Source organism: Oncorhynchus masou, unplaced genomic scaffold, assembly GCF_036934945.1.
Source record: "Oncorhynchus masou masou isolate Uvic2021 unplaced genomic scaffold, UVic_Omas_1.1 unplaced_scaffold_1908, whole genome shotgun sequence".
NCBI classification, from domain to species: domain Eukaryota; kingdom Metazoa; phylum Chordata; class Actinopteri; order Salmoniformes; family Salmonidae; genus Oncorhynchus; species Oncorhynchus masou.
Window position 1 is genome coordinate 1 of NW_027008406.1, and position 50,841 is coordinate 50,841.

Genomic DNA, 50,841 nt, shown 5'->3' on the forward strand with positions numbered 1-50,841 from the left:
CCTAAGCACTCCCAAGGTGCATTTCCCTTCCTCCCTGGGAACAAAAAATAGAATAATACTAACGTACCGTGAACAATTGCATACCCAGAAGCTCTCCCTCTGAGCCAAGGAACACTGACTTTTATACAGCTGGAGAAGGAGTCTGTGATTGCAGACAGCTGTATCCCCTGACGAGAGGCGGGGTCAGCGGTCAGCTCCAATTAGCAATGGGGGCCGACCAATCAGCTGCTTAGGGGAATCCAGGAAGCCATTTCTTGTAATACATACACATACATACAAACCCACAACAACACAGGAACTGGGTAAGGTAACACTCCCCATCCAACCTGACAGAGCTTGAGAGGATCGGCAGAGAAGAATCTGAGAAACACCCCAAAATATAGGTGTGTCAAGCTTGAGGCGTCATACCCAAGAAGGCTCAAGGCTGTAATTGCTGCCAAAGGTGCTGAATACTTATGTAAATGTGATATTTCAGTTTACATTTTTTATAAATTAGCCAACATTTTTAAAAACCTGTTTTTGCTTTGTCATTGTGGGATATAGAGTGTAGATTGATGAGGGAAAAAACAAGAATCAATTTTAGAATAAGGCTGTAACATAACAAATTGTGAAAAAGTCAAGTGGTCCGAATACTTTCCCGAATGTTTATGTGACCAACCGCCTCGATTGTCTTATGTAGCAATATTTGAAGTGGTATTTTTTTACATTGGATAGTATTACAAGATGGTATATCATACACTGCAGTTGAAGAACAGTGGGAAAGTTATTCTGCATTGAAAGTTGATAAACTTGTGACCCCAATCTTTATAAAATGGCCCTTAAATGTTTTGGTACACCTACTAGAGAGCTCGTCTTTGTCTACACCCATTCAGGATTGTTCACATCCTCTAGAAGAAGTTCGGTGAGGATCTCTGAATGATCCAATGTTGACCTAAATGACTAATGATGATAAATACAATCCACCTGTGTGTAATCAAGTCTCCGTATAAATGCACCTGCACTGTGATAGTCTCAGAGGTCCGTTAAAAGCGCAGAGAGCATCATGAAGAACAAGGAACACACCAGGCAGGTCCGAGATACTGTTGTGAAGAAGTTTAAAGCCGGATTTGGATACAACAAGATTTCCCAAGCTTTAAACATCCCAAGGAGCACTGTGCAAGCGATAATATTGAAATGGAAGGAGTATCAGACCACTGCAAATCTACCAAGACCTGGCCGTCCCTCTAAACTTTCAGCTCATACAAGGAGAAGACTGATCAGAGATGCAGCCAAGAGGCCCATGATCACTCTGGATGAACTGCAGAGATCTACAGCTGAGGTGGGAGACTCTGTCCATAGGACAACAATCAGTCGAATATTGCACAAATCTGGCCTTCATGGAAGAGTGGCAAGAAGAAAGCCATTTCTTAAAGATATCCATAAAAAGTGTTGTTTAAAGTTTGCCACAAGCCACCTGGGAGACACACCAAACATGTGGAAGAAGGTGCTCTGGTCAGATGAAACCAAAATTGAACTTTTTGGCAACAATGCAAAACGTTAAGTTTGGCGTAAAAGCCACACAGCTCATCACCCTGAACACATCATCCCCACTGTCAAACATGGTGGTGGCAGCATCATGGTTTGGCCCTGCTTTTCTTCAGCAGGGACAGGGAAGATGGTTAAAATTGATGGGAAGATGGATGGAGCCAAATACAGGACCATTCTGGAAGAATGATGGAGTCTGCAAAAGACCTGAGACTGGGACGGAGATTTGTCTTCCAACAAGACAATGATCCAAAACATAAAGCAAAATCTACATTGGAATGGTTCAAAATTAAACATATCCAGGTGTTAGAATGGCCAAATCAAAGTCCAGACCTGAATCCAATCGAGAATCTGTGAAAGAACTGAAAACTGCTGTTCACAAATGCTCTCCATCCAACCTCACTGAGCTCGAGCTGTTTTGCAAGGAGGAATGGGAAAGAATTTCAGTCTCTCGATGTGCAAAACTGATAGAGACATACCCCAAGCGACTTACAGCTGTAATCGCAGCAAAAGGTGGTGCTACAAAGTATTAACTTAAGGGGGCTGAATAATTTTGCCCGCCCAATTTTTCAGTTTTTGATTTGTTAAAAAAGTTTGAAATATCCAATTAATGTTCCACTTCATGATTGTGTCCCACTTGTTGTTGATTCTTCACAAAAAAATACAGTTTTATATCTTTATGTTTGAAGCCTGAAATGTGGCAAAAGGTCGCAAAGTTCAAGGGGGCCGAATACTTTCGCAAGGCACTGTAATTTTGGTTCCCGCCCCTGGTTAAAACATATTTTATAAGATGTAAAGATGTAACCTATAACAATAAGACTGAGAGCTAAAAGGTCCAAATCTACGTGAATGTATGACATTTGAACCCTTTTCCAGGTGGGAAGGGCAGACATATTGGTGGTGGGTGCAGGCAAGGCGGAGATGGTGAAAGGCGAGTGGTTGAAGGAGGGTGCTGTGGTTATCGACTGTGGCATCAACCACATCCCAGGTATGTTTAACAACCGTTTTCTCAGTCACAACCCAACAGTCTTGAATAGCATCCAGTGTCCATACCGGTCATTGGTGATGAAGAACCGTTTTCTCAGTCACAACCCAACAGTCTTGAATAGCATCCAGTGTCCATACCGGTCATTGGTGACGAAGAACCGTTTTCTCAGTCACAAGCCAACAGTCTTGAATAGCATCCAGTGTCCATACCGGTCATTGGTGATGAAGAACCGTTTTCTCAGTCACAACCCAACAGTCTTGAATAGCATCCAGTGTCCATACCGGTCATTGGTGACGAAGAACCGTTTTCTCAGTCACAAGCCAACAGTCTTGAATAGCATCCAGTGTCCATACCGGTCATTGGTGATGAAGAATCGTTTTCTCAGTCACAACCCAACAGTCTTGAATAGCATCCAGTGTCCATACCGGTCATTGGTGATGAAGAACCGTTTTCTCAGTCACAACCCAACAGTCTTGAATAGCATCCAGTGTCCATACCGGTCATTGGTGATGAAGAACCGTTTTCTCAGTCACAACCCAACAGTCTTGAATAGCATCCAGTGTCCATACCGGTCATTGGTGATGAAGGACCGTTTTCTCAGTCACAACCCAACAGTCTTGAATAGCATCCAGTGTCCATACCGGTCATTGGTGATGAAGGACCGTTTTCTCAGTCACAACCCAACAGTCTTGAATAGCATCCAGTGTCCATACCGGTCATTGGTGATGAAGAACCGTTTTCTCAGTCACAACCCAACAGTCTTGAATAGTGTCCATACCGGTCATTGGTGATGAAGAACCGTTTTCTCAGTCACAACCCAACAGTCTTGAATAGCATCCAGTGTCCATACCGGTCATTGGTGATGAAGGACCGTTTTCTCAGTCACAACCCAACAGTCTTGAATAGCATCCAGTGTCCATACCGGTCATTGGTGATGAAGAACCGTTTTCTCAGTCACAACCCAACAGTCTTGAATAGCATCCAGTGTCCATACCGGTCATTGGTGATGAAGGACCGTTTTCTCAGTCACAACCCAACAGTCTTGAATAGCATCCAGTGTTCATACCGGTCATTGGTGATGAAGAATCGTTTTCTCAGTCACAACCCAACAGTCTTGAATAGCATCCAGTGTCCATACCGGTCATTGGTGATGAAGAACCGTTTTCTCAGTCACAACCCAACAGTCTTGAATAGCATCCAGTGTCCATACCGGTCATTGGTGATGAAGAACCGTTTTCTCAGTCACAACCCAACAGTCTTGAATAGCATCCAGTGTCCATACCGGTCATTGGTGATGAAGAATCGTTTTCTCAGTCACAACCCAACAGTCTTGAATATTGTCCATACCGGTCTGAACAGGAGAGGAGGAGAGGCATTTAATACTTTCAGAAGGAAGCAGATGTCTCCTTTTAAATTCCTCCTTGTCTGGTGCTAGTCTGTTTCTGCTTTAGTCAACTTTTCATTAATGCAACAATGTGATGATGTTGAATGTAGAAAGTCCAGTAGCCAGGCTACTGCTTGGGTTCTCAGTGATCCTCAACTTCAGGCTTTGAACTTTGACCCTGACCATTGGACCCCCACAGATGACAGCAAAGCCAACGGGATGCGAGTGGTGGGGGATGTGCATTACCCCTCTGCCAAGGAGAAGGCTGGGTTTATTACCCCTGTGCCCGGGGAGTGGGACCAATGACCGTTGCTATGCTCATGGAGGTAGGCTGTCATAAATTCAATTATATTACTTTTGGGTGTTTTTGGGGCTAAAAAGTGCATTCAATTTACTTTCCACATGAACGTCAAACAGACTTATTTGGGCTTTTTGCATTTGTGTAGATAAAAGTTTTGTTTCAAAATAATTTATCTGAAACAAATTATGGCTATATTATAATGCACATACACTCATTTTGAGCTAAGAGGACAATGAACCTTTCTGATTAAATTGTTTTAGTTTCCTCTCTAAGATAAAGATACTAAATCAATACAAAATAATAGATAGGACTTTTTCATGTTCGTAAATGTTCTTGCCAGTCTATTTTATAGGCCTTACCACATAAATATCTTTTGGCTTTGACCCTGCCATGGCTGCTTGTAGATATTCTTTTTTGTCATGTTGGCAACAACACAGAAGTAAATCTATTATTGGTTAATGTAATTAAAATGTAGGCCCTAGTTATGCACTTACTGGCGACATCCCAAATGGCACCCTATTCCCTATATGGGACACTACTTTTGAAAAGATCCCTATGGGACCTGGTCAAAAGTAGTGCTCAAAATAGTGAATAAGGTGCCATTTAGAACACATCGCTGTCTTTCTCCATTGCTTTTGAGGGAGTATTTTTTTCCTTGTTTTCTCATTTAGTTGTAATGGTTGTGTCAGGATCGCAACGCTATAATGTTCAATGTTTACCTATGGTTACAAAAAAATGCAATTTTTTCTCTGTCTAGTTTTAAATGAGGATGTTTATCTTTTGGGATTTTTTTTCTTAATCTTAAGGATCGGCGTCCTGTCAACGGGGCAGTTGTAAATCATGCAGCGTGTTATGTCAAGATCACAGATTTTAGATAAACAACAAATTTCGGTAAATGTAAGTCTCTTATATCGGCTGAAAGCTTAAATTCTTGTTAATATAACTGCACTGTCCACTTTACAGTAGCTATTACTGCGAAAAAATGCCATGCTGTTGTTTGAGGAGAGCGCCTAACAACAAAACAGCTTTTTCATTGTGATAGGTGTGATAGCTGAAATGTGTAATAACATTCTGAAATCTTTCTCTGATGTATCATCCAAAGTGTCCCAGAGATAACATGAAGTGTTCTTTTGTTAGATCAAATCCTTTTTCATATCCTAAAAGGTCCATATAGCATGCACGATCAATTTTGTATTTCCACTTGTTCATTTTGCAAAGAAAGGAATCTGTGAAAATCTCACCCTAAACGTTGTTTCAGTAAGTCAAATCACTTTCGAATCTATTCCTCAGAGATCCTAGAAGCTAACAAGACTTCACTATTTCATTAGGGCTGTCGTATATCCTATAGGACACCATATTTGGTCAGAGAGCGACGTCTTCATGGTACAACAATGACGCGGGCGGTCACCACTTGAATGACCGTATCTTTGTCAAATAAGCACCAATCGGGATCAAACAAAGCTAGCTAGATAGCCAATGAGCTGGGCTTTACGGGAGTATAATGTATATGGGAAACCATGTATATATCAGAAAATGAAGTTTCCAACCTTGTACGACAGCATGCCTTTTCATTTGGGACAAAAAATTAAAAAGATATTCAGAGTTATGTAGTTATTATTAAAACTGGTTGTTTTGCAAATGTGGAACTTATTATATGGCTACTAATACTTGGAAAGCAAAATCAAAGTCCAAGTATACAGATTTGACGATATTCTTGCATAAAAATGGAATATGAATGTGAATGTCTCCTTTGCGATTTGCCCAAATGTACCTGGTGACTTCACACTAAAAGTCTCGAGGTTCAGTCATACTTGAAGTTATCCATCTGAAACGTTGCACATACACTGCTGCCATCTTGTGGACACTATTACAACCAGAGTGATGGCTATAACAGCGTGATGGCTATCTATTGCAAATGGTACCAAGAATATGCATATCCTTGCTTCAGGTCCTGAGCTACAGGCAGTTCGATTTGGGTATGTCATTTAGGCGAAAATTGAAAAAATGGGGGCTATCCCAGTTAAATAAAAACAACAACTGTTAACTATTTAATCTTGTGTTTTCTTCCTTTGTCATTTCTAGAACACTGTCCAGAGTGCAAAGAGCTTTCTCAAGACGTACCAGCCAGGAAAGTGGAACATTTCCTACGCCAAGCTAAAGCCACAGAAACCTCAACCCAGGTATAGACTTGATATCCTTGCTACATCTTCACACAATTTAGAGGACTTGCCTTTTACGCTTATCTCAAATGGATTTATGTTTCATATAGGTGACCCCGCGATAATCAGTAAATTAAATGAGAAATCAATCGATCAGTCAGCCATTTAGTCAGTCAGTCAGCCAGCCAATACAGCCAATACAGTTATATTTTAATATTGCTCCGACATTATCAATTTGACAATAAGTAAGGGTCATGTCCTAACAGTAGTGGCCATAAGGACACAACCACATTAGTAAAGAGAATGGGGAGAATTGGCATCACTGTAGGCCTACATCAGTATGATGTGATTTATGAGATCAAAGAAGCTCTCTACATGCTGTAGCTAGTGTGACCTTTTTCAGTGACGCCGCGATCGCACACTCCTTCACGCCAAAGACAATTGGCCGTCTGGCCCGGGAGGTTGGCCTCTTCTCAGAGGAGGTGGAGCCCTATGGGACGAACCGAGCCAAAGTTCGTCTGGAAGCCTTGAACCGCCTCAAGACACAGCCTAATGGGAAATACTTGGTGGTCACAGGGTAAGGGTAGTAAAACATGAACGACTGGGCCCAATGGGACAGTATGCAAGGTCACATCACATACCGATATGCAGTATGTGTACCAATTAACATTGGCACGGAAAGTTCATTATGAGCCTGTATGGGATATGCCCTGGTGTCTGTGCCCGGAAATGGCAAATGTTTTATGGCAAATGGCACAGCATCGTATCTGTGCCAAGTCTTTTGCCTTCCTCCTTGCAGCATCACACCCACACCACTGGGTGAGGGAACGACAACCACCACCCTGGGTTTGGCACAGGCCCTAGGGGCACACCTTCATGTCAACAGTTTTGCCTGTGTGCGCCAACCCAATCGGGGCTCAAACTTTGGGGTCAAAGGTGAGTTTTTGTTTTACAAAACATACTGCTTGGTGTTTCTGTCTTTGACGTTTTTGCCACTGGATTACCCAGTTGTTAATTTGTTTAACAAAATATTTCAATCCAACTAATTTATCTGACAAATCACAAGTCTTTAACTGACAAATCAAAATAATCACAAGAAAGAATACTCAGTTGTTGTTGTGTAGTCTCATACACATGCACAAATAAAAAGCACATTATTTATGCAAAACTTAACGTGACCACGTGTTTCTCAAGTTAAGTTTCAGCCCTCAAAGTGTACTCTGTATACCCCTTTTCATAAAGTTTTATTTATGGATTTGTAAATTGTTTGTAAAGATAGTTATACACACATGGTTAAACAATTATAAAACGGTACTTTGATCATAACTTCTATGTAGGTGGTGCTGTTGGAGGTGGTTATTGCCAAGTCATTCCTATGGAAGAGGTAAGCACTTTCTACTCCTCCTTCAGATACATCAATGTTCACATTTGAGTGCAGTCTTTAATCTGTTCTACCTCACTGATTCCAGGTCAGTCTCCACCTCACCAGTGACACACAAGCTGTCATGGCAGCCAGTAGCCTGGTGGTGGACACTGTCAATTCACGTGTGTTATGCGAGTCAACACAGTCAGATAAGGTCATAAAAACCATCAAATTAGTCCCAATATTATTTGGACACTCTATTTCAAAACCTATTTCAATTGTTCTTTACTTTGTTTACTAGGAAAGTACGTGGCATGTGTGCTTTCTGTTATTTCCAAGCCAAAACTTGCAAAACTGCATTATTTAAAATTGTATGTAAAAGCCTCTTTACATTACTCACACTAAAAACAAAAGGGATTCATTATAGAATGTTTTACTTTATTATAAAATTGTCTTCAGAAAGTATTCACACCTCTTAACCTTTTACACCTTTTGATATGTTACAACGTGGGATTAAAATGTATTTAATTATAACTTTATTGTCAATGATCCACACACAATATGTCTTGTGAAAGTGGAAAAAAATATATACAAATTAAAACAATTTCATGAAACATACATCTTGATTAGATAAGTATTCAACCCCCTGAGTCAATACATGTAAGAATCTCCTTTTGCAGCTATAACAGCTGTGAGTGTTTTGGGGTAAGTCTCTAAGACCTTCGCATACCTGGATTGTACAATATCTGCCCATTATTCTTCTCAAAATTCTTCAAGCTCTGTCAAATTGGTTGTGGATCATTGCCAGATAGCCATTTGTAAGCCAATTTACAGTACCAGTCAGAAGTTTTCGAAAACCTACTCATTCCAGGGTTTTTCTTTATTTTTTTACTCTTTTTGACATTGTAGAATAATAGTGAAGACATCAAAACTATGAAATAACACATATGGAATCATGTGGTAACCAAAAAAGTATTAAACAAATCAAAATATATTTTATATTTGAGATTCTTCAAAGTAGCCACCCTTTTTCTGTCACATTCGTAATAAGGACGGGACCCAGGCGCAGCTTGTGTTGAGTTCCACATCTTTATTTGAGTGAAACTTTCAAACAAAACAATAAACAAGCAACGAAACGTAACCTCAGTGGTGCTACAAGCACAAACACAAATAATATCCCACAAACACAGGTGGGAAAAATTGCTACCTAAATATGATCACCAATTAGAGGCAACTGGGAACCATACAAAACCCCAACATAGAGATATTGAACTAGAACATCTACTACACCACATCTACTGACCTACTACACCATAGAGAACCAAGGGCTCTCTATGGTCAGGGTATGACATTTCCTTGATGACAGCTTTGCACGGTCTTGGCATTCTTTCAATTTCTTTGCAAACATGTTTTTGCAGCATTACTTTAGTGCCTTATTGCAAACAGGATGCATGTTTTGAAAAACTGTTATTCTGTACAGGCTTCCTTACTTTCACTCTGTCCTTTAGGTTAGTATTGTGGAGTAACTATAATGTTGTTGAACAATCCTCAGATTACTCCTCTCACAGCCATTAAACTCTGTAACTGTTTTAAAGTCACCATTGGCCTCATGGTGAAATCCCTGAGAGGTTTCCTTCGTCTTTGGCAACTGAGTTAGGAATTGTATTGATACACCATCCAAAGTGTAATTGATAATGTCACCATACTCAAGATATTCAGTCTGCTCTTTTTTATTTTCACCCATCTACCAATAGGTGCCCTTTTTTGCAAGGCTTTGGAAAACCTTCCTGGTCTTTGTGGTGCAGAGATGAGTCGTATTTCAAATATCATGTTACCACTAATATTGCACACAGTGAGTCCATACATCTTATTATGTGACTTGTTAAGCACATTTGTACTCCTGTACTTCTTTAGGACATAACAAAGGGGTTAAATACTTATTGACTCAAGACATTTTAGTTTTAATGAATTATTAATTTGTACAAATTCAAAAAACTAAAATCCACTTTGACATTATATCAACGATGTTGCTCTTGCTGCGTGTGATTCCTTGATTCACCTCTACACAGACGACACCATTCTGTATACATCTGGCCCTTCTTTGGACACTGTGTTAACAAACCTCCAAACAAGCTTCAATGCCATGCCAACACTCCTTCCGTGGCCTCCAACTGCTTTTAAATGCTAGTAAAATTAAATGCATGCTCTTCAACCAATTGCTGCCTGCCCGACTAGCATCACTACTCTGGACGGTTCTGACGGTTCTGACAACTACAAATTCCTAGGCACAGCAGCGCCTCTTCAACCTCAGGAGGCTGAAGAAATTCGTCTTGTCACCAAAAACACACAAACCTTTACAGTTGCACAATCGAGAGCATCTTGTCGGGCTGTATCACCGCCTGGTACGGCAACTGCTCCGCCGATAACCGTAAGGCTCTCCAGAGGGTAAGTGAAGTCTGCACAACGCATCACCGGGGGCAAATTACCTGCCCTCCAGTACACAGTACACCTGCCTGTTCACCCCGCTATCATCCAGAAGGCGAGGTCAATACAGGTGCATCAAAGCTGGGACCAAGAGGCTGAAAAACAGCTTCTATCTCAAGGCCATCAGACTGTTAAACAGCCATCACTAACATTGAGTGGCTGCTGCCAACATACTGACTCAAATCTCTAGCCACTTTAATAATAAAAAATTGGATGTAGTAAATGTATCACTAGCCACTTTAAAGAATGCCACTTTATATAATGTTTACATACCCTACATTACTCATCTTATGTATATACTGTACTCTACACCATCTACTGCATCCTGCTTACGCCATTCGGCCATCGCTCATCCATATATTTTTATGTACATATTCTTATTCATTCCTTCACACTTCTGCGTGAAAGGTAGTTGTTGTGAAATTGTTAGGTAAGATTACTTGTTCGATATTACTGCATGGTTGGAACTAGAAGCACAAGCATTTCGCTACACTCACATTAACATCTGCTAACCAATTGTATTTTATTTTATTTGTCTGGCTAGACTGTAAACTCTCCTTCCAGACTCATATTAACAAGCATCTCCAATCCAAAATTAAATCTAGAATCGGCTTCCTATTTTGCAACAAAGCCTCCTTCACTCACGCTGCCAAACAAATTGTGGAAAAAGTCACGGGGTGTGAATACTTACTGAAGGCACTGTAGATTCGAGATGCGTAGCAGATTTGTAAAACCAAAATATATTGGAGGAAAGGCTGTTAATCAAGTTGTGTGTAATTCATGACAGGGTGCGATTTAATTTTACCATGCCCGTACAGGCTCTCTTTGATTGGCTGGTGCCACTGAGGGACGGTCACAGGAAGTTCTCCCTGTCCCAACTCAATAGGTTGAAGGGAAGTGGAATATCTTCTTCTCTTTATTGATGTGGTTATTACAAAGTATTGTTTTAAAGCAGGCATCTCAAAGCAAATTTGTGTAAGGGGCCATTTCTGTAAAGAAAAATACTTACAGAAAATGTCAAGGGTGTAGACCATTGTCGAAAAAAAACGAAGGAATAGTGAATGTAGAAATTAATGTAAAGAGTTTAAATCAAATGTAGGGTTTAAAACGAATAGCAGCCGACAAATGGGCCGTGGGGGGACATGTTTAAAGGGCTCATTCTTTTTGTTGGGGGGGTCTTGTCATTCTTGCAGATGATTGTTTGCCTTGTGATGTGTTTGTAGAGACTGGGTATAGAGAAACCAGAAACCCTGAAACCAGAGGAGATATACCGATTTATCCGTTTGGACATTGATCCAGAGACCAAGACGGTATGTCACATATCATGAGGTGGAGCCTGGTCCCAGATCTGTTTATATTGTCTTGACAACTCCTATTGTTTGAGAATTTGCGTGACAATGATGATAGGAGTTGACAAGAACACACAAACAGATCTGGGACCAGGCTACATGAGGAGTACTAATGATTCCCTCATAAACATCCATTCACAAGTATTCTTCCTTCAGCGACTGTATACCGTGACATTTTGAATGTAACAACAAAGAGATACTGAATGTCTCTTAAAACAACTGTGAATAAGCATGCTTGACTAAAGATCAATGGATTCAGAGAATAGCTAGAAAAACGTGTTTAACCAGATACAATGTTATTTCACAGTAAACAAATTGACAACAGACTTTCAGCACGCATACAGGGAAGGACATTAAACAAGCACGGCACTCAACAAGCACGGCACACAAATGACTGACGATTGGCTGAGAGAAATTAATGATGAAATTATTGTGGAGGCTGTTGTTAGACTTCATTGCAGCTTTTTACATTATCAAGCATAGTCTGCTGCAGGAAAAACATATGTGTGATGGCTTTACACCCTCTGCTATAATGTGGATAAAGAGTTACTTATCTAACAGAACACAGAGGGTGTATTTTAATGGAAGCCTCTCAAACATAATCCAGATAGAATCAGGAATTCCCCAGGGTAACTGTTTAGGCCCTTTGCTTTTTCAATCTTTGCTAACAACATGCCACTGGCTTGGAGTAAGGCGAGAATGTCTATGTATGTGGATGACTCAACACTTTACACATCAGCTAATACAGCGACTGAAATAACTGCAACACTTAACAAAGTGCAGCAAAGCTGCAGTTAGTTTCGGAATGGTTAGCAAGCAGTAAGTTAGTCCTTAGTATTTCTAAAACTAAAAGCAACGTATTTGGGACAAATCATTCACTAAATCCTAAACCTCAACTACATCTCATAATGATTGTGGAAATTGAGCAATATGAGGTGACTAAACTGCTTGGAGTAAACCTGGATTGTAAACTGTCATGGTCAAAACATATTGATACAACAGTAGCTAAGATGGGGAGAAGTCTGTCCATAGTAAAGCGCTGCTCTGCCTTCTTAACAACACTATCAACAAGGCAGGTCCTACAGGCCCTAGTTTCTACCTCCTTAACAACATTATCAACAAGGCAGGTCCTACAAGCCCTGGATTTGTCGCACCTAGACTACTGTTCAGTAGTGTGGTCAGATGGAAAGTGGAAGAGATATTGACTTCCTCATTACTTGATTTTGTATGAGGTGATGACAAGCTGAAGGTACCGAGCTTTCTGTTTAAAATACTAGCACACAGCTCGGAGACACCATTCATACCCCACAAGAAATGCAACCGGAGGTCTCTTCACAGTCCCCAAGTTCAGATCAGACTATGGGAGGAGCACAGTACTACACAGAGCCATGACAACATGGAACTCTATTCCACATCAGGTAACTGATGCAAGCAGTAGAATCAGAATTAAATAGCAGATAAAAATACACTATATGGAACCGTGGGGACTGTGAAGAAACGCAAACATTGGCACAGACACATGATAACATACTCACTATACACACACATGATAACATGCTCACTATACACACACGTATACATGGATTTTGCGTTATAGATATGTGGTAGTGGAGTATGGGCCTGACGGCACACACTTAGTGTGTTGTGAATTCTGTAGTGAATGTATTGTTTTTAGAATTGTATATATTCCTTCATTTGGCTGGACCCGGGAAGAGTAGCTGCTGCCTTGGCAGGTAATGGGGATCCATAATAAATACAAATATGTATATTTGTAAGGTTCTATCTAATAAACTCGTTCCAAACTCCTTCCAAACAGCTGAGTGGATATGTGGCCAGTGAGATGATGGCGGTGTTGGCCCTCAGTACCAGTCTGGGAGACATGACGCGCCGCTTGGCCAGGATGGTGGTGGCCTACAGCCGCAAGAGGAGGCCTGTCACAACAGAGGACCTGGTCAGTGTGTGTGTGTGTGTGTGTGTGTGTATTTGAAAAGAAGAGAAAGAGTTTACGATATGCGTTAGCAAGTGTGCAAATATTGATTTGCGGACAAACGTGTGTCCACTTATGGCGCTTGTTCTATATAATTTCCAATCATGGTGTGCAACAGGAGCGAGTGCTATTCTTATTGTTTCTGAGTGAATAACATGTTATTAGAGTCTCTTGCTGTGTTCATCCAACAGGGTATTAGTGGAGTGCTGGCCACAATGATGAGAGATGCTGTGAAGCCCAGTCTAATGCAGACCATGGAGGTAAGAGACCCAGAGACCCAGACCGATCTATGAGATTAATATTTCGTATTAGACCCTTAAGCCTTTTGTGTGTGTGTGTGTGCACCCCAATGGTGGAACAAGCTTTCCCTTAATGCAGGACAGTGGAGTCCCTCTGAAAACATCTGAATCCTCTTTAAAGAGTATCCTAGTACAGTGCTTTACACTCGTACCCATATACAGGTTCAAAATGACAGATTTGGGCAATGATAAATGGTACCGAGCTTTCCCATACTCCACTACCTACAAGGTAGGGGTGATATATAGAAGATGACCCTAATTGATAAAAGACCAAGTCCATATTATGGCAAGAACAGCTCAAGTAAGCAAAGAGAAACAACAGTCCATCATTACTTTGAGACATGAAGGTCAGTCAATGCAGAAAATTTCAAGAACTTTGAAAGTTTCTTCAAGTGCAGTTGCAAAAAGCATCAAGCTCTATGATGAAACTGGCTCTCATGAGGACCGCCACAGGAAAGGAAGACCCAGAGTTAACTCTGCTGCAGAGGATGAGTTCATTAGAGTTAAAGTAACAGGCACTTCTCAACATCAGCTGTTCAGAGGAGACTGCGTGAATCAGGCCTTCTCATGGTTGAATTACTGAAAAGAAACCACTACTAAAGAACACCAATAAGAAGAGACTTGCTTGGGCCAAGAAACATGAACAATGTACATTAGATCGGTGGAAATCTGTCCTTTGGTCTGATGAGTCCAAATTAGAGATTTTTGGTTTCAACCGCCGTGTCTTTGTGAGACGCAGAGTAGGTGAATGGATGATCTCCGCATGTATATTTCCCACTGTGAAGCATGGAGGATGAGGTGTTATGGTGTGTGGATGCTGGTGACACTGTCAGTGATTTATTTAGAATTCAAGGCACACTTAACCAGCATGGTTACCACAGCATTCTACAGCAATACGCCATCCCATCTGATTTGGGCTTAGTGGGACTATAATTTTTTTCAACAGGACAATGACTCAACATACCTCCAGGCTGTGTAAGGGCTATTTGATCAAGAAGGAGAGTGATGGATCGCTGCATCAGATGACCTGGCCTCCACAATACCACAATACCCAACCTCAACCCAATTGAGATAGTTTGGGATGAACAGCCAACAAGTGCTCAGCATATGTGGGAACTCCTTCAAGATTGTTGGAAAAGCATTCCAGGTGAAGCTGGTTGAGAGAATACCAAGCGTGTGCAAAGCTGTCATCAAGGCAAAATGTGTCTACTTTGAAAAATCCCAAATATAAATATATTTTGATTTGTTTAACACTTTTTAATTCCATCTGTGTTATTCCACAGTTGTGATTTCTTCACTATTATTCTACAATGTAGAAAATAGTACAAATAAAGAAACCCTTGAATGAGTAGGTGTGTCACAACGTTTGACTGGTACTGTATACATCCAACAGGCAACTGTATGTTTATCTTGACAAAGGAAGGGGGAGGATAGAGGGAGCGACAGAGGAAAGGATAGAGGGAGAGAATACAGCCGTGAGGCCCAGATAACAATTGCTTCATAAATTGTTAATATTGTTGTTGCTAAATGATTGAGGGTTAGGTTCTGTGTCTTAGGTTTTTTACTGTTGACTCTCTTCCCCTTCTCCACCCCCCACCTCTCTCTCTCTCTCTTTCTCTTTCTAGGGGACACCTGTGTTTGTTCACACCTGTCCATTGTCAGATATTGCCCAGGGCAACTCGTCCATCCTGGCTGACCAGATCGCCTTAAAGCTGGTGGGCCCAGAGGGGTTTGTGGGTAAGTAATATGCTGTTAAAAGCCCAGTGCAGCCAAAATGATTGTTTTTCCTGTGTTTGTATCATATTGTAAAGCAGATGATGAAACTAACACCGTAAAGGTGTAAATAAAAGTTTTACTTCCTGATGGTTGAAAATACAAGTTTTGGCTTGCTTGGTGACATCAAAAGTTCCAAGCCTCTCTTCCGATAACAGCTAGTTTCAGCATACATATCCCTCGCATTAGGCCCCTCCAATGAGACCCCTCACTCCCATACAGTCCTAACAAAATTTTTGTTTGAGAATTTTTTTTTTCGCTATTAGGCTATTTTTGTTTATTTTTGACAGTTTTAATGAATAGCTATTACAGTAAGATACTGTTACCCAGATATGATAGTGTGATAAAAACGGCTGCATTGGGCCTTTAACACATATGACAACTAACTGTATCATGCACTTTAGTATGCACTTTGTGTGATTTTCTGTCGAAGGTCAATTGAATGGACAATAAAGCACATTTTATTTCATTCAATGGTGGACATTCCGTGAAATAAGTGACGACAGGAGAAACATTTAACACAATTAATAGCAGAAAGCTTTTGAAAAACAACTTGTGTGAAATGGGATGACTCATTTACGGGAGGCAGCTCTGCAGAATGGTCACAAGCTGGCATTGACACAAAGTCATACAATCGGATTATAGAGGGAACGTTTAGAAAAGTCAGTAAGAAAAAGTACAGTTAAAGGATATTAGACCAGGGTTTTGATTCTGTTAAATAAAATGATACATTTTTGTAATGTTACATAAATGGGACATATACTTATGAATATATAATGATTCTATTGTTTGTGTCTCACCTCTCTTCACCCTACATCACCAATGTAACATCACACACGCACGCACGCACAAACAAAACTTCCCCCAGTCACCGAGGCAGAAGGAGGTGCTGAATTAGGCATGGAGAAGTTCTTCGACATCAAGTGTCGCTCTTCGGGCCTGCATCCTGACGTGGTGGTGATGGTGGCTTCAGTTCCTGCCCTGAAGATGCATGGGGGTGGACCTGCGGTGAGCTACCACTAGGGGAGTGCTAGTAAGGGAGGAGAATAGAAAATACCAGGCAGTCAATTGGATAAGTGCTCTATCTCAATTGCTTAACAATCTGTCTTCTTTCACTTCATCTGCATTGATTTGAAAAGACTTGACAGGTGAAAACAAAATGCTAGAAGCTCATCATTAGTCTCACCTACTGTAGTCAGTCCATTTAGATCAGCGCAATGAAGGAAATATTTCTTATACAATTAAGTAAGAGCCAGGGTCTGAACGCACTCCGTGGACAACATAAAAATGAGACTTGATTTTTAAACACTGGCCCCTCTCATTCACTCCCTTTGAAGATCTAAGAACATCTGGCAAGTGGCTCCTGGATATGGTTGCCTCCAAAATAGCACCCTATTCCCTATGTAGTGCAATACTTCTGACCAAGGCCCATAGGGCTCTGTTAAAAGTAGTAAACTATATAAACAAACATACTATAGGATTAGACATAAATTGCCACTATCCACTGATTGGATATGTTTTCAATCCCTTATGGTTAGATGAAGATCGGGGAAAAGATAATCAGATCCTAGATCTGTGTTTAAGGGCAACCTACCTCGCACAGATATCGACTGTTGATAAATGCCATGGGTTTGAACTTTCATGACAGTGTGCACTAAACCTGAAGCTGCCATGGCAATTGAAAATAAAAATAATATAATTGAATTGAACTGAGAAACTGCAATGAACTTAAAACAGAGTTTGCACTTTGGAAAAGTAATCTGTACCACACATACCCTCTTCATGCTATCGAGAACCTGAAAGGTTTATTCGACTGTCCTCATCCCTTTGAAGAACCCTTTTTGGTTCCAAGTAGAACCATTTTAGGTTCCGGGTTTAACCCTTTCCACGGAGGGTTCTACATGGAACCAAAAAAGGTTAAACTACAGGGACAGCCGAAGAGTACAATGTAAACTTCAAGCCCATACAGTCTTCTTGAAGCCTCTTCTGTCACAGGTCACAGATTCTTCTATTTTGGGCAATGACACTGAGATGTCTAATTATTTAACGTGCTAATGGGCACCACTGGCTGGCATCGATGTCTCTAGCATCAACACCACACCACACACACACACACACCGTGTAACGTCTCTCGAGATCTCTAACTCTTCAAGGACTGAGCGCTCGTTAATTTAACACCGTTAATTTAACACCTGGTCACACATGTATTCTTACATGTGATATTTATTCATTGAACAGACGCTCAGAGTCCATTGAGTGCCGACACTGGGGAGGTAAAGCCGTACAGGAGTTGTTGTAGTCAATGTAATTTGACATGCTAATTGTCCAAAACACAGGGGTAGTGCCCTGAATAAAGAAAGTCAATGTTTATTCTCATAATCTAAACTGAACAATTAAGAAATTGTTTTATGTTGTGCCTGCTTCTGTGGTGCCTGCTTCTTGAGGGGTGTGAGAGAGATTGAAAGAAAAAGAGAGAGAGCGCAAAGAGAGCGATACAGTGAGAGAGAGAAAATAAACAGTGGACCGTTGATGGCACATCTCTATGGGTGCCAGAATGAAGCAGAAAGAAGGAGAGTGAGAAAGAGAGCGACCGAGACCATTTCCCAACCCAACAACCCAATACATCAAAGTGAGGAGAAAGGCAAAAAAGAGAGTGGGAGAGACAGTGTAGTGGCCGTGCACACTAAATGTAATGTCCCTGTTGGTTTTCCTCTTCTTTTCCACAGGTCTCGGCAGGTTCAGCCATGCCGAAGGAGTACTCAGCGGAGGTAAGTTCCCCATGGCTTCGCAGCCAGCCATACGCTCACTCACAAGCTGCTGAAATGTATATCAGGCTGTCAAGATGTGTATGAAGGCGAAGTCAGGTGCAGCAGAGGATGATTAAATAAAGGTGACTTTATTATAGTTCCAAACCGGGAGCACAACAAAACAAACGCGCTCAAAAAACGGGACGATAAAGTAAAGCGCTAAAGAACATCGCTTGACATGAAAACAATTACACACAAAACATGATGGGAAACAGAGGGTTAAATACAAGTAGATTGATTGGGGAAATGAAAACCAGGTGTGTATGAAAACAAGACAAAACAAATGGATATACTTTATGAAAAATGGAGCGGCGATGGCTAGAACACCGATCGAATAAGGAGAGGAGACTTCGGTGGAAGTCGTGACACAGGCTGTCCCCCTTCGAAATGATACAGGATTTATTTTCACTCTGTGGAGAATTTTAAAACAACCTTCATTGACACATTTCAACTTATTTATATAGTGAAGGTTTAGAGATTTTCTGTCAGAGCTAAACCTCAATGAGAATTGTAGAGGAGAGAGGTTGTTGTGGTTGGATTGGAGATAAAGATAGAAATGAGATGTCCAATTACTTTTTTTGTTGTTATTGCTGTTGACGTTGTTTCCAGTGGTTGAGATGTGCTTCAAGCCATCAAGAGGAAAAATAGCAGTGTACGGTGTCCATATTAGGACAGTCCCACATCAATGGAAGTTGTGTCAGAATCACTTTTAGTTGGTCTGTCTCTCCAATTTTTGTTTGCAGAACCTGACGTTACTGGAAAATGGCTGCAACCACTTGAAGAAGCAGCTGGAGAATGCCGGGCTTTTGGCTTACCCGTCGTTGTAGCCATCAACACCTTCAGGTAGGCCATTGTCTCCAGTGTTCCTATTCCAGACTGATGTTTGGGTGTCTGTCAGCGGATTTTAAAACAGCACTGAACACACACAGTGTGTGTCACTGTCTTGAATGGTCTCAGGGTATTGGTCTGGTGTGGATGTTTTCAGTCCAATTAAAAAGTTGACTTTACCTTATTCAAGAGCTGGTGTCTCTTTAGACCTTTTCAATAGAAGTGTATTTCCTCGTCTGATCGAGAAGACCTGAGGTCATTTCCATTGGGGTCATTTCCAAGAATGGGATCTGATTCTTTCCATTTCAATTCAGTCAGTTCAGAGTTCAATGGTCCTCAGCGGAAATGAAATGGAATTTACCACAACTCAAGAGAAGCTGCACACTTTCATTCCTGCTGTCACAGGCAAAACATTTCTTACTGCCCAGCCTTGCATCGGACACATTGGTTATTTGTCCTTTGATTACAACAGCACTGACACTGATGCAGAGTTGGGCCTAGTCTGTGAGCAGGCTAAACTGGCGGGGGCCTTGGAAGCGGTGCCATGCTCACACTGGGCTGAAGGGGGTGCCGGAGCGGTGGCGTTGGGTCAGGCGGTACAGAGGGCAGCTGAGACACCACACCAGATGAACTTCCTGTATGACCTGGAGGTAAAAAAGCTCCCACTATCAGCTATGGCATAGGGGTAAGTTGCCCCTAGATGTTGATCTTGGTTCAGTTTTAGCATTTTCCAGTTCCTGCATCTGTACCATTGGGAACATTCACCCTGGAGCTCAAACTATACTCTATCCTCAACTACCCCATTACAAATGTGACGCTGTTGGAAAACTTCAGAAATGCATCAGTCCTTCCTAGAAGTAATGATGGATCTGAGTTGGTTTGATTGGTGAAAGTAATAAGGTGATAAGCAGTGGCGGTTGGTGCCAGTTAAGATGAAGGAGGATCAATTTTTTTATGAGCATTTCTATTACAGCATATTGGATGACTGTCATTCATCTTCCATTCACCCAGCTCAATGTAACATCAATAGGTTTAGGCTGCTTCACGTTATATTTGAATATTCCTTATACTCATCATGAGGTTTCTACAACCTTGCCTATTAGGCACACTCTTGCCTGCATCTAGCTGATCTAGGGTGTAATCATTATTCCAACACTTGAAAAATAGTTTCTATTGGACAAATTCAGCTATGTATATCCCCGTTTAATTCCATTTGCTTCCATTTAAGAAAATAATCAGCAGAATGAATACACCCCTAATCACAGGAAAACACAGTTCACTTTCATAGCAGCCACAAACAAACAGCATGATCACTTTGCTCATACTATTCCTCTTCTCACCTTTGCCCTTCACTTGTGGGCTTCAGTGCAAAACACATCAGCTGTCTTGTGACCAGATGAATAAACCTTTCCAAGCCAAACTTTCATATCATAACGGCTAATCGCTACACACACAGTCTACATTGTTGTCACCATATTAGCTAACGGCCTAGTCAACATAGCTACAAGAACTAACGCAATTGTAAACCCAGTCCAAGTAGTTTAGCAGTTAGAGCGGCGGGCTCTGGTGGCAATAAATTAATCAAACCATAAGCTTACCTTGACTTGGAAGAGTTCCAGTGCTGGATATCCATAGCCAGCTAGCTAACAGAGCATCCCTCTCTGTTTGAGCTGGGTGTTTTAGTAGGCTAAACTGGCTAGCTGCATTCGCTTGCTAAGAAAGTGAAAGTGAAAATAATACAACGTCAAATATATCTACAGTGGTTGCTCAACTAAATGTTTGGAGATTATGCTGCGGGACTTGGAGATAATTTTTGGTTTAGTACGGTGCGTCACTGCTCCAGACCAACACAACGGGGAGTTACAGTAGAGCACTTATTATGCTTACTGGAAAATATGCTTTCAAAATTAATGGAAGAGGCAAGTGGAAGGGGGCAAAGACAGCATTCAGAGGTCAAAACAGCGCTGCTTTGAGACAAGCATTGGGGACTGGTCTTATTGAATCAATGAGATTTTTATCTCCATTTGGTTATTGGTTTGACTACAATTAGGGTGTGGAAATTTGGGGATTATTTTGCTCTTACTGTAGTACTGTAGCCTTCTTCCGACCGGTCACGTTGTACAGCGACATTATGGGCTGTTAGCAGGACAATAGATACTTTGTGCAGGGCAATTGATCAGCATTAAAAACTTTGTGGCTGGGGCCTCCCGAGTGGCATTGCTACAGATCACGGTTCAATACCCGTGCCGACCGGGTGACCCATGAGGGTCTCTCTAAAAACAAAAATAAATAATTCTAAATAACAAACTGACTTTATTTACAAATTAGTAAAAATGTCTCACCCCATGTTCAAGAATGGACTTTTTTCGCTCACTTTCGGTTATTTGTAAATGAAATCATTTCCAAAATACTGTTATTTTTTAAACAAGCCAGTTGGTTGCAATTTCAGTTTAAACCACCAGAAAAGACAAATATTGTGGTTAAACTCAAATATACTAATTCATCCAAAAAACGTTATACATTGTTGTTAATCAAAACATTCATGTTTTTAATGTAAAATGTTTTTGTTGTACTGTTTGTGTTTATAGTTTTGTTTAATGTTGTATTAGTGTATATTAGTGTATATAATTTGTCTGAAACGTTGTTCCCTCTGCTGCTATTGCACCAGGTCTCTCTTGGAAAAGAGATGTTAACTCAATGAGGAAAACCCTGTAAAAATAAAGGTAAAATAAAACTTTTTTTTAAAATAAGAAAATGGAACCTTTAACAAGTGGAAGGGGGAATAAGCATTATTATTAATAAGCCTGTTTTTCATAAGCGTAACTGGTTGTGAATTCTGCAAACAACGTCTCTAGGATGGGCTATTAGCAGGACAATATATATTGGTCATATTGGTTATGGCTCCTGAGTGGCACAGTGGTCTAAGGCACTATGGGACTCCCAATAATGGTCAGATTTGATACAGCCTGGATCCGAACCAGGGACTGTAGTGATGCCTCTTGCACTGAGCTGCAGTGCCTTAGACCACTGCGCCACTCAGGAGCTAGTCTCCCGACTGTCACGTTGCACAGTGCCATATTTCCCGGAGGTTTTAATTTTTATTTTTTCTTGGAATAGAAACATCATAAAATGTATCTAATTTTATTATGCAAAATTTCAATTTCAAAATTTCAATCTCATATAACATGTTCTACAACCCCAAAAGCTAATTGGAGTCAGCTAACCTGGAGTACAATCAATGATTGGAGATGCTGGTTATTTTTATATATATTTCACCTTTATTTAACCAGGTAGGCTTGTTGAGAACAAGTTCTCATTTGCAACTGCAACCTGGCCAAGGTAAAGCATAACATTAGAAGGGGTTAGAGCTGCCCTGCCCTATAACAAACACTCACAAAATGTGAGTTTGCTATTCACAAGAAGCATTGCCTGGTGTGAACCATGGCTCAAACAAATGAGATCTCAGAAGACATAAGATAAATAATTGTTGACCTGCATGAAGCTGGAAAGGGTTACAAAAGTATCTCTAAAAGCCTTGATGTTCATCAGTACAGGGTAAGACAAATTGTTCAGCGCTGTTGCTACTCTCCCTAGGAGTGGCCGTCCTGCAAATATGACTGCAAGAGCCCAGTGCAGAATGCTCAATGAGGTTAAGAAGAATCCTAGAGTGTCAGCTAAATACTTACAAAAATATCTGGAACATGCTAACATCTCTGTTGATGAGTCTACGATAAGTTCACAAAAGGGCACCCGGAGGTTCCACAGCACACCAACATCAAAACCTCATCCCAACTGTAAATCCAAGAGTTCGCATTCTTGGATTTTCACCCTGCACTGTGAATGTTTACACGGTGTGTTCAATAAGACATGAAAACGTTTGTTTTTCTGTTATTAGTTTAAGCAGATTGTGTTTGTCTGTGGTTGTGACTTATAACCTGCCCAGGGACTGCGGTTGAAAATTAGCCGGCTGGCTAAAACCGGCACTTTTACTGAAACGTTGATTAATGTGTACTGTCCCTGTAAAAAATAAAATGAACGCAAACTTAGATGAAGATCATATAACATTTTATGACCAATTTATGTACAAATTTAGGTAATTCCAAAGGGTTCACATACTTTTTCTTGCCATTGTATTCCAACATGTTTTAAAACAGTTTTGTTGCCCTGCATGCCCTGATGAACACGATGACCTTGTTGAAAATAACATAGCATTGGCATTAACCACAACTGTCTTTCTGGATAAAAACCTATTCGAACTGACTAAATTTAAACTGTAAAATGAATGCGCCACAAGCTTTCTACTTCAGGTGTTAATTGTTCAGTACTGCTGGTTACCCCATTGCAAATAAAGTCAGTGTCTTGTTGGTGTCGTCATGCTACAAGCTATGTGTTGACAACACTCACTGAAAAAATCTGTATATTTTTCAGATGCCCATTGACGACAAAATCAGAGTAATTGCAAAGTCAATGTATGGAGCGGATGATGTGGAGCTCCTTCCTCAGGCCCAACAGAAGGTGGCGCTGTTCTCAAAACAAGTAAGTCCACACCATGCAACAGGACAACCTTTATGTTAGACAGCTCAACAGAGTTGGAAGAATTTGCCTCTAACCGCTGGTCCAGGGTCAGATATTTTAAGGCAACCCCAATTGGTTAACCTCTTGAAACTCCCCATCCCTCAGGCTCATTAGCATAACGCAACGTTAACGATTTCTGAAAATCGCAAATAAAATGAAAATAATGCGTCTGCTCTCAAGCTTAGCCTTTTCTTAACAACACTGTCATCTCAGATTTTCAAAATATGCTTTTGAACCATAGAAATTGACTAATTTGTGTAAGAGTATGCAAAGCTAGCTTAGCATTTTGAGTAGCATTTAGCACGCAGCATTTTCACAAAAACCAGATAACCAAATAAATAAAATCATTTACCTTTGAAGAGCTTCGGATGTTTTCAATGAGGAGACTCTCAGTTACATACCAAAAGTGCAGTTTTTCCTGAAAGCGTCTGTGTGTAGGAGAAATCGTTCCGTTTTGTACATCGCATCTGGCTACCAAAACGAACCGAAAATTCAGTCACCTACAACGTCAAACTTTTCCGAATTAACTCCATAATATCGACCGAAACATGGCAAACGTTGTTTGGAATCAATCCTCAAGGTGTTTTTTCACATATCTCTTCATTGATATATCGTTCGTGGAAGCTTGCATTCTTCTCTAAATTCCATGGAAAAATACTTGCAGCTGACTTTTGCGCACCAATTTGGCGCAGGACACCGGGCGGACACCTGGTAAATGTGGTCTCTAATGGTCAATCTTCCAATGATATGCCTACAAATACGTCACAACGCTGCAGACACCTTGGGGAAACGACAGAAAGGGCAGACTTACTCCTCTCGTATTCACAGCCATATAAGGAGACAATGGAAAACAGAGCCTCAAAAATCCTGCTCATTTCCTGGATGCCGTCTCATCTTGGTTTTGCCTGAAGCTCACGTTCTAGGGCACGCACAGAAAATATCTTGGTAGTTCTGGACACGTCAGAGTGTTTTCTTTCGAAAGCTATCAATTATATGCATAGTCGAGCATCTTTTTGTGACAAAATATCTTGTTTAAAACGGGAACATTTTTCATCCAAAAATGAAATAGCGCCCCCAGAGCATCAAGAGGTTAAGGGTCTTGGTCTGAGGAAATCTTATCCTAGATCCGTGGAAAGGGGAAACTTCGTCAATATCTTGAACCAGACAAACACTCATTCCAAAAAATCTGAAAATTAAACTCAAAATCCAGAATTCTTTTCACCAACTATTTTCATCATAACCTTTACTTCCATTTGTGCTTTATTCCTTCCTAAAAATAACAACAGTACCAGTCAAAAGTTTGGACACACCTATTCATTCAAGGGTTTTCTTTATTTTTACTATTTTTTAAATTGTAGAATAATAGTGAAGACATCAAACTATGAAATAACACATGGAATCATGTAGGAACCAAAACAGTGTTAAACAAATCTAGATATATTTTTGATTTTACATACCTCAAATAGCCACCCTTTGCCTTGAAGACAGCTTTGCACACTCTTGGCATTCTCTCAACCAGCTTCATGAGGAATAATTTTCCAACATGAAGGAGTTCCCACATATGCTGAGCACTCATTGCCTACTCCCTCTCCTGTCCTACTCATCCCAAACAATCTTAATTGGGTTGAGGTTGGGTGTTCATAGAGGCCAGGTCATCGGACGCAGCACCATGACTTTCCTTGTTCAAATGGCCCTTACAAAGCCTGGAGGTGTGTTTTGGGGAATTGCTGCAGAAAGCTGTGGTAGCCATGCTGATTAAATGTGCCTTGAATTCTAATTAAATCACTGACATTGTCACCAGCAAAGTACCCCTATGCCATCACACCTCCTCCTCCATGCTTCACGGTGGGAACCACACATGCGGAGATCATCCGTTCACTTACTCTGTGTCTCACAAGGACACGGCAGTTGGAACCAAAAATCTAAAATCTGGTCTCAAAGGACAGATTTCCAAGTGGTCTAATGTTGCTAGTGTTTCTTGGCCCAAGCAAGTCTCTTCTTCTTATTGGTGTCCTTTAGTAGTTGTTTCTTTGCGGAAATTCGACCATGGGAAGGCCTGATTCACGCAGTCTTTGCTGAACAGTTTATGTTGAGCTGTCTGTTACTTGAACTCTGTGAATAATTTACACTGGGAAGAAAAAGTATGTGAACCCTTTAGACTTACCTGGATTTCTTCATAAATTGGTCATACAATTTGATCTGATCTTCATTTAAGTCAAAATAATAGACGCTCACAGTCTGCTTGAACTAATAACTAACGACAAACAACAATTATAATTGTTCATGTCTTTATTGAACACACCGTGTAAACATTCACAGTGCAGGTTGAAAAAAGTATGTGAACCCTTGGATTTAATAATAGGTTGACCCTTCTTTGGCAACAATAACCTCAACCAAACATTTTCTGTAGTTGCGGATCAGACCTGCACAACAGTCAGGAGGAATTTTGGATCATTCCTCTTTACAAAACTGTTTCAGTTCAGCAATATTCTTGGGATGTCTGGTGTGAACCGCTCTCTTGAGGTCATGCCACAGCATCTCAATCGGGTTGAGGTCAGGACTGACTGGGCCACTCCAGAAGGCATATTTTCTTCTGTTGAAGCAATTTTGTTGTTGATTTACTTCTGTGTTTTGGGTCATTGTCCTATTGCATCACCCAACTTCTGTTGAGCTTCAATTGGCGGACAGATAGCCTCACATTCTCCTGCAAAATGTCTTGATAAATTTGGGAATTAATTTTTCCGTTGATAGCAAGCTGTCACGGCCCTGAGGAAGCAAAGCAGCCCCAAACCATGATGCTCCCTCCAACATACTTTACAATTGTGATGAGGTTTTGATGTTGGTGTGCTTTGCCTTTTTCTCTCCCACATAGTGCTGTGTGTTCCTTGAAACAACTCAACTTTAGTTTAATCTGTCCACAGAATATTTTGCCAGAAGCGCTGTGGAACATCCAGGCGCTCTTTGCGAACTTCAGACGAGCAGCAATGTTTTTTGGACAGCAGTGGCTTCTTTCGTGGTGTCCACCCATGAACACCATTCTTGTTTAGTGTTTTATGTATTGTAAACTTGTCAACAGAGATGCTGTCTTACCACAGACTTTCTTTTCGAGAAACTTTTGTAGCCCTTTCCAGCTTTATGCAAGGCAACAATTCTTAATCTTAGGTCCTCTGAGATCTCTTTTTTGTCCGAGGCATGGTTCACATCAGGTAATGCTTCTTGTGAATAGCAAGCTCAAATGTTGTGTTTTTTGGGGGCAGGGCAGCTCTAACCAATATCTCCAATCTCGTCTCATTGATTCGACTCCTGGTTAGTTGACTCCTGACTCCAATTAGCTTTTGGAGAAGTCATTAGCCTAGGGGTGCACATGCTTTTTCCAACCTACAGTGTGAATGTTTAAATTATGTGTTCAATATAGACAGGAAAAATACAATCAATTGTGTTTTATTTTAAGCACACTGAATTTGTCTATTGTTGTGACTTAGAAATCCAGGTGATTCCAAAGGGTTTACATACTTTTTCTTGCCACTGTATTTGGGCTGCATTCTGAGGTGTAGTTAACTCTAATGAACTTATGCTCTGCAGCAGAGGTAACTTTGGGTCTTCCTTTCCTGTGGCGGTCCTCATGGGAGTCAGTTTCATTACAGCTTTTGATGTTTTTGTGACTGCACTTGAAGACACTTGATCTTGGTCTTTTACAAAATAGAGCTACCTTCTGTATACCACCCCTAACCCAACTGATCTGCTCAAATGCATTTAAGAAGGAAAGGAATTCCACAAATTAACTTTTAACGTACACCTGTTAATTAAAATGCTTTCCCGGTGATAACCTCATGAAGCTGGTTGAGAGAATGCCAAGAGTGTGCAAAGCTGACATCATGGCAAAGGGTGGCTACTTTGAAGACTCTAAAATATATTTTGATTTGTTTAACACTTTTTGGGTTACTACATGATTCCATATGTGTTATTTCGTAGTTTTGATGTCTTCACTATTATTCTACAATGAAGAAAGAGTCAAAATAAAGAAATATTTGTTGGTGTGTCCAAACTTTTGACTGGTACTGTAAAATAAACCAAAAATATCCTGCCCTACAAAAAGGCTGTGATTCTGTATGAATGTCATCTACAACAAATGGTGAATTCCTAGCCAACACTTCACTGGACTGGCCATTGTACGCCAATGAAAGCTTCCCAATGTGATGCATTTACCAGGGTGAATGAAACTTAACCACATCGTCTCTCCATCTCTCCCCAGGGCCTGGGCAACCTGCCCATATGCATGGCAAAGACCCACCTGTCCCTCTCCCACGACCCAGAGAGGAAAGGGGTGCCCTCCGGCTTTACCTTGCCCATCAGGGACATCCATGCCAATTTGGGTGCTGGTTTTCTCTACCCCTTGGTTGGCACGGTGAGTACTGGGACTGTCACTCATTCATATGAGTTACTCAGTGTTACTCATATGAATGCGGAACTGGAACATGACATGGAATACATGGGCATGTGACACATGGGTATAGTGAGGAATGCAAGTTAGCTGAAATGCTGAAACAAGTGACGACTTGAGCGTTTTAGAATCACTGCAAGAGAGATTCAGACACTGCAGACACTTTTGAAACTCCTCGTAATATCGCGAGCATTCAGCTAAAATAAGATTCACACAGAGATTTTCACTAAGGCCACACACGTGTCTCTTATTCCATCTCTGACTAACAGATAGATGACACCTGCCACATAACATATCTCTTATTTTGACCAAAAGCCTCTTCTCCAAGATCAGTTGCATGCTCAGGCGATTGTTTTGAGGATTATTTTGTCTCCACTTCACAAAATGTGCACATTTTGCTACAAGCACAATTTGAAAGGCAAGAAAGAATCTAATAACATTTTCACACTACCATGCTGACATTGTGCTTTTTAGCAACTATGTTGGAGGCGTAACCAGGCCAGCTCAGTAATGCATGGTTTGGCTCGCCTTGGTTTAGTGCAAAAAGCCCTCAAGAGACAAATACAAAACAGAATCCCAATGAAGCACAAGTCACTTTTCTTTGGATGAAGTCACATGTCAATAAAATCAGAAGACGTATTCAAATATTTCACAAGGACTCAGAAAACCCCTCCTTCAACATAAACGCACGTACAGTTGAAGTCGAAAGTTTACAAACACCTTAGCCAAATACATTTAAACTCAGTTTTTCGCAATTCCGAAATTTCAATTTAAAAAAATTGTGTGAAAATTCTGTCTTAGGTCAGTTAGGAGTACCAATTTATTCTAAGAATGTGAAATGTAAGAATAATAGTAGAGAGAATTATTTCAGTTTTTATTTCTTTCATCACAGTGGGTCAGAAGATTATATACACTCAATTCGTATTTGGTAGCATTGCCTTTAAAATTATTTAACTTGGGTCAAACGTTTTGTGTAGCCTTCCACAAGCTCTCCACAATAAGTTGGGTGAATTTTGGTCCATTTCTCTTGACAAAGCTGGTGTAACTGAGTCAGGTTTATAGGCCTCCTTGCTCGTACACACTTTTTCAGTTCTGCCCACAAATCTTCTATAGGATTGAGGTCAGGGCTTTGATGGCCACTCCAATACCTTGACTTTGTTGTCCTTATGCCGTTTTGCCACAACTTTGGAAGTCTGCTTGAGGTCATTGTTCATTTGGAATACCCATTTGAGACGTCCTGACTGATGTCTTGAGATGTTGCTTCAATATATCCACATAATTTCCACCCTCATGATGCCATCTATTTTGTGAAGTGCACCAGTCCCTCCTGCAGCAAAGCACCCCCACAACATGATGCTGCCACCCCGTGCTTCACGGTTGGGATGGTGTTCTTCGGCTTGCAATCCTCCGCCTTTTTCCTCCAAACATAATGATGGTCATTATGGACAAACAGTTCTATTTTTGTTTCATCAGACCAGAGTATGTTTCTCCAAAAAGTACGATCTTTGTCCCCATGTGCAGTTGCAAACCGTAGTCTGCCTGTTTTATGATGGTTTTGGAACAGTGTCTTCTTCCTTGCGGATCGGCCGTTCAGGTTATGTCGATGTAGGACTCGTTTTACTGTGGATATAGGTACTTTTGTACCTATTTCCTCCAGAATTTTCACAAGGTTCTTTGCTGTTGTTCTGGGATTGATTTGCACTTTTCGCACCAAAGTACGTTCATCTATCCTTCCTGAGCGGTCTGATGGCTGTGTGGTCCCATAGTGTTTATACTTGAGTACGCTTGTTTGTACAGATGAACGACATGGTACCTTCAGTGAATTCTAAGTGAAATTGTAAACAATTGTTGGAAAAATTACTTTTGTCATTCAGAAAGTAGATCTCCTAACCGACTTGCCAAAACTATAGTTTGTTAACAAGAAATTTGTGGAGTGGTTGAAAAACAAGTTTTAATGACTCCAACCTAAGTGTATGTAAACTTCCAACTTCAACTGTACGTGCACGCACACACACACACACACACACACACAATTCATCTGAGGAGACAAATTCAATGAGATTGAGTTTCATCTATGCGGGTGAGCTGTCTGAACAGCGTTGTGGTGCTGACGAAGCCAAGACACTGTTGCCCAAAATTGCTCAGAGGATATTTTCTAACGATATTTGCTAGGTTGTACCGGGGTTCTGAATATGCACGAATCCAAGCAGCCTTGTCAGTCTACTCTAGCCTACTTGGAGTACACAGTGAAACCGTGCGTAATTTATTATGGCAAGAATACCAAGGCGAATGGATGCACATGTTGCATTAGCATTGATACAAAATTGAACGAAAACAACTCAGATGGTGGGGAAGAAATGAATCATGACATCTCTGATTGTTCTTCTGAGCCTCAGCCTGAACATATATCTCTGAGGCCTAATAGCAAAAAAGCCAGGATGGTGCACACTAAACAGGTGCTGTCACATATATAGGCCGGGATTCAGGAAGCAAGTACAGTAGGTGAGTTTTATAATGATAAACGCAGATGAACAAAACATGTAAATCAAAACAAACCAATACTACCTGATGACTGAGGCTACTGAGGGCTAAAAAAGGAGAAGGTAATCAAGGTGATGATGAAGTCCAGGTGTGCGTAATGGTGGAAAGTAGGTGTGCGTAATGATGGGATGCAGGTGTGTGTGGTAATGGTTGCCAGGGCCGCTGGTTAGTAGCCTGGCAACATCTTGCGCTGGAGAGGGGGAGAGGCAGTAAGCGTGACAGGTGTGTACACCACCACCAAATGAAACAGTGAGAGAGGAGAGAGGAAGGGAAGGCACTGTTTGGGTAAAACAAGCCGGTGACAATGCTATGGGCTCACTCACCATCATTCATTATTTATGTGATATGGACAACCTCCAACCGATGCCACTGCGGGCTGACAATTAACTATATATAATCATTATAATGCCATTGTTTTTGTGCTGATTTTCACTATTTATCAAGCACACTTGGCACTTATAATGATGTTTAGGCTCCTGATGTTTTCATCATTTGACCATGCATCTTACTGACTGCGGTGGTTGGGGTATTTTGTAAAAAAAAATCATAATAAAATCTGTTACGCTGTTACAACACATGCTTTCTGTTTCATAGTTGTATCAAAGGCACCCCATGAATAACATGCATTTAACACTTAGATTTAGGTGCCTTCAGAAAGTATTCATGCCCCTTGACTTTTTCCACATTCTGTTGTTACAGCCTGAATTTAAAATAGAATAAAATTAGATTTGTCAAAGTAGAATTATGTTTTTTGAAATTTCTACAAATTACTACAAAATGAAAAGCTGAAATGTCTTGAGTCAATAAGTATTCTACCCCTTTGCTATGGCAAGTCTAAATAAGTTCAGGAGTAAAAATGTGCTTAACAAGTCACATAATAAGTTGCATGGACTCTGTGTGCAATATGACTACCTCATCTATGTAGCCCACATGTACAAGGTTTACATGTTTTTTAAATAATTTTGGGGGGCTGGTCAGTACTGGTCACTACCCTTAAAAGGTACTGACCAGTACCATGTGTGTACCTAACAGTGTGTTCCATTAGCACATCTGAAGTATCCTATGGGTATAACTGTAGAACCTGCCATTGGTTCTACCTGGAACCAGAGGGTTGTTTATGGTGGTTCTAAATGGAACTCAAAATGGCAGAATTTTCCCTGCAGGGAAAAAATGAAGTACCATTTTTTTGGTAATAACTAGCACCTTTTTTGTTATTAAGTATAGTAACAAAAAAAGGTAGCATATTGCAACCTGCTGCTCTCCAGATTCTGTATTATTGTTCTTACACATTTCTTATCTTCCTCTCTCCGCCCTATACTAGACGAGTGTACCACCCCAATCTCCAGCCTTCTCCTGTTTCCATGACAACGACTTCAGCACTGAGAGCAAATAGTCCCTGCCTCCTCTCGGGTGAGTTCACAGGGCAACGGGCTGAATGACTAAATCACCACCTTTACTTTGTTTGACATAATCGATTTATAATTAAATGGAATCAAAAACATGAATTCACTTACAATCATGAAAGAGGTTGTGTTGTGCCACTGCTCTTGTGAGTAATTTGATCTCGTTTCTCATTTGAATAGTAATGTTTCTCGTCTGGAATCCAATTCAGTTTGAAAGCCAATGGTAAAAAATGCCTGCATCCCAAATGGCACCCTATTCCTTATTTAGTACACTACGTTTGACCAGGGCCCTAAGTAGTGCACTAAATAGGGAATATGGTGACATTTGGGCCATAGACAAGGTCTGTGTAAGGCTTTGAAAATGTGTTTTTTATTAAGCATTTTATTGCTGACTGTGTTGGTTCCCTGCTACACCTGTTTGTCAGTGTGTAACTCATTCTCTCTCTCTCCCACTCTTCCACTCTTTCTCTCACCCACACTATTTTTCTCTCTACCCTTTGTCTCTCTTCTACACTCTTAGGAAAAAGGGTTCCAAGAGGATTATCTTGCTATCCCCATAGGATAACCATGTTTTGCTCTATGTACAACCTTCGGGATCCATGAACCGAAAGGGTTTAACCTGCAACTAAAAATAATGATTCAAAGGGTTATCATATGGTGACAGCCAAATAACCCTTTTAGGTTCTAGAAAGCACCTTTTTTTCTAAGAGTGTACCCCCATTCCTTTTTTCCACTTCACTTCTCTCCCTCCCTTGCATTTCTCTCCCATCCCTTCCTCTCTTGCCTGTCTCTTTAAACTCTCCTTTCTCTCTCGCTCTCCTCCATCTCCTCTTTTCCATCCATCATTCTCCCACCCTCCTTAATCCTTTTCTTTTTTTGTGCTTTTCTAAAAGAAATTATTAATCTGAAGAGGAGTGAAGACCTCTGTCCCCTCCAACCCCTCCAACTACCCCTCCAACTACTGTCAGCAACAGTCAACCACAGTGCAACAGGAAACCCAGTGATCAAACCATTGAGAACTACAATAGAACCAATGTTCTTCAACCCTTGTCCCGGGGAACCCACAGGGTGTGCAGGCATCAGGAGAGTTTGCTAGTGCTGGGCTGGAACAAAAGCCTACTCACGCTGTGGTTGAAGAACACTGCCTCTACTCACAGTACCATTATCAACCACACACTCAGTAAATCAGCTAACTACCATTCTTTGTAGATATACTGTAACAACCCCTTTCATTAAATGTGGACCAAACAAGGAGAACAAATTAAGAAAAAAGACATGAGAAGGAAAAAGGCCATATGCTCCATCTCACACCTATTCTCCTGCTGTCCACTCCCTAATGGACCATGTTCATTGGACTTTTCTCTTTCCCTTAATTCAATTCAACTTAAGGGCTTTATTGGCATGGGAAACATATGTTAACATTGCCAAAGCAAGTGAAGTAGATAATAAACAAAAGTGAATTTAACACAAATGAATAGTAAACATTACACTCACAGAAGTTCCAAAAGAATAAAGACATGTCAAATGTCATATCATGTGTTGTAATGATGTGCAAATAGTCAAAGTACAAAGGGAAAGTAAATAAACATATAAATAGGTTGTATTTACAATGGTGTTTGTTCTTCACTGGTTGACCTTTTCTTGTGGCAACAGGTCACCGATCTTGCTGCTGTGATGGCACACTGTGATATTTCACCCAATAGATTATCAAAATTGGATTTGTTTTCTAATTCTTTGTGGATCGGTGTAATCTGAGGGAAATATGTGTCTCTAATTTGGTCATACATTTGGCAGGATGTTAGGAAGGCAGCTCAGTAGCCTGTCTTCTCTTGAGACCCAGGTCTGCCTACGGCTGCCTTTCTCAATAGCAAGGCTATGCTAACTGAATCTATACATAGTCAAAGCTTTCCGTTTGGGTCAGTCACAATGGTCAGGTATTTTGCCACAGTGTGCTCTCTGTCTAGGGCCAAAAAGTATTCTAGTTTGCTCTCTTTTTTTGTTAATTCTTTCCAATGTGTCAAGTAATTATCTTTTTGTTTTTCTCATGATTTGGATGGGTCTAATTATGTTGCTGTTCTGGGGCTCTTTGGGGTGTGGGGGTTAATTTCTGTATTATCAAATGAGGAGAGAAACTTAGCACACAAATCAGAGTTATACTTAAACTGAATCTTTATTAGTGAGTGCTCTGTATGGCTGGTCGACAAAACAACCTTGTTGAGAGCCCCGAGACAAAGGATACAAATATATTTCATAGCTAAGATACACCCCTTTAGTCTACATGACAAACAACAGACCTGTGGAATGGGTCACAAGGTGAGACTTGATAAATGAGAAAGGAAAATCACCGAGCCAGCATCTGCTACGAAGACTGTCCTTATTGTACAAAATTTGGCCCCCAAAACATTCTATGGCATAAGTAATTTGTCAACTCCAGAAACCCCCTTCTCAAGTAAATCCCCTCCTTAACCACACACCTAGACAAGCTCACTAAGGTGAGTGAGCCTCTAGGTCAATCACTATCCAAGGATAGGTGCAACATCAGAGATGACATACAATGGTTCCAAACACTACCCCACACATCTTGTCTCAGACCTTATCTCCCCTAAGGCCAATAGAGGGAGTAACTGGCGCACAGACATTGTGGAGAATAGTAAATGGTTTCCGATAAATCACGACATTATGGTTTAAAATAGGTAAAGACATAATCGCAACATTGAAGACAACATTGACAACATTGAAGACAATGTTCCCTCCTGTTCTCTTCTTTTTCTGTTATTCTGCATAGCACCAGGGACATGTGAAAGACAAGCCTGACTTCTCCTCTCTCTGGGCCCCAGGTGACTGAGGCCCATATGGGGAGTAAGTGCGACTGCCAACACCAGAGTCTGAAGGGATATAATCTAACAACAAGAGTTCAACAGTTTTAAGCATATTAACTTCTTCGTGCTAGGGAGCAGTATTTTGAATTTTGGATGAATAAGGTGCCCAATTTAAACTACCTGTTACTCAGGCCCTGAAGCTAGGATTTGCATATGCATGCTAGTATTGAATAGAAAACACTGTAAAGTTTCAAAACTGTTAAAATAATGTATATGAGTATAACAGAACTGACATGGCAGGTGAAAACCTGAGGACAATCCACACAGATTTTTTCAGCTCACCACTGATTACAATGGCTGGGAATGTGAATATAAAAGGAAGACCTCCCAGATTGCAGTTCCTAGGGCTTCCACTAGATGTCAACCGTCTTTGGAAAGAGTTTTAGGTTTGTTTTTTGAAAAATTAGCTTGACTTTGTAGTTTTTCTATGTGGCTCCCATTTTGGCTGTACTGTTTGTTGTCGGTTCCGGTGAGGGCGTGCACTTTGTTATTTATCTCCGGTAATGGTCTCCGGTATTCTCTGTCTTCAATTGTATCATTTATTTATATATTAGGGTACCTGAGGATTGATTAGGAATGTTGTTTGATATGTTTGGAAGAAGTTTATTGGTAACTTGCGGGATTCATTTGTATGCATTTTGAACAAGGGAAACCAGTGGATTACTGAGTCAAGCGCGCCAACTAAACTGACTTTTTGGGGTATAAAGAAGGACTTTATCGAACAAAACAACCATTTGTAATGTAGCTGGGACCCTTGCAAACAGAGGAAGATCTTCAAAGGTAGGGGATTTATTTTATTGCTATTTCTGACTTTCGTGACGCCTCTGCTTGGTTGGAAAATGTATGTAATGCTTTTGTGTGTAGGGGCGCTGTCCTCAGATAATCGCATGGTGTGCTTTCATCGTAACGCCTTTATTAAATCTGACAAAGCGGTTGGATTAACTAGACGATTTTAAATGATGTATGACACTTGTATTTTCATGAATGTTTAATATTACGATTTCTGTCATTTGAATTTGGCGCCCTACAATTTCACAGGATGTTGTCGAAGTGGGACGCTAGCGTCCCAATGATCAGTAAGAAGTTTTAAGCAGATAAGACATCTTAATTACTATGTTACCGAACTAATTCTGATTCTCCCACCATAGGAGTCTGTGTTTGTGGACAGAACCCCAGGACCAGCTTGCTTATTAAGGGTCTCTTCTCCAGGTTAATCTCTCTGGAGGTGATGGCTTTGTTATTGAAGGGTTGGGAATTGCTTGGTTGTAGAATATAAAACCCCTTAAGGATCGGGGTCCCGCTAGCGGGACAGCTTCGGTCGATTCAAATGAATTCTAATAAATATTATGGATTTTAACATTTAGGTACATATTTGTCTTATATCGGCTGACAGCTTAAATTCTTCTTAATCCAACTGCACTGTCCGATTTACAGTAGCTATTACAGCAAAAACATGCCATGCGATTGTTTGAGGATGCGCCACACATCAAAATATTTTTCCACCGGCACATTTACATATAAATATTAAATATTGAATTACTTTTGAAAATATTCCTCTGATTTGTCATCCAAAGGGTCCCAGCTATAACATGTACGGTCGTTTTGTTAGATAAAATCTTTCTTTATATCCCAAAATGTCAGTCTAGTTGGCGCCATCGATTTGAGTAATCCACTCGTTCAACTTGCAGAGAAATGAATCCTAAAAACTACCCCTAAATTTTGTTTCAACAAGTCAAAATACATTTCTAATTACTCCTTAGATACCTTAAAATGTAATAAAACTATAATATTTATTTTGGGAAAAAGTTAGAAATTAATTTTGCGTATTATCTTCATGGCGCGCGCAAACACGGATTTCCAAGACTGTGTCCTTCTACTAAAACTGTTATGTCTTATTTGTCTTTGAAGTTTCAAGCTTGAAACCTTGAAAATAGACTGCTAACACCATATGGAAGCCATAAGAATTGCATAAAGGAGCTAATTTACAACATGACCTTTCTCTTGCATTTCTAAGAGGATGGTCTCTCTCTCAACAAAAAACACAGAGGATGTTTTTTGCATAATTCTGCATGTAGAGTTTCAATTTAATGTTTTTTCCAGTTTGTGAATTCTTGGTTGGTGAGTGGACCCCAGTCCTCTCAACCATAAAGGGCAATGGGTTCTATAACTGATTCAAGTATTTTTAGCCAGATCCTAATCGGTATGTCGAATTGTATGTTCCTTTTGATGGCATGGAAGGCCCTTCTTGTCTCTCAGGTAGATCACACCTTTGGAAGATACCTGTGGCGCTAATGTTTAGGCTGAGGTATGTATAGTTTTTGTGTGCTCTATGCCAACAGTTCTAGATTTAATTTGTATTTGTGGTACTGGCAACTGGACCTTTTTTGGGACACCATTATTTTATCTTACTGAGATTTACTGTCAGGGCCCATGTCTGACAGAATCTGTGCAGAATATCTAGGTGCTGCTGTTGGCCCTCCTTGGTTGGGGACAGAAGCACCATATCTTCACCAAACAGTAGACATTTGACAATTCGTTGATATGTATGTTGAAGAGGGTGGGGCTTAAGCTGCATCCCTGTCTCACCCCATGGCACCGTGGAAAGAAACGTGTGTGTTTTTGCCCATTTTAACCGCACACATGTTGTTTGTGTACATGGCTTTTATAATGTCGTATGTTTTTCTCCAAACACCACTTTCCATCAATTTGTATAGCAGACCCTCATGCCAAATTGAATCATAAACTTTGTTGAAATCAACAAATAATGAATATGTGGTCTGTCGAATGGTAATTTGCTAAAAATCCAATTTGACATTTGATCCGTACATTGTTTTCATTGAGGAAATGTACGAGTGTGCTGTTAATGATAATGCCGAGGATTTTCCCAAGGTTGCTGTTGACGCATATCCCATGGTAGTTATTGGGGTCAAATTTGTCTCCACTTTATTTTTTGCATTACAACCTGTAAATTAAATAGATTTTTAGTTGGATTTCATGTAATGGAAATACACAAATAGTCCAAATTAGTTAAGTGAAATGAAAACAAAAAACCATTATATAAAATAAAAAACGGACAAGTGGTGTTTGCATATGTATTCACCCCCTTTGCTATTAAGCACCTAAATAAGATCTGGTGTAACCAATTACCTTCCGAAGTCACATAATTAGTTAGATTGCACACAGGTTGACTTTATTTAAGTGTCACATGATCTCAGAATATATACACTTGTTCTGAAAGGCCCCAGAGTCTGCAACACCACTAAGCAAGGGGCACCACCAAGCAAGCGGCACCATGAAGATCAAGAAGCTCTCCAAACAGGTCAGAGACAAAGTAGTGGAGAAGTGGCACCACATCAAACCTGCCAAGAGAGGGCCTCCCACCAAAACTCACGCACCAGGCAAGGTGGGCGTTAATCAGAGAGGCAACAAAGTGCTGCAATGCTCCACATCGGAGATTGGAGTATCTGTCCATAGGACCGCTTTAACTTCTTATGGGCAGTGCTAGTGTCCCACCTCAACAACATCCGGTGAAATTGCAGAGCGCCAAATTCAAAATACAGAAATAGTCCAATTTAATGTTAATAAAAATAGTGTTATACATCGCTCAACCTGTTGAAACTCTGGGGGCGCTATATCATTTTTGGATAAAAAGACGTGCCCGTTTTAAGCGCAATATTTTGTCACAAAAAGATGCTCGACTATGCATATAATTGGTAGCTTTCGAAAGAAAACACTCTGACGTGTCCAGAACTGCAAAGATATTTTCTGTGCGTGCCCTAGAACGTGAGCTTCAGGCAAAACCAAGATGAGACGGCATCCAGGAAATGAGCAGGATTTTTGAGGCTCTGTTTTCCATTGTCTCCTTATATGGCTGTGAATGCGAGAGGAGTAAGTCTGCCCTTTCTGTCATTTCCCCAAGGTGTCTGCAGCATTGTGACGTATTTGTAGGCATATCATTGGAAGATTGACCATAAGAGACCACATTTACCAGGTGTCCGCCCGGTGTCCTGCGCTGAAATTGGTGCGCAAAAGTCAGCTGCAAGTATTTTTCCACAGAATTCAGAGAAGAATGCAGGCTTCCACGAACGATATATCAATGAAGAGATATGTGAAAAAACACCTTGAGGATTGATTCCAAACAACGTTTGCCATGTTTCGGTCGATATTATGGAGTTAATTCGGAAAAAGTTTGACGTTGTAGGTGACTGAATTTTCGGTTCGTTTCGGTAGCCAAATGTGATGTACAAAACGGAGCGATTTCTCCTACACACAGATGCTTTCAGGAAAAACTGCGCATTTGGTATGTAACTGAGAGTCTCCTCATTGAAAACATCCGAAGCTCTTCAAAGGTAAATGATTTTATTTATTTGGTTATCTGGTTTTTGTGAAAATGTTGCGTGCTAAATGCTACTCAAAATGCTAAGCTAGCTTTGCATACTCTTACACAAATTAGTGAATTGCTATGGTTCAAAAGCATATTTTGAAAATCTGAGATGACAGTGTTGTTAATAAAAGGCTAAGCTTGAGAGCAGGCGCATTATTTTCATTTTATTTGCGATTTTCAGAAATCGTTAACGTTGCGTTATGCTAATGAGCCTGAGGCTTTAGTCACGATCCTGGATCCGGGATGGGGAGTTTCAAGAGGTTAAAGAACATGAATAACCAACACGCTGCATTTTGGTCCGCTTCTCTTTCGACAGACGAGAACCATTACAGAATCACCCACCACAACAGGACCAAGCGGCGTGGTAACAGGCAACAGCAACAGCAGGAGCAACAAAGAGGGGAATGGACATGGGAGGACGAATTGGACGGAGAAGGACCCTGGGCTCAGCCTGGAGTATATCGCCGCCCGGAGAGGCGCCGGTCTGAGGAGGCAGCACGGCGACGCGGATGGAAGCCCGAGAGTCAGCCCCAAAAATTTATTGGGGGGGGGGCTCAGGGAGAGTGTGGCAGAGTCAGGAGTCAGACCTGAGCCAACTCTCCTGTTTATCGTGAGGAGCCAAGGAGGAGACCAGAACCAGAGCTGGTGTTGGAGGTGAGCGAAGCAGAGACTGTGAAGGAGTTAATGGGGAAATTGGAGGAGAGAGAAATGAGGGAGTTGCTGTGTTGGTGCTTTAAGCATGGAATTCGCCCGACGGAGCGTATCGGGGATTTGATGGCACCTGGGTCAGCGCTCCATACTCGTCCTGAGGTGCGTGTTAGTCGGCTGGTGAAGATGGTGCCAGCCTCATGCACCAGGCCTCGTGTGCACCTCCCTAGCCTTGCACGTCCTGTGCCAGCACTGCCCTTAAGATCTCCAGTACGCCTTCACGGTCTAGCCCATCCTGTGCCACCTCCACACACCAGCCCTCCGGTGGCAGCTCCCCGCACCAGGCTTCCTGTGTGTGTGCTCGGCCCAGTACCACCAGTGCCAGCACCACACATCGGGCCTACAGTGCGCCTCGCCTCTCCAGCGCTGCCGGAGCTTTTCTCCTCTCCTGCGCTGCCGGAGTCTCCCGCCTGTTCAGCGCAGCCAGAGCCTTGCTCCTCTACAGCGCTGCCAGAGTCTCCCGCCTGTTCAGCGCAACCAGAGCCTTCCGCCTCTACAGCGCTGCCGGAGTCTCCTGCCTGTTTAGCGCAGCCAGAGCTGCCAGCCTGCATGGAGCAGCCAGAGCTGCCAGTCTGCAAGAAGCCGACAGAGCTGCCAGTCAGCATGGAGCAGCCAGAGCCGCCAGTCAGCATGGAGCAGCCAGTGCCACCAGTCAGCATGGAGCAGCCAGAGCCGCCAGTCAGCATGGAGCAGCCAGAGCCGCCAGTCAGCATGGAGCAGCCAGAGCCGCCAGTCAGCATGGAGCAGCCAGAGCCGCCAGTCAGCATGGAGCAGCCAGAGCCGCCAGTCAGCATGGAGCAGCCAGAGCCGCCAGTCAGCATGGAGCAGCCAGAGCCGCCAGTCAGCATGGAGCAGCCAGAGCCGCCAGTCAGCATGGAGCAGCCAGAGCCGCCAGTCAGCATGGAGCAGCCAGAGCCGCCAGTCAGCATGGAGCAGCCAGAGCCGCCAGTCAGCATGGAGCAGCCAGAGCCGCCAGTCAGCATGGAGCAGCCAGAGCCGCCAGTCAGCATGGAGCAGCCAGAGCCGCCAGTCAGCATGGAGCAGCCAGAGCCGCCAGTCAGCATGGAGCAGCCAGAGCCGCCAGTCAGCATGGAGCAGCCAGAGCCGCCAGTCAGCATGGAGCAGCCAGAGCCGCCAGTCAGCATGGAGCAGCCAGAGCCGCCAGTCAGCATGGAGCAGCCAGAGCCGCCAGTCAGCATGGAGCAGCCAGAGCCGCCAGTCAGCATGGAGCAGCCAGAGCCGCCAGTCAGCATGGAGCAGCCAGAGCCGCCAGTCAGCATGGAGCAGCCAGAGCTGCCAGTCAGCATGGAGCAGCCAGAGCCGCCAGTCAGCATGGAGCAGCCAGAGCCGCCAGTCAGCATGGAGCAGCCAGAGCCGCCAGTCAGCATGGAGCAGCCAGAGCCGCCAGTCAGCATGGAGCAGCCAGAGCCGCCAGTCAGCATGGAGCAGCCAGAGCCGCCAGTCAGCATGGAGCAGCCAGAGCCGCCAGTCAGCATGGAGCAGCCAGAGCCGCCAGTCAGCATGGAGCAGCCAGAGCCGCCAGTCAGCATGGAGCAGCCAGAGCCGCCAGTCAGCATGGAGCAGCCAGAGCCGCCAGTCAGCATGGAGCAGCCAGAGCCGCCAGTCAGCATGGAGCAGCCAGAGCCGCCAGTCAGCATGGAGCAGCCAGAGCCGCCAGTCAGCATGGAGCAGCCAGAGCCGCCAGTCAGCATGGAGCAGCCAGAGCCGCCAGTCAGCATGGAGCAGCCAGAGCCGCCAGTCAGCATGGAGCAGCCAGAGCCGCCAGTCAGCATGGAGCAGCCAGAGCCGCCAGTCAGCATGGAGCAGCCAGAGCCGCCAGTCAGCATGGAGCAGCCAGAGCCGCCAGTCAGCATGGAGCAGCCAGAGCCGCCAGTCAGCATGGAGCAGCCAGAGCCGCCAGTCAGCATGGAGCAGCCAGAGCCGCCAGTCAGCATGGAGCAGCCAGAGCCGCCAGTCAGCATGGAGCAGCCAGAGCCGCCAGTCAGCATGGAGCAGCCAGAGCCGCCAGTCAGCATGGAGCAGCCAGAGCCGCCAGTCAGCATGGAGCAGCCAGAGCCGCCAGTCAGCATGGAGCAGCCAGAGCCGCCAGTCAGCATGGAGCAGCCAGAGCCGCCAGTCAGCATGGAGCAGCCAGAGCCGCCAGTCAGCATGGAGCAGCCAGAGCCGCCAGTCAGCATGGAGCAGCCAGAGCCGCCAGTCAGCATGGAGCAGCCAGAGCCGCCAGTCAGCATGGAGCAGCCAGAGCCGCCAGTCAGCATGGAGCAGCCAGAGCCGCCAGTCAGCATGGAGCAGCCAGAGCCGCCAGTCAGCATGGAGCAGCCAGAGCCGCCAGTCAGCATGGAGCAGCCAGAGCCGCCAGTCAGCATGGAGCAGCCAGAGCCGCCAGTCAGCATGGAGCAGCCAGAGCCGCCAGTCAGCATGGAGCAGCCAGAGCCGTCAGTCTGCCAGGGTCCGCCAGTCAGCCAGACTCTTCCAGATCCGCCAGTCAGCCAGACTCTTCCAGATCCGCCAGTCAGCCAGACTCTTCCAGATCCGCCAGTCAGCCAGACTCTTCCAGATCCGCCAGTCAGCCAGACTCTTCTAGATCTGCCAGTCAGCCAGACTCTTCCAGATCCGCCAGTCAGCCAGACTCTTCCAGATCCGCCAGTCAGCCAGACTCTTCCAGATCCGCCAGTCAGCCAGACTCTTCCAGATCCGCCAGTCAGCCAGGATCTGCCATAACCCGCCAGCCAGCCAGGATCTGCCGGATCCAACTACCTGGCTGAGCTTCCTCTCAGTGCTGAGCTTCCCATCAGTCCCGAGCTTCCCCTCAGTCCCGGCGTCCCCTCAGTCCCGGCGTCCCCTCAGTCCCGAGCTTCCCCTCAGTCCCGAGCTTCCCCTCAGTCCCGAGCTTCCCCTCAGTCCCGAGCTTCCCATCAGTCCCGAGCTGCTCCTCAGTCCCGAGCTGCCCCTCAGTCCAGTGGGGTTCTGGGTGAGGACTACTAGGCCATGGTCGGCGGCGAGGGTGGACTATCCAAGGACGCGAGGAGGAGGGACTAAGACATTGATAGAGTGGGGTCCACGTCCTGCGCCGGAGCCGCCACCATGGACAGACGCCCACCCGGACCCTCCCCTATGGTTTTTGGTGTGCGTCCGGGAGTCCGCACCTTAGGGGGGGGGGGTTCTGTCACGCCCTGGTCGTAGTATATTGTGTTTGTCTTTATTTATTTGGTCAGGCCGGGGTGTGACATGGGTTTATTGTGGTGTGTTTTGTCTTGGGGTGTTGTTAGGTGTTGGGTGTGTGGCTTAGTGGGGGTATCTAGCATAGTCTATGGCTGTCTGGACTGGTTCTCAATCAGAGGCAGGTGTTTATCGTTGTCTCTGATTGGGTACCATATTTAGGCAACCATATTCTTTGAGTATTTCGTGGGGGATTGTTCCTGTCTCTGTGTTTGTTCACCAGATAGGCTGTATAGGTTTTCACGTTCGTTCTTTGTTTTGTTCGTTATTTCATGTCTAGTTCATTTCATTAAAGAACATGAATAACCACCACACTGCATTTTGGTCCGCTTCTCTTTCGACAGACGAGAACCGTTACACATACGGGACGAGATACGTAATCGTCTGCGCAATCCACAATGGCAGGAAAGCCAAAACACACAGCACAGGTACTCACACAAACCAATGGAAATTGTAACAATAATCGACAGGACAATGGTGAACAAAGGGCACACTTGTACAATTACTAATCAATGGGAATAGGGACCAGGTGTGCGTAAGGAAAGTTCCAGAGGGATCTGTGACAGTAACCCCCGACGCACTAGCAGTGCAATGAGGATGATCACAGGAACGCAGTACGGGTCGAACAGGACCCTATGCAGCTGCCGAAGTTGTGGCATGCATCGGACGGCCAGTTGCAGCTGCCGAAGTGGTGTCATCGTTGGACGGGCCAGTTGCAGCTACCGAAGTTGTGTCATCGTTGGACGGGCCAGTTGCAGTGCCGTCGGATGGACCGGATGTGGCGACGTCGGACGGGCCAGTTGCAACTGCAGAAGTTGCATCTTTGGACAGACACCCTGTGGCGACATCGGACGGCCCGGATTGCAACTGCAGGAAGTTGCGGCGGCGCTGGACAGACCAGTAATCATCTGAGCAATCCACAATGGCAGGAAAGCCAAAACACACAGCACAAGTACTCACACAAACCAATGGACATTGTAACAATAATCGACAGGACAATGGTGAACAAAGGGCACACTTATACAATTACTAATCAAACGGGAATAGGGACCAGGTGTGCGTAAGGAAAGTTCGGAGGGATCCGTGACAGGCAGTAGGCATCTTCCCAGGTTATTTTGTCCAAAATCAGGTTGTAGGTTTGGAGTTTTGATTTGGAGTGAAGGTTATCTTGTGGAGGGTAGTATCCTGTATATGTCCTTGCCAAAAATTCCAAGTTTATCTAACTCTAAATGGGCTCTGGCCAGAAGTTGTGCACTATAAAGTAGGGTTCCATTTGGGACACAGCCATAGGTAGCATCTCCAGGAATAGACCCCAGGCAGCGCTACTGCTGCTGTGGAGAATTAGCCAGCCTGTCCATCAGCACTTAGTGTGAAAGGGGATTGTGAAGAAACTAGCTAGCTAGCCACATGGACTGAAAGGGAAGTCTCATATGCTGTTTTGTTGGCACAATTTGAGATACCACAGGACCAATCATATGCTGTTTAATATGATCATATTAAGACTTTTAAGAACAGCACTTTTACCAATGTGATGTTGAGATTTTAATACTTTTGATATCACCAAAGCGCTTTAGGCCTTTCTTATTCCTGCAGGCATTTCACTTTTCATTTGGAAATGTCATTTGCCCACAAAAGTATTACAGAAATCTGAATGCATAATTGAAGGACTGAATAAAATAAATCTTGGTTGTTGTGTTTTTGTACTGTAGTTATATGCTGTCTTTTTAGGATATACAATTAAGACATATTTCATGGGCTCTTTATCCTCTGGTAATAGTTTTTGAAAATGCCAAATGAGGCTCCATATGTCCAGACAGTGAGTGCATAAATGTTTTGCATATGTACAATGACGCTTATGTGATCCCTGTGGGACTTTAACCCATGACCTTGATATTGCAGGCCACACGTTCTTTCCAACCGAGCCACACAGGACAATTGTAATCAATTCAACCTACAACATATAAAGTCGGTACACTACGTAAATGAACTGAGTCAAGAGCTGAAACTGCATGATGATAAAATGGTCACTTTAGTGACAGTACCCATGACAAAATACTATAGTATACTGTGGTATAAATACTATAGTATTCACTGTAGTGTTTTTACAAAACTTACTGTAGTATTCAATGTACAGTGATGTTGTAGTGTTTACTGTGTTATGGACATGACTTTAGTATACCGTAATAAATACTGCAGTAAAAATAATTACTGTGCTTGTAGACTGTAGTATACTGTAGTAATTAATGTAGTATTGTCACGACTTCTGCCGAAGTCGTTGCCTCTCCTTGTTCGGGGCGGTGCTCGGCATTCGACGTCACCGGTCTTCTAGCCATCATTGATCCTTTTTAATTTTCCATTGGTTTTGTCTTGTCTTCCCACACACCTGTTTTCAATCCCATTTATTACCTGTTGTGTATTTAACGCTCTGTCTTTCCCCTCATGTCTTTGTCAGAGATTGTTTTATTGTCAGTATAGTGTGATTGTTACATAGGTGGCCAAAATACCAGTATATGGCCAAAATACCATGGCTAAGGGCTGTTCTTATGCACGACGCAAACCCCCAAGGTGCCATGTATTATAAATTGATTACTAACTTAATTAGAACAGTAAAAATAAATGTTTTGTCATACCTGTAGTATACGGTCTGATATACCACGGCTTTCAGCCAATCAGCCTTCTGGGCTCAAACCACCCGGTTTATAATGTAGTATTTACTGTAGTGTTTTTACAGACTGTAGTAAACTATAATATTTACTGTAGTGTTTCTGCAGATATTACTGTAATATTTACTACTGTGTTATAATATTTGACATAGAAGTAGAAGCATTCCCCTGGTTGAAAACTTAATGGCATATATTAAAATAGCTCATTTTCCATAATCAATAGATAGGCTCAAGGCCCCTGCTCTTTTCCATAAGATGTAGGGAACACAATATACAGTCTATACTTGACATGTAGGTTTCTCACTTATGGGAGGCACAACTTGTTATATGGGGGAGGGGAATGGGCAGGATATATGCAAATTAAATACTGTAGTATATAATTTAGTATTTACTGTAGTGGTTTTGCGCTCTGTAGTATACTGTAGTATTTAATATAGCATATTACAGTATAGCACAAACTTCTATAATAAGTACTACATATGATTGAGGAATACTACAGTGTGTAGTATAGTATTCTACAGTTTACTACAGAATTCTATATTAATATTCTATATATCATAAACTGTAGTATTTTTTCATGTGGCTAATCCCACCTGTACTAATTTACTCACTTATCAACATCCTTGAATGTAATAATGTAGCCTTTTATAATTGCCAATCAATATACCTAATGAATTAGTCCAATATGCAGTCATTCTCTAAATTAAGAAGCTGTGAGAACACATTCACAATCAGTTTTTAGTGACATTTTTCTGATGTTGACAATCTTGTGAATCCCCAAGAGTGTAGAATATAGAAGAAGCGGCAACATGCATAGAACCTTATAAGTAGAATCCTGAATTAAAACTTTATTAAAGAGGTCATCTCGCCTGTGTTTTGGTAAAAACCTGAGGGATGGGCCTGGATAAATGTGACCACTCTCAAATTCAGTTATGGATGCATGGACTGACCATCCATGATATCAAAATGTATATCAAATTTTTTGTTTACGTTTACATTGTTTACAATAACAGAGTAAAATATGCTAATACACACAGATGGAGAGACATTAGCCAACAACTAAAGGCTCATTAGATAAGGAAAGGGACATTGCTTTCTTTCCTCAGCTCCTCTCCTTATTACCACTGGAAAGCACAGAAAGGAGGCAATTCGATTGAGGCATCACAACGTTTTGCCAGAAAGAAGTCTTCTTCCTTAGTGGTGATAATGAGAAATCTGTGTTATTCTCCATTAAAATGACCACTTACCTCGATCTCCTTGCTCCTTGTACACACACACACACACACACACACACACACACACACACACACACACACACACACACACACACACACACACACACACACACACACACACACACACACACACACACACGTGCACGCTCACACACACATACACACATACACACACTTTCCTCATATTGACTTCAGAGAGAGGCCAGTGTAAGCTTTGTTCTCCCCTTTGTTCTTTCAGCAACAGGAAATGTCAATTATTATGTGGGTTCTAATTATTGGAATTTTATGGGGGGGTTTTCGAAAAGAAAATCAAATCTTATATTTCAAAGTTTAAATTACAAACTTCAGAAGCCTTTTTAAACCCCAAATAGCTCAGGGAGCTTATGCAAGTCTTGAAAGCAAGGTCACTCCCAATCCAAGCGTGGCTCACTAGAACCAACATCCAACTATTTTTTTGCCCTACATTTTTTTGCCCTCAACTTTGTTTGAATAACATCCGGCATCTCTCTCTCTCTCTCTCTCTCTCTCTCTCTCTCTCTCTCGTATTTATTTGTGAATCAAATGTGTCTACAGATGTGTGTCTACAGGAGGTGTGTCTACGGATGTGTGTCGACAGGAAGGTATGTCTACAGGAGGTGTGTCTACAGGAGGTGTGTCTACAGGAGGTGTGTACCTACGGATGTGTGTCTACAGGAGGTGTGTCTACAGGAGGTGTGTCTACAGATGTGGGTCTACTGACATGGACTTTATTCCCTCATAATTACGTCACCTTAAAAAATAAGTGCCAGGAAACCATGAATATGGTCAATCTCCTGTAGGTTCTAAGTGGAAAAACACATAATAATTTTTTTCAGATCGGAATAACACCATTCTCCATGCACTGTAATTTATAAATTGACAAGAGCTAAATGAGTCACCTATTTGGAGAAGGGGAATGTATATATTAATAGCAATTGTTTTAGATCATTTTTACTTATGATCGCTGGAGACTTGAAACAAGTTATAAGGAAGCTAACGGAATATCGTATCAACATAATATGTATTTCGGTCCCGTTTCCAAAGCGAAGTAGGCTATAAATAGCTGTGCATTTATTCAGAATTTTAATTGTATGTCATCATAATTTTCAGGGATGAAATTTGGAGACCCAAACTTTAGGTTTAGGCATAGCGCCCGAACCTACCAAGTTGATTTAAGGGCTCTAGAGTGTTTTAATTGTATGCTCTGGCTATTCTCAGTTCTTTTTATTTGTATCATGTTAAATATTATCCAGTATCAGTAGCCACCTTCAGCAATACCCACATACATTTATAACTGGCACTTGAGAGTTAGTTTTCTTCAGTTTGTAGAGTATTTGCATCATTACATTACATTACATTACTCTGTTTCCTTTCTTTCCTCTGTCACGTCCGTTATGGTTGTTCCTGAGGGTCTCTAGAAATAGTGGATCATATACATAAGGCTAACGTTGTGCAATCATTTGGGATATGTAACCTATTTTAATCATTATAGAGTGCAGTTAAGCCTGGTGTAACGGTTTTCTTGAGGTGAAGGAGAGGCGGAACAAAGCGCAGAGTGGTGGTTATTCATGGTACTTTAATAAAGACACTATACATGAATAAACTAACAAAAACAATAAGCGTGAGAAAACCTAAACAGCCTTTCTGGTGAAAACAAACACAGAGACAGGAACAATCACCCACCAACACACAGTGAAACCCAGGCTACCAAAGTTTGATTCTCAATCAGAGACAACTAATGAAACATAGAAATACCCAAATCATAGAAAAACAAACATAGACTGCCCACCCCAACTCACGCACTGACCATACTAAATAACGACAAAACAAAGGAAATAAAGGTCAGAACGTGACAGTACCACCCCCTCCCCCAAAGGTGCGGACTCCGGCCGCAAAACCTTAACCTATAGGGGAGGTTCTGGGTGGGCGTCTGTCCACGGTGGCGGCTTTGGCGCAGGACGCGGACCCCACTTCACCAACGTCTTAGTCCGCTTCTTGTCCACTTCCATGGCCTCCTAACCACGGTGACCCTACTAAACGACCCCACTGGACTGAGGGGCAGGGGCTCTGGACAGAGGGGCAGGGGCTCTGGACAGAGGGGCAGGGGCTCTGGCGCCTATGGGCTGAGGGGGCTCTGGCGCCTCTGGGCAGAGGGGCTCTGGCGGCCCCTGGTGGCCCCTGGCTGACTGGCGGCAATGGCGGCCCCTGGCTGACTGGCGGCCCCTGGCTGACTGGCGGCACTGGCGGCCCCTGGCTGACTGGCGGCACTGGCGGCACTGGCGGCTCCTTGCAGACTGGTGGCACTGGCGGCGCTGGGCAGACGGGAATCTCTGGCAACGCTGGAGAGGAAGGCTCTGGCAGCGCTGGACTGAGTAGCTCTGGCACCTCTGGAATGAGGGGCTCTAGCGCCTCTGGACTGAGGGGCGGGAGCTCTGGCAGCGCCCGAACAGGCAGGAGACTCCGGCAGCGCTGGAGAGGAAGGCTCTAGCAGCGCTGGACTGAGGAGCTCTGTCGCCTATGGAATGAGGGGCAGGAGCTCTGGCTGCGCTGGAGAGAAGGAAGGCTCCAGCAGCACTGGACAGGCGGGAGACTCCGGCAGCGCTGGAGAGGAGGAAGGCTCCGGCAGCACTGGACAGGCGGGAGCACCTGTAGGGATGAGACGGAGAGACAGCCTGGTGCGGGGGGCTGCCACCGGAGGGCTGGTGCGTGGAGGTGGTACCGGATAGCCCGGACCGTGCAGGCGCACTGGAGCTCTTGAGCACAGAGCCTGCCCTAACCTTACCCGGTTGAATGCTCCCGGTCGCCCTGCCAGTGTGGCGAGGTGGAATAGCCCGCACTGGGCTATGCAGGCGAACCGGGGACACTGTGCGCAAGGCTGGTGCCATGTAAGCCGGCCCAGGAGACGCACTGGGGACCAGATGCGTAGAGCCGGCTTCATGGCACTTGGCTCGATGCTCACTCTAGCCCGGCCGATACGCAGAGCTGGTATGTACGGCACCGGGCTATGCACCCGCACTGGGGACACCGTGCGCTCCACCGCATAACACGATGCCTGCCCGGTCTCTCTCACCCCGGTAAGCACAGGAAGTTGGCGCAGGTCTCCTACCTGGCTTCGCCACACCTCCTGTGTGTCCCCCAATAAATTTTGGGGTCTGACTCTCTGGCTTCCATCCACGCCGCCGTGCTGCCTCCTCATACCAGCGCCTCTCCGCTTCTCCGCCTCCAGCTCTTCTTTGAAGCGGCAATATTCTCCTGGCTGTGCCCAGGGTCCCTTTCCGTCAATTCGTCCTCCCATGTCCATTCCTCCTCGCTGCTCCTGCTGCCTCTTCTCCTGCTGCACCTTGGAGGCGACACTCCCCTGGCTTTGCCCAGGGTCCTCTCCGTGGAGGATTTCTTCCCAAGTCCAGAAGTTTTTATCGCTGCTCCTGCTGCTGCCCGTTACCACGCCGCTTGGTCCTGTTGTGGTAAGTGATTCTGTAACAGTTTTCTTGAGGTGAAGGAGAGGTGT

The 50,841-nt window shown here is 42.9% G+C and overlaps 2 pseudogenes; both read left to right on the top strand.

The window, feature by feature from the left end:
- Nucleotides 1-2,388: 2,388 nt before the first annotated feature.
- LOC135532564 (C-1-tetrahydrofolate synthase, cytoplasmic-like) lies at nucleotides 2,389-11,128 on the top strand (annotated as a pseudogene).
- Nucleotides 11,129-11,397: 269 nt separating this feature from the next.
- LOC135532563 (C-1-tetrahydrofolate synthase, cytoplasmic-like) lies at nucleotides 11,398-33,922 on the top strand (annotated as a pseudogene).
- The last annotated feature ends 16,919 nt before the right edge of the window (nucleotides 33,923-50,841 follow it).